This window comes from Salvelinus fontinalis, chromosome 22 (assembly GCF_029448725.1).
Source record: "Salvelinus fontinalis isolate EN_2023a chromosome 22, ASM2944872v1, whole genome shotgun sequence".
Lineage (NCBI taxonomy): Eukaryota > Metazoa > Chordata > Actinopteri > Salmoniformes > Salmonidae > Salvelinus > Salvelinus fontinalis.
In genome coordinates this window covers 35,805,893-35,877,981 of record NC_074686.1, presented here as the reverse complement: position 1 = coordinate 35,877,981, position 72,089 = coordinate 35,805,893, and the positions used below count along the sequence as shown (strand labels likewise).

The 72,089-nt window shown below is 42.9% G+C and overlaps 1 protein-coding gene across 1 annotated transcript; it reads right to left on the bottom strand.

Moving 5' to 3' along the window:
• Nucleotides 1-14,010: 14,010 nt before the first annotated feature.
• LOC129820257 (transmembrane protein 170B-like) lies at nt 14,011-45,041 on the bottom strand. Its single transcript, XM_055877296.1, has 3 exons — nt 44,492-45,041; nt 24,635-24,805; nt 14,011-21,980 (listed from the first exon to the last, which is right to left on the bottom strand). The coding sequence occupies exons 1-3, from the start codon at nt 44,649-44,651 to the stop codon at nt 21,850-21,852; spliced, it is 462 nt and encodes a 153-aa protein (XP_055733271.1). The 5' UTR covers nt 44,652-45,041; the 3' UTR covers nt 14,011-21,849.
• Between the last annotated feature and the right edge of the window lie 27,048 nt (nt 45,042-72,089).

The window sequence follows — 72,089 nt, the reverse complement described above, 5'->3', positions numbered from 1 at the left end:
GGAAGTTATAAATTATCATTTTTTTAAATTACCTATAATTTCCGGGTTCAGAACGTTAATAAAATCTCACAGGAAAAGTTTCAGGGAACTATAGTCAAATGTTCTCCGAATCTCCCTGCAACCTAAAAATGAACGTTCCATGAACAGGCGAACTGTTCAGTTGATTACCAGTCAGGAAACTTATGGCTTCATTCCCAGAACCAATGGGAAACCAAAAAACGTACGTTCCTACAACTTCCAAGGAACCAAATGTGCTAGCTGGGTGTTGTGGTGGAAAAACATCTCTGTGGAAAAACACAAGGAAAATCCATGTCATCAAAAACTCTGGCTATATACAGCCACTCCTGTTTTTGACCCATCACTGGAAGGAAAAGCCTTACGCAGAGTTTTAACCACCCGCCCTTGCCGGATGCAGGTCCCCTGGTGGATCATACATCAGCTGATTTACAGCACCTAATTATCATCCTCATGCAGCCTGTGGCTTCACTAACTGGTCTTCTGTTGCTGGGCTCCTGGGCTCCTGGGGAGCAGCACATGCCTTGTCTGCGTCCCCAAATGGTACCAAATATTCCCTATATTAGTACACTACTTTTGATTGTGGGAATAGGGAATAGGGAATCTCATAGGGCTCTGGTCAAAAGTGTACACTGTATAAGGAATAGGATGCCATTTGGGACTTGGTCTACTGTACCTGGTCTGCCTGCAGAGAGGAAAAGACATGGGTGTCAATGTGTTTCATTCTGACGCCTCCGCTCCACTAGATGCCACTCACTCAACTCTATTGATCACTGATTGAGCCCTCTCTCCTCTCTCAATTCAATTCAATTCAATTCAATTCAAGGGGCTTTATTGGCATGGGAAACATGTGTTAACATTGCCAAAGCAAATGAGGTAGACAATACACAAAAGTGAAACAAACAAAACGAATTAACAGTAAACATTACACATACAGAAGTTTCAAAACAATAAAGACATTACGAGTGTCATATTAAATATATACAGTGTTGTAACAATGTACAAATGGTTAAAGCACACAAGTTAAAATAAGTAAGCATAAATATGGGTTGTATTTACAATGGTGTTTGTTTTTCACTGGTTGCCCTTTTCTTGTGGCAACAGGTCACAAATCTTGCTGCTGTGATGGCACACTGTGGCACACACACACTCTCTATCTCTTCTCTCTCCTCTCTCTCTCCCTCTCCTCTCTCTCTATCTCTTCTCTCTTCTCTCTCTCCTCTCTCTATCTCTTCTCTCTCCTCTCTCTCTCTCTTCTCTCTCCTCTCTCTCTCTCCTCTCTCTATATCTTCTCTCTCTCTCTCCTCTCTCTCTATCACTCCTCTCTCTCTCCTCTCTCTCTCCTCTCTCTCTCTATCACTCATCTCTCTCTCTCCTCTCTCTATCTCTCCTCTCTATCACTCATCTCTCTCTCTCTATCTCCTCTCTCTCTCTCCTCTCTCTATCTCTTCTCTCTCCTCTCTCTCTCTATCTCTTCTCTCTCTATCTCTCCTCTCTCTCTATCACTCCTCTCTCTCTCTCCTCTCTCTCTATCACTCCTCTCTCTCTCTATCTCTTCTCTCTCTCTCCTCTATATCACTCATCTCTCTCTCTCCTCTCTCCTCTCTATCACTCATCTCTCTCTCCCCCCCCCTCTCTCTCTCTCCTCTCTCTATCACTCATCTCTCTCTCTCCTCTCTCTATCTCTCCTCTCTATCACTCCTCTCTCTCTCTCTCTCCTCTATCTCTCTCCCCTCTCTCTATCACTCATCTCTCTCTCTCCTCTCTCTATCTCTCCTCTCTATCACTCCTCTCTCTCTCTCTCTCCTCTCTCTATCTCTTCTCTCTCTCCTCTCTCTCTCTCTATCTCTTCTCTCTCTATCTCTCCTCTCTCTCTATCACTCCTCTCTCTATCTCTCTTCTCTCTTTCCTCTCTCTATCACTCCTCTCTCTCTCTCTCTCTCCTCTCTCTCTCTCTCTCTCTCTCTCTCCCTCTCTCTCTCTTCTCTCAATATCACTCCTCTCTCTCTCCTCTATCTCTCCTCTCTATCACTCCTCTCTCTCTCTCTCTCTCTCTCTCCTCTCTCTCTCTCTCTTCTCTCAATATCACTCCTCTCTATCTCTTCTCTCTATCTCCTCTCTCTCTCTCTTTCTCTCTCCCTCTCTCTTCTCTCAATATCACTCTTCTCTCTCTATCGCTCCTCTCTCTCTATCACTCCTTTCTCTCTCTATCTCTTCTCTCTCTCCTCTCTCTTTATCACTCCTCTCTCTCCTCTCTCTCTCCCTCTCTCCTCTCAATATCACTCCTCTCTCTCGCTCTTCTCTCTCTCTCTATCACTCCTCTCTCTCTCCTCTCGCTCCCCTCTCTCTCTTCTCTTCTCTTCTCTTCTCTTCTTTTCTCTTGTAATAGCACCCACCAGGGCTCCGTGATTGGCTAACTGAGCCGGAAAGAGTGGGAGGGTGATGCCCTTTGTTGTGCCACTCACTGCGCTTGCGTCGTATCGCTTTACGAGGTTTGCCTCAAGTTCTCGAAGCAGGTTTCAAGTGCTTGGGTCTGTCATCATGAATAATTCCAATATAAACAATTAATAGCAATCAGGTTCTTTATTTCTTTCATTTCTATAGGTGAAGGACACCACATTTGTAGCCCTGGGGTAATCAACACTAGTTAGTCATTAAGAAAGGAAAAGAGAGGTCAGGAAAGTTAGTGTCAGAGGTGGAGGGGGGGGGGGGGAAATGTCTTCCTCCATTCAGTTCCTAGTCCTTTACCATCAGGTGACTGTCACCTGATTGTGATAAGGAAGTGAAACCAATGCATTGTCTCATATGGAAAGTCCACCTGAAAGTGAAACGATTAGGTGTGAGAATGTGCTCAGGTCGAAGGGCACTTTTTCAATATTATCCATTCACATAGACTATTTATGTATGAACTATTTATGTATTAACTATTTTCTATTAACCCATTGCATTTCCTCATCCTTTATTGCAATTTTGACAAATTGTAATGAAACTCATCCTTCTCGCACATGATATGAATAGCTGGATATGCATTTTTTGGTAAAAACATGAAATATTGGGATAGTGGCAACTTGTTTAGAGGCTTTTCATTAATAAACACACATACTACATGTGTTCTATCATTGTGGAAATATTATGGAAACTAGTTATCCCTCTACCAGCCACACATGTCTAGAAACATTATGTAAACTAGTTATCCCTCTACCAGACACACATGTCTATAAATATTATGGAAACTAGTTATCCCTCTACCAGTCACACATGTCTATAAATATTATGTAAACTAGTTATCCCTCTACCAGACACACATGTCTATAAATATTATGGAAACTAGTTATCCCTCTACCAGACACACATGTCTAGAAATATTATGTAAACTAGTTATCCCTCTACCAGACACACATGTCTATAAATATTATGGAAACTAGTTATCCCTCTACCAGTCACACATGTCTATAAATATTATGTAAACTAGTTATCCCTCTACCAGACACACATGTCTATAAATATTATGGAAACTAGTTATCCCTCTACCAGACACACATGTCTAGAAATATTATGTAAACTAGTTATCCCTCTACCAGTCACACATGTCTAGAAATATTATGTAAACTAGTTATCCCTCTACCAGACACACGTCTAGAAATATTATGTAAACTAGTTATCCCTCTACCAGCCACACATGTCTAGAAATATTATGTAAACTAGTTATCCCTCTACCAGCCACACATGTCTAGAAATATTATGTAAACTAGTTATCCCTCTACCAGCCACACATGTCTAGAAATATTATGTAAACTAGTTATCCCTCTACCAGCCACACGTCTTTTGTTGACTCCTGGGGTGCAACAGGCCTCAATGGGCTTAAATCCCTTACACTTGGGAGTACATGTCTTTATCTGCTGCTCTGGACAGATGTCTTTATCTGCTGCTCTGGACAGATGTTTTTATCTGTTTAATACGTCATGTGAGGGCTCCATCGCTCCTCAACGCACCATGATGTTCCTGTTGTTCTCATGTCGTCACCACAACTTGATTTGGATCGTGTGTTTTCTATTTACTATGATAGCCAGATACACAATAGCCAGATACACAGATACACAAACAATGACTTGTGTTAATGGACTGTTGAACCAGGGCCTAACATTTTCATTTGGGTGTCAAGAGATAACAAGAAATAAAAATCACCTACAGGCAATAATAAGCAGTGTTTCCGTGTTCGTTTAGAAGCTGGTCAACGTTAGTGTCAATCTGCCGGCACCTCTCGTAGAGGAACAGTACCCTCTACGGGTTACTGGAAGAAGATATGGAGATTCTCCCTCTGTCCTTCTATGTCATTATAAAACATCCACCACCACCTCTATTTTATTGTCACAAGTGATTGCAACTGTTTTGTTCCTGAACACAAGGCCATTTTAATGAAATACACTTTTTTTTTGGGGGGGGGGGGGGGGGGGGAAACAAGGACCAAATCTCATAGCACATCAAACCATGGTATTCAGGAGCCTCAGCATGTTTTTATCTTCAGTCAAATGGAGAACTCTTACTGAACTGACCAGGAAATATCCAATGGAAGATCTGTGTGTGTTAAAGGGGGGGGCTGTCTTTCTCATGGTGATCTGTGTGTTGTGGGTGGTGTGTGTGTTAAAGGGGACGCTGTCTTTCTCATGGTGAACTGTGTGTGTGTTGTGGGTGGTGTGTGTGCTAAAGGGGGGGGGGGCTGTCTTTCTCATGGTGATCTGTGTGTGTGTTGTGGGTGGTGTGTGTGTTAAAGGGGGGGCTGTCTTTCTCATGGTGATCTGTGTGTGTGTTGTGGGTGGTGTGTGTGTGTTAAAGGGGGGGGCGGGGGGGGGCTGTCTTTCTCATGGTGATCTGTGTGTGTGTTGTGGGTGGTGTGTGTGTTAAAGGGGGGGGGGGGGCTGTCTTTCTCATGGTGATCTGTGTGTGTGTTGTGGGTGGTGTGTGTGTTAAAGAGGGGGCTGTCTTTCTCATGGTGATCTGTGTGTGTGTTGTGGGTGGTGTGTGTGTTAAAGTGGGGGGGGGGGGCTGTCTTTCTCATGGTGATCTGTGTGTGTGTGTTGTGGGTGGTGTGTGTGTTAAAGGAGGGGGGCTGTCTTTCTCATGGTGATCTGTGTGTGTGTTGTGGGTGGTGTGTGTGTTAAAGGGGGGGGCTGTCTTTCTCATGGTGATCTGTGTGTGTTGTGGGTGGTGTGTGTGTTAAAGGGGGGGGTGGGGGGGCTGTCTTTCTCATGGTGATCTGTGTGTGTGTTGTGGGTGGTGTGTGTGTGTTAAAGGGGGGGGGGGGGCTGTCTTTCTCATGGTGATCTGTGTGTGTGTTGTGGTGGTGTGTGTGTTAAAGGGGGGGCTGTCTTTCTCATGGTGAGACTGCTGCTAGATCCCACATTGATGAATTAAATATGGCTCGCATTCCACCTCCCACGCTTCAAGCTTATGTAATGGAAGGCCTGCGTGTCAATCGTATGTGTGTGTGTGTGTGTGTGTGTGTGTGTGTGTGTGTGTGTGTGTGTGTGTGTGTGTGTGTGTGTGTGTGTGTGTGTGTATGCATGTGTTTGCGTGTGTGGGTACATGTGTGTGTGTGTGTGTGACTCATCCTTTCTGTTCTTAGTTGTCCTGATACTGTACAGTACAACCTGCTCACACCTGCCAACCATTCCCCCATATACACACACACACACACACACACACACACACACACACACACACACACACACACACACACACACACACACACACACACACACACACACACACACACACACACACACACACACACACACACACACACGCATGCCAACCCTAGTATAACAATGCTGATCGGCATTTGCCTGTGGACAAGTGCTGGCTGAAAGGTCAGAGTCTGAGCTGAGGGGACTGATAGGAATGCCTGGGGCTGTGCTCCATATAGCAGCCTATTCCCTATTTAGTGCACTGCTTTTGACAAGGGCCCATCAAAAGTCGTGCACTAAATAGGGAATAGGGTGTCGTTTGGTACGTAAACTGGGTTTAAAATAGTCTCCCCTGTTGGTTTTGATAGCAACAGGATACCGATGGCAACCATGGCTCCAAATCAGCTGAGGCATCACAGCGGCGGGTTTGTTAGCGAAGACCCAGGGCTCATTCAAAATGTCAGGCCCCGGGTTGGGGCGCTTGGGGCAGGAAAGCAGGCCTCAGACTGCCAGGTCTGTGGAGACCTGATATGGCTCTCTATTGTCATAAGTTAAACTCAAAGGGCCCTGGGACTATACCTTGTGGAATGCCATCGTGCCCCCAAACCATGCCGGAGGTATTTTACTATTCTGCGACAGCATTGCATAGCAGTCCTAGTAGGATAGTGTAGAGTAGACTGAATAAAACACTGATTTTTTTGAAGGACTTTTTCTCATGGCATCCAATATTGATGAGCAGGATGCATGTAAACAACAGGAGTAGTTTGTGTCCAGAAACGGCAGGATGTTTCATCTGTGGAAAGAGAAAGCACAGCAAGAGTTCAGGAACAGTGAACGTGAATGGAGAAATCCTGTTATTTCATTGGTTTATGGGAACAACCCAGGAGACTTTTCGTTGTCTAACACCCAGCTTGATGCCGTCTCACTTTTACAGCTCTGTCCAGTCCAATTACACTGAGACATATGTCTCTTTGATGGTGGTACACCGGTCTCCCTTCCAAATGACATCACTATCTCAATGAGGCTTGCCTGAGTAACGGTTAAATAAATGGAAATAAAACATTGATTGTCAGTGTGAAACAAAAGCTATGTTATGCATACTAAATAAATTAAACTGGCTACACTTTACGCCTCACTGCTCTTGCTGCTCATTATTTAACTAACTTGTGTCCAGTCAGACACTCTCCCCTTCACTGGCTGTGTCTGAATCGGAAATTACACCCACTTTCCTGTACAGTGCACTACTTTGGTCCAGAGCCCCTATGGACCTTAGGTCAAAACAAAGTGCACTATATAGGGGACAGGGTGCCACTTCGAACGCACACAATCCCTCTTCCATTGGATCACGCGTGGCGTGAGTCTACAGCTCTGTGGTGGCAATCATCCTTCTTCCATTGGATCACGCGTGGCATGAGTCTACAGCTCTGTGGTGGCAATCATTCTTCTTCCATTGGATCACGCGTGGTGTGATTCTCCTGCTCTGTGGTGGCAATCATCCCTCTTCCATTGGATCACGCGTGGCGTGAGTCTACTGCTCTGTGGTGGCAATCATCCTTCTTCCATTGGATCACGCGTGGCGTGAGTCTACTGCTCTGTGGTGGCAATCATCCTTCTTCCATTGGATCACGCGTGGCGTGAGTCTCCTGCTCTGTGGTGGCCATCATCCTTCACGACTGCCCACCCGAATATAGCTAGTGTTAATGCCTTTTTAACAGTGGATCATAAACTGCCTTCATTGACTATTGATTGAGAGAAAGACTGATAGGTTGTAAAGATGAATCATACACTATGTGTGCAGCAGCCCTACTGGAAAATACAGCTTGCCTCGAGCTGAGTCGATGACAAACAGAGAATGACTCTTACACTGCTGGCCCCTGGTGGAAGTTAACTGAATAAACATTTGAGCTGCAGTTAATCCTCGGGTATAACCTATGTGTGAGATGTGAATCTGACAGGTTTTTATAAAGTCTCAAAATGCAATCTTAATTTAAATCATATACTATCCACTTTGAATGTTTCAGTTAGATAATGAAGACTGAATCCTAACACCTGCCTGCCAATCAGAACCTGAAGTATTGAGTAACACCTGCCTGCCAATCAGAACCTGAAGTATTGAGTAACATTGATGTAGAACAAGACTACAGCGAGCCACATGATGACTGGCCACACCCAATGACAGTCAATCAGACTGCAGTCAATCAGTCGCCCTCACCCAGATCCGCCTCACCCAGAACCACCTCACCCAAAGCCCCTCACCCAGATCCACCTCACCCAGATCCACCTCACCCAAAGCCCCTCACCCAGATCCACCTCACCCAAAGCCCCTCACCCAGATCCACCTCACCCAGATCCACCTCACCCAGATCCACCTCACCCAAAGCCCCTCACCCAGATCCATCTCACCCAAAGCCCCTCACCCAGATCCGCCTCACCCAGAACCACCTCACCCAAAGCCCCTCACCCAGATCCACCTCACCCAGATCCACCTCACCCAAAGCCCCTCACCCAGATCCACCTCACCCAGATCCACCTCACCCAGATCCACCTCACCCAGATCCACCTCACCCAGATCCACCTCACCCAAAGCCCCTCACCCAGATCCACCTCACCCAGATCCGCCTCACCCAGAACCACCTCACCCAGAGCCCCTCACCCAGATCCACCTCACCCAGATCCACCTCACCCAGATCCACCTCACCCAAAGCCCCTCACGCAGATCCGCCTCACCCAGATCCACCTCACCCATATCCACCTCACCCAAAGCCCCTCACCCAGATCCACCTCACCCAAAGCCCCTCACCCAGATCCGCCTCACCCAAAGCCCCTCACCCAGATCCGCCTCACCCAGATCCACCTCACCCAAAGCCCCTCACCCAGATCCGCCTCACCCAGATCCACCTCACCCAAAGCCCCTCACCCAGATCCACCTCATCCAGATCCACCTCACCCAGAGCCTTGTGTGGCTGATTGCCCTTTCAACATCTAAGAAGCCTGTACCAGAACCAGAAGCCAGTTGTGTGGGTCGACGCCTGCCGCACTGTCCCCACACATGACAGCCACTGGCCCAGACAATGATCCCCTCTCAGGCACTGGACATGCACAACAACGGGAGGACCCCCCCCCCCCCCACACACACATACGCCCCTCCCCAGAGGATGACCCAGCAGGGCCGTATCTTTCAGAGATAGAGTCGGGGGGGTCAGAGAAGAAACCCTAAACAATGGGGAGCTGAAGAGGTAGGTCATTTTTCATACTGTCTATTTATATAATGAGAGGAGAGAAGACCGTAAATCAGTCCCAGAGTGTATTGTGCCGTCAGCGGTGCAGTGGGCCCAGAGCCAGTCAGCCAGAACTAGAGTCGCGTCCCAAATGGCACCCTATACCCTATGTAGTGTACTATATAGGCACCCTATTCCCTATGTAGTGTACTATATAGGCACCCTATTCCCTATGTAGTGCACTTAGGGTTGCAAAGCTATGGGTAATTTACCAAAGTTACCTGAATCTTCAGTCATTTTTGTAATTAACAGAAAGTCTATGGCAATCTATCGTAACTTTGGTAATTTATACTTTACTAACTTTAAAAATATATATTCATATATAGTATTACTTTATAATATCTGTGTCCATATTGTCCACAAGTTTCTAGTAGACAGACCATATGGTTCAAGAGAAAACAGCCTAATTCATTTTTCAAAGCATCTAATCAACAATGGCATTATTTTAAATGATGTCTGCAACTCTTCCAACAAATGACTTTTAACGCCAAAACATTGACAGCAAATTCACATTGATATAGTAAAATAAATAAAAGTTTGTAAAAACTAAATAAAGGATATTTCATGCTGAAACTTTCATATTAAACACCAATGTTATTCACTACGTTGATGGTTTATATTTAGTATAATGTTTGATGATCTATTGTAATGATTGTATATATTTTACATCTGATACGGCCACACAGAGGGACAGAGATGATTACAGACAAACTGATCAACTGAAGTATTCAAAAGGGCCACTATACAGTATGTCTGGTATGACATACTTTACTGGTATGTCTGTAATCATATCATATTACTGGAAACTTCAAAAGTTTCCAGTAATATACCTTCACTTTGCAACCCTAAGTGCACTACTTTTGACCAAGGCCCATATTAGTACACTGTATAGGGAAAAGGGTTCCATATGGGATACAGCCCTAGTCTCACCCAGGCTGTGGGCCAGAGGACAGGACAGTAAACTAATCAGAGGATTCTCTCCATCCACATGACTAAGCCATAGAAATAGAATGACTTTCCACCCTCAGTGACCGTGACTAAGCCAGACCTAGCCTCAGAAATCCCAGACCTAGATTCAGAAATCCCAGACCTAGCCTCAGAAATCCCAGACCTAGATTCAGAAATCCCAGACCTAGCCTCAGAAATCCCAGACCTAGCCTCAGAAATCCCGGACCTAGCCTCAGAAATTCCAGACCTAGCCTCAGAAATCCCAGACCTAGCCTCAGAAATCCCAGACCTAGCCTCAGAAATCCCAGACCTAGCCTCAGAAATCCCAGACCTAGCCTCAGAAATCCCAGACCTAGCCTCAGAAATCCCAGACCTAGATCAACAGCATTGGAACATTGGTACATTGTGGGAGGCAACCTGTCTGTCTGGAGAGACTACGGCCAGCCCAGACTGTAGACGCTGCTGTCAAGACTGAACCTCTGGTCAGTCTAAGAGACAGACCCTGAGTTGTCTGTCTGCAGCTCTTAAAGATGATGATCCAGGGGAGACAAGGTCAATCATTTGAGATGATATTCCAGGTCAAACGACTTGGTCAGGATCCAGCCATTGTGGAACGAGTCTTTTTTTTCTTCTCAAGGCAAGCATGCATCCCCTTGTCTCGTCCTCAACTCAGGAGTATTTCCTGAGGAGGAAGCAATAAGACAAAAGGCACAAGACTTAATGAAGCAGACTGATCTACTCTACGGAGCCATAATAAATCCTATGATAAATCAATATAGAACAAACTGTTTGGATTAGTGCAGTGATACGACTAATTTAGTCACCATGGTGATAGGATGATTTACAACACTTAAAACGCGGTCTAGAAAGCTAATGTCTCAGATAAAGTAGTAGCCTATATTCAAAAGAGCCACAAGTGGAGATGCTGAATCGTGTACAGTATGTCTTGAATAAACTGAAACATACAAGCAGAATAAATCTATTCTCCTTTGAAATAAGACATGACTTGCTAATCACCCTTTCTACCTGTTAGTGTTTTCATATTTGTCCTGGTGGTTCACTAGTTCATTAATCTCTGTGTCAGTATTTAAGTGGAAACTGTCCCTCACAGCTAGATACCAGTCCTTAGAATAATAAACCTCTGTCAGTAGAAAAGTGATGTGTTTGAACTAGATCACAGAGAGGTGGCTTCCTGCCATGACCAGAGCACTTCCAGGTTAAAGGATAAATACATTCCTGGAAAATAAGGGCACAGATTGTACCAAGGGCCACGTAAAAGACAACTGGCCTTCTTCCCAAATGGCAACTTATTCCCTATATAGTGCGCTACTTTTGACCAGAGCCCATAAGTCACTATAAGGAATAGGGTGCCATTTGGAACCCACCCCCCTGGTGTGACATGTCAAATTCCAGAACAAGCTATGGAAGACAGAAAACAGGAAAGCAACATAAGACTTCCTGTTTGGGATATCAAATACAGACTGACAGGTGATGTACGGGGTGGCACCAAGTTGACACACACACACAGCCCCACACAAAGCCACACACACAGCCTCACACACAGCCTCACACAAAGCCACACACACACAGCCTCACACACACAGCCTCACACAAAGCCACACACACACACACACACACACACACACACACACACACACACACACACGCACACACACACGCGCACACACACGCGCACACACACACACACACATTCCATGGATCATATACGCTCAGCGCCGCTCTGCTCTGTTCTGCTCTTATGAAACATTTCCTTCCCTGTATCCGTGCTCAGACTACATCCCAAATGGCACCCTACTCCCTATATTAGTGCACTACTTTTAATCAGCTCCCAGGCCAAAAGTAGTGCATTAAATAGGGATATATAGGGAGCGGTTTGGGACAAAGCTTCTGACTGGGCCACTGACCTCTTATCAGCTCCTCTCAGCCACTCAAACAGGTTATAAAACAGTCCCTTGTAACGAGTTTACTGGAAACCACAAACCTAGCCAGAAGAATAACAAAAACACTCACAAAAATACGGTGATAAAGACTTGAGACCTTCGCCTTTTTCATTCCACAAGCAACTGATTCAATTCCGGTGAGTGCATTGTCGCTCCCACGCCTCAGTCAACCTACTTTAGGCAACAAAGATGACAATGACCCCTGGACATAAAGTACTTACTGTAGTACAGCACAGTGGTGACTAGAACATACGGTAATAGGAGACTAGGCCTTGAGATTTTGGGTTCAAGTCAAGTTACTTTGAAACCGACGAGACACATTACACAAATATCAATGGAAAGACGAATTGTCTGAGGTTCTAAATGGTCTTTTGTTCCCGACATGGAGACTAGGATCGGATAAGGAACTTTGCGATTGTTCTGCTCCATTCACTGACTGATGATCCATCACTTACAGAGGGTTCTTCTTGAACATTGAAGGGCTGTACCATATTAGCCAAAACAGCAAACTTCCTCAAACCCAAGGGTGGACACACCATGTCTTTCAGCAGCTCGGTTAAAAATGGCTCTTCAACTGTATTAAGAGCACGTAAGTGTTGAACTACTTTTAAATGTAAATTGTTCAATTTAACCTTTATTTATTTAACTAGGCAAGTCAGTTAAGAACAAATTCTTATTTACAATGACAGACTACACCGGCCAAACCCGGACGACGCTAGGGCAATTGAGCGCCGCCCTATTGGACTCCCAATCATGGCCGGTTGTGATACAGCCTGGATTCGAACCATGGTGTCTGTAGTGACACCTCTAGTACTGATCCGCAGTGCCACAGACCTCTGCATCTAATAGACTTTGTCTATTGCCTCACTCTGAAAAGCATTTCTGCCAGTTGGAAGGCTCCAGGATCCATCCCCAGTGGTCTCCTGCCTCACCTAGAATTGGGGTACATGAGCACCAAGGGGTTGGGCTGGTCTAGCAGGAGCACCAATGGGTTGGTCTGGTCTAGCAGGGGTTGGGCTGGTCTAGCAGGAGCACCAAGGGGTTGGGCTGGTCTAGCAGGAGCACCAAGGGGTTGGGCTGGTCTAGCAGGGGTTGGGCTGGTCTAGCAGGAGCACCAAGGGGTTGGGCTGGTCTAGCAGGAGCACCAAGGGGTTGGGCTGGTCTAGCAGGAGCACCAAGGGGTTGGGCTGGTCTACGAGCACCAGGGTGTGTGGCTGGTCTAGCAACGCCAGGGGGTGTGGCTTGTCTAGTAGCAGCGCCAGCCCGGGAGTCCAGCCACTCCCTCTTCTGATGATCCCTCCCTGGCTCCACATCCAGCATGTCACCTTGGGCAACCTTATAAGGGCACTGCCAGGAGGCCAGCCATGAATGGGAGACAATGGCAGAGTCATGTGGAAACACAATGAGGATTTATGACGGCTCTGTGTGTGGGGTGTGCCAGCCTGGTAGGGTTTCAGCATGGGCAGACTGAGGGCAGTGTCCATATGGACAGGAAGAAGGGGGAGGAGGGAGACAGACAGAGAGAGAGAAAGAGAGAGACAGAGAGAGAGGTAGGATATGGAGGGACAAAAGGAGGTAGGTAAGAGACTTATAGAGTAATGGGTAGGGTAACACTATGAGGATAGCTCTAACCTTAACCCTTACCCTAACTCTTCTTCTAACCCTACCTCTTCTTATAACCTTAACCCTTACCCTAACCCTTAATCTAACCCTATCCCCTTACCTTAACCCTTATTCTAACCCTTAACCCTTATTCTAACCCTAACCGTAACCTTAGCAAGCAGTTGCTTATCAACAGATAGTTTGTTGATAGTATGACCATCTATAAAGCATCTACAGATGGAAAACCCGGACAATCCAAAGTGTGACCGAGGATAGGAAATGTTGACAGGTGATATTGTGAGAGCTGGAGGGACAGAGGACATGGTCAAACTAGTCATATAGTAGAATGGGCTTCTAGAAAAGAAGAATGGTAGATTACCAGGAGAGGCAGAAAGCTTCTGCATCATAGTCCCAATAATACTACCACTCTCTTCTTAACAAAACCATCATTCCAGCTGAACATATGAACAAGTAACTGTATATTTCATACACTTAGGAATAAGTCGCAAGAATAACCAACAGTATTTTTACTGCAAAACATTTTATTTCAACAGAATGCTGAGTATGTACAGGAGAACATTTGTACATAAATAGGCAAGTTATAAACATCAGCTGTTCGCCGGTACAAAATGTAAAAAAACAACATATTCTACATTATCTACACATGCCACTTGTTTTGCACACCATGGTCTATAGATTGTCCAAATCCATTCACACACATTATCCGAGTTTCATTCCGGATGCAGTTGCTGAGTGGGTACAGAGTTGTCCTTGGATCGTACGTGGCATTTGTATAACACTGAACTGGACTGAGGGGTTGGCATTGGTTATAAGCTCATGAGAAATACAAACAACGGATTATAGGACAGCGCATCGTACGGTCGGATGGAGGTTGTGGGTATTTAAAACTGTGGGGATCACCAGCTGCAAAATGTCCCTTTAGTTATTGCAGTTTCCACAGGATTATCCGCCCACGTCTATGACATCATCACAGTGAGCAGAAAATGTACTCATCCAACGGCAACAAATTTACATTCATGGCAATTACATAAAAGGAAAAATCCACCCAAAACCATTCATTCCTTTAAATTTACAGTGTTGAATAACACTAATATGTGAGAACAATATTTTTTGTGAAAACACATTTTTCATTTTGGGATTATAATAAGGTTGGTAGCAACATGGAAAATCGTTGTGGAAATCTGTCAACTACAAAACCCACAATGCAATGTTGTCTCTATGGGCTGACTGGCTAGCTAGCTAGGTACCTACACTGTTGTAACGTTCGTCATATTCCTCCTCCTCGGATGAGGAGGAGCATGGATCGGACCAACACGCAGCGAGGTATGCAGACATAAAGAATTTATTTAACAAGACGAACACTGACACGAAATACACTTGAATAGAATACAAAACAACAAAACGACGTAGACAGACCTGAACTTGAGAACTTACATAGACACGAAGAACGCACAAACAGGAAAGACTAGCCAAACGAACGAACAAACGAAACAGTCCCGTGTGGTAGACACAGACACAGGAACAATCACCCACAAACAAACAGTGAGAACAGCATACCTTAATATGGTTCTCAATCAGAGGAAACGTCAAACACCTGCCCCTAATTGAGAACCATATCAGGCAACACATTTAACCCAACATAGAAACACATAACATAGACTACCCACCCAGCTCACGTCCTGACCAACTAAACAAAGTTCAAAAACAACGGAAAACAGGTCAGGAACGTGACAACTGTTAGCACCTTTTCTTCTCTCTAGAACCTAAATAGGTTCTTCGGCTGTCCTCATAGGAGAACCCTTTGAAGAACTGTTCTTGGTTCCGGGTAGAACAATTTTGGTTCCAAGTAGAACCCTTTTGTGTTCCATATAGAACCCTTTCCACAGAGGGCTCTACATGGAACCAAAAAGGGTTGTACCTAGAACCAACAATGTTTAGAACCCTTTTTTCCTAAGAGTGTAGCTAGCAAACGTAGCAACACACAATACTACCAAAGATAATACCAGCATGTAAAGCAGCTGGTTTTCTGTAAAATCGCCTCAACAAACTGCACTATCAATTTAGGAGTCTACAATCTCACCATGTTTAACCTACAGATCAATGTGCCTCACAAAGTTGAGTCAAACAGGAGATGGGAAACATTGCCCATGCTAGGTCAATGAGCACTCTCCTTCAAGGAGTGAATGGGAGTCTATTGGGCGCTAGCTCAAAAACCCAACATTACACATTTTTTCTGAGATGTGAGATAATTAACTTGCTATCTGTAGAATATCGTATAGCTTTGGAAATGTGACATTACGTACTTTCGAGGAAAATAGGCACGTTTCTCGACATATACAATGGCTTTGAGAAGGGATTGAGTGACGATTAGTTTAGCAACTGCGTGACGCAGCAAGACAAAGTGAACGCGATTGGTCGCCAGTCTGCTGGGTGAGGCGTTAGACGTTCCTTCATTCAGTGGATTCCGATCTCCTTTCTATAACATCTCAACGGCACCATGCGATGCACCCTGGACTAAAGAGGCAGACAAATAGGAAAAATGTGCTAGACCCTCCGTTAAATTACACATTTCTCGAGGTAGGACAATCACAGAAAATGTCTCATTCAAGAGAAGACATCCTCATGAGTTATGACATCGGCCAGTATTGAAATCTGACATGTATGATAGACGTTTTGGCGATCTAAAAGCCGTATTCCTATTAACTTCCAGTGTAGCGAGAGAGACTTGATCATCACGGTGCTACGTCACACCGGTCGGATTTCTGCCTGGTTCAACGCCAATAACTCAGATATACATGAAAACAAGAAATGACCCATGGAATCGATCAAACATCCCTCAGAGATGCACCAAAACAATATAACATTCAAAATGGGTGAACCTTTCCTTTAAACGCTCCAAAATATGGTTTGTGTTTGTAATAGACAAAAACATATTTTTTTGGTATCAAAATACTGTGCATGGTGCAAATGTAAATGTCAATGTATGTCAGTAGAGCTGATGCTAAACATCCTCTGGTGAAGACTATATCAGGGTTGGGGTCCGTTCCTCAATTCCAGTCAATGCACAAATTACACTGAAATGCCAATTGTGTTGAATGATTTATGTGAGAATATTTAGAATAGGAATTTGGTTTACTTTCTGAATTGACTAGAATTTAAAATGGAATTGAGCCCAACTCGGCATCGTATACTCTGCACAATGATACATGACGCGTCCTCATCTGGCCAAACAAAATCTTGACTTCATCTCTTAACAGTATTAAGAATAGTGCATGGAGCTGTGGTGGCAGAACAAAAGTTGTGGACACCTTGTAGATGAAATACAGCAAAAGGTTTTAAACAACATTATTATTAGACATTGTTCAGTGACCTGCCATCAGACAACATTTTGCCCAAGACTCGAGAAAGCGCTTTTCAGGGATTGAAAGAAAATAAGTGAATACATGTTAAAACAGTCACATACACAACAACCACACCACACAGACATACAGTACAACACTGACACTCTGTCAAACACAGTTTCACTTACAAACAGAAACATACAGTATTGATCATATCACTCTGACGGCAGGGTAGAGTCAAAGATTATTTATAACTCAACCAAGATAGGCCACAGCCTGTCCTTTCCAATGGGAACAAATGAGTCATAGTGGGCAGAACAAGCAATGAGGTGGGCAGAGCCAAGCACGAGCTAGCGAGATCCTATTGGCGTGTTCTAGCATCATCTGCATATTTCCGTTAGGGAACGCCTACTCTGTGAAGTGCGGGTGAGCAATAACTCGCACCTTCTAAACAACGCGATTAAAAAAAATACAAATAAAAGTTTTCAAAGGGCAAAGTCTACAAAACAGTCCACTCTTTTCAGAACAAATGTTTCATCGATGAGAACATTTGCAGAATGTAGGCTGAAATCCATCTTGTCCCACTGCCCGCCAGCGGGCTTCCTCTCACTATCATATTTGGTAGTGAATGGAAACGCCACGCGGATGCTTCACATTTACACATCTGGTGAAATATCTGTCTCATTGTTCTAGCTGTGGTAGAGTCATCTGAAATAAGACACATTTGGTTCCTGAACTAGAACCAGAAAAGATTTTAACGAGTGTAATAACTAACTAATGCACTACGAATTCAGTTGATCGGGGGAATTTTAGCTCATTATAGTTTGTTTTAAGGATACAATTTCCAAGTATTTTCTTTAATCAGAGTTGTGAGAGAGCTAGTATGGTAAAGGAAAGGGAAAGGGGGGATACCTATGGGATAGGTATCCAAGTTCCTTGGTGTCCACATCACCAACGAACTATCATGGTCCAAACATACCAAGACGGTCGTGAAGAGGGAACAACAAAACCTTTCCCCCTCAGGAGAAAAGATTTGGCATGGGCCCCCAGATCCTCAAAAGGTTCTATATATCTCAGCAGGTATATTTCATTGATCATCCACAAAGCCAACACCTAATTTGGCCGCCTTTCCTTCCAGTTCTCTGCTGCCTGTGACTGGAAGGAATTGCAAAAATTGCTGAAGCTGGAGACTTTTATTTCCCTCACCAACTTTAAACATCAGCTATCTGAGCAGCTAACCGATCGCTGCATCTGTAAATAGCCCACCCAATCTACCTACCTCATCCCCATACTGTTTTTATTTACTTTTCTGCTCTTTTGCACACCAGTATCTCTACTTGCACATCATCATCTGCTCATTTACCACTCCATTGTTAATCTGCTAAATTGTAATTCTTCGCTACTATGGCCTATTTATTGCCTACCTCCTCATGCCTTTTGCACACACTGTATATAGTCTTTTTTTTCTACTGTATCATTGACTTGTTTATTGTGTTATTGGCTTGTTTATTGTTTATTTCATGTGTAACTCTGTGTTGTTGTCTGTGTCACTGCTTTGCTTTATCTTGGCCAGGTCGCAGTTGTAAATGAGATGTTGTTCTCAACTAGCCTACCTGGTTAAATAAAGGTGAAATAAAAATGTTTTTAAAAATAGCCTCACCATCGAGAGCATCCTGACCGGGTGCATCACCGCCTGGTATGGCAACTGCTCGGCATCTGACCGTAAGGCGCTACAGAGGGTAGTGCGAACAGCCCAGTACATCACTGGGTCCAAGCTTCCTGCCATCCCGGACTTATATACTAGGCGGTGTCAGAGGAAAGCCCATAAAATTGTCAGACCCCAGTCACCCAAGTGATAGACTGTTTTCTCTGCTACCGCACGCCAAGCGGTACCGGAGCGCCAAGTCTAGGACCAAAAGGCTCCTCAACAGCTTCTACCCCCAAGACATAAGACTGCTGAACAATTCATAACAATCGCCACTGGGCAATTTACACTGACACCGCCCCTCTTGTACACTGCTGCTACTCGCTGTTTGTTTGTTACCTATGCATAGTCACTTCGCCCCCACCTACATGTACAGATTACCTCTACTAGCCTGTACCCCCGCACACTGACTCGGTACCGGTGCCCCCTGTATATAGCCTCGTTATTGTTATTCTTATTGTGTTACTTTTAATTATTACTTTTAATTTTATCCTACTTGGTAAATATTTTCTTCTTCTTGAACTGCACTGTTGGTTAAGGGCTTGTAAGTAAGCATTTCACGGTAAAGTCTACACTTGTTGTATTCAGTGCATGGCAAATAAAGTTTGATTTGGCAAATAAAGTTTGATTTGATTTGATAGTTATACATTAGATTTGTCAAACAGAGAAGTTTCCAGACCGTCTGGAATTCTCAGGAATTAATTTAAGAATATAATAAAAAATTTAAGTACAAAAAATGTCATCAGGCATCTCTTCAATACAAAATCCACAATCATCTCTCTCAATCCATTTCCCCCATTTACACTGGCTGCTACTGTCCCTCATAAAATGCAATACACTGGTGCCATCTGGTGGAATGACTTGGTACTGAAGGTGAGTGGTGTCAATTACATAACTAATGAAAAAAAACAGAATTAGCTTTCATTGGTAAACACTCAATCAGGTCACACTGGACATTCATATTTGGCCAAAATGAAGCAAAGGGGTTTGGGGGATTTTAAAATCCGGTTGTTCAGCTCATGCCATTGTGCAAAAAAGAATGGTTCTGATATTAAAACAATACATACTTTCTCAGCAATAATAACAAAAAAAAGTAAGAAATCCATAATAAATAAAGTTAAAATGTGAGAACAAAGTCCTTTGGCAGAAAAAAAAGAGCCCTTAGATTCCACCGAGTGTCTGGTGCGGTATTCACCTCGAGTTATTATGCGGCAGAGGATCCCTTTATTGGTCTAATGTCATTTACTGACCAATGAAAGTGACTGGTGGGGATGTTATCAGCTCTCTGACTAAAAGGTAAAAACAGTGAACCTTGCAACCCTCCACTACCAGGAGGAAAAAACAAACTGCACCCTGCATTCATTACATAGTGAAATACTTTGACCAGGACCCATTGGGCTCTGGGGAAAAGTAGTGCACTATATAGGGTGCGGTTTGGGACGCAGATTGAGTCTCTGACCTTCTATAGAAATGGCTCTCTATGGAGTGGGATTTATAGGAGTCCAGACATGTGTATCTTTAACCACCAAGTAGCGGCTGGATTCCAATTTCTAAACCTTAAAAAAGGTCCAATGCAGACATTTACATCTCAATATTAAATCATTTCTGGGTAACAATTAAATATTGATTTCAACCAAAACGGTCTCACATTTTGCTAGGACTGTCTGAAGTAGAGAGGGGAAAACTGAAAACGAGCTGTTATTGAAAGACAGTTTTGGAACTCTTTTTCTTATTGGTCTATTAACTAATTTACCGCCTGGTGATGTCACCAGACAGGCCAAAACTACATCCCACCAAAACAGGAAAAAAATTCCGGCGTCCTTTTCAAACAGCTCTTAACACGAAAAGGGCACGATCATCATTCTCACAATTTCACTATTATTCCAACCTCATAGCGTGGAAATATATATAAAACACAGGAAAAATGACATTTTTGACTGCACTGTGCCTTTAACAGTAAATCTGCACCACAACACAGAGACAGAAACCTTTCCAAGAGATTCTCTATCTTAACTATTCTCAAGCAGCCAGCTACTACCAGGACATTGCATCCCTTAACTTCAGTTAAGACATTAGTTTACCTCCATAAAACTCTGTAAGAACCAGGTAGTGAAAGATTCCTCAACTCTGACCCTCTCCAGCCTAGCTTCATAGCCAGAGTTGCTATTGCCTCAGAGTACGTTGGACAACCTGGACGGGTCGAGACATGAATTGGCAAAGGTCAAACAGAGATAGTGGTTCTATCTCCATAGTAACCTTGAACTACGGGCACCTGAACAATACTCCCTATTCAGACACCTTTTAGGTAAACAAGGGGGATCGTCAACATTTAGAAAGTGTAAAGGCTTAAGCCATTTTGTCATTTTCTTTCTTTCCCCTAAAAGAGGAAACATGTAGGAGAATGTTGCCAACAGAAACACTGCTGCAGCAGTCGACTTCACAAGAAGGAGGAGTCGTAAAGATGTCCACAGGCAGAAGAACCAGTTGTTTTGTGGTTGTTGTTTTTTTAACACTGAAAGGTGGTCCGGTTGACATCCTCTCTGGCATGTCAGAATGATGATCGGTCTTCAGAAGGTCCATCTCTGTTCTGGACATGGCCCTCATCAGGATACCCTGGCACTTCAAGGACCAATTAAATACAGGTTGTCGTCGTGTTTTTCTTTACTGTAAAAAAATGTGGGTGGTTTTCCCACCACAAGTGCATCAGAAAACCTTCGAGGAGAGTCTGTGGAGATGGCCATGAAAGCATCTCTCTTGACAACACTGGAGCTAAGTCCCAGAGGCCATTGGCACATAGAACGGACAATTCTGAAAACACCCAAGACATTGCCTTCAGTCCAGGATGTGGTTTCACTGACTTGACACTTGACGGAGGCTGCGGACATCGCCACCTGGTGGGGAGCCGTAATGAAGTGCTTCTTTGACACAGAGAACTGAGACCTGCATTGACGTCCCATGTCGTACTGCAGCAGAGGGGGAAGGGCAGCAGTGGCAGAACACAGCCACTGGGGAGGGGTACTATCTCTTCGGCATCCCTCCCTCAATGTCTGAAACTGCTGGGAGACCACTGTCTTCTGCTCATTTACTGTGTTTGTTGTCCTCCAAATACAACATGAAGTTAACTGTCACCACAGTTCACCCATTGGCTGTGTTGTTATCTGTCGCTGGCGAGTGTAACTGGTAGGATGTGAACCATGGTCTCCAACACGTGCCCAGTCTCTCCCTCCTCTCCTGTGTGTCTATCTATCCATCCGTCAGTGAGTCTCTGTCCATCTGTGTGGAAGGGTCGTCTCCTCAGAGAGTGGCCAGTATGCGTGAGAAGGAGATGAGGACAGACAGGGTGGTCTGGCCCACTCCAAACACCAGGGCCTGGAGGGGGGCCATGTCCTTCCCTGCCACCCTGTACACCCCCGCCACCGCCGCACCTGGGAAAGAGACACACCCACATACAGATTGTCATTAATAAGACTATTAACACACATATCCTAACATACACCAGCCTGCCAAGCCTTGTCGACTGCACCCCAGATTGTTCAATAGCATTCCAGCATTCCATTCCAAGCACAAAGAAAAATGAATGACAGAAAGAGAAGAAAGACTCCTTATTCTCAGCCTGTCCTCGTATCCTTACAGCTCCCTACTGGAATCTAATGTTGTGTCTTTTACACTCTCCCACATGGACAGTTTTAGTAGAAGCATTAAAAGAAGGCCCTTTGTAAGCTGCCCGTATCACTTTTTAAATGTATCCTTTATTTAACTAGGCAAGTCTGTTAAGAACAAATTCGTATTTACAATAATGGCCTAGGAACAGTGGGTTAACTGCCTTGTTCAGGGGCAGAACGACAGAACTTTACCTTGTCAGCTCGGGGTTTATATCTAGCAACCTTTCGGTTACTGGCCCAACACTCTAGGCACTAGGCTACCTGCTGTAATAATACGTGGCTACACGCAGTCAGTGGGGGCATGAGTGAGTGTCTGCACACATACTGTCTTTACTCACCTCTGGATGTGGCACCCTACTTCCTACATACTGTAGAGCCCTACTTCCTACATACTGTAGAGCCCTACTTCCTACATACTGTAGAGCCCTACTTCCTACATACTGTAGAGCCCTACTTCCTACATAATGTAGAGCCCTACTTCCTACATACTGTAGAGCCCTACTTCCTACACAATGTAGAGCCCTACTTCCTACACAATGTAGAGCCCTGCTTCCTACATACTGTAGAGCCCTACTTCCTACATACTGTAGAGCCCTACTTTCTACATACTGTAGAGCCCTACTTTCTACATAATGTAGAGCCCTACTTCCTACATAATGTAGAGCCCTACTTCCTACATAATGTAGAGCCCTACTTTCTACATAATGTAGAGCCCTACTTCCTACATAATGTAGAGCCCTACTTCCTACATACTGTAGACCCCTACTTCCTATGTGGCCTGGTCAAGAAGTAGTGTACTATGTAGGGAATAGGGTACCATTTAGGACGCAGTCTCCCTCTCCCTCTCCCTCTCCCTCTCTCTCTCTCTCTCTCTCTCTCTCTCTCTCTCTCTCTCTCACTATACGTCATTTGGAAATTCCATCGCCATGGAAACGGTCAGAACTGAAGAGGGTCTCAAAAGTCCAACTGTCTTGAGTTCAATAAAAATATACATATGTTTTAGCTCAAGACCTTTAAATACAAATTTTATTTTCAGTCAACAACAAACAACGATGTCAAGACAAGGGACACCGGGAGAGATTAGCTATAAAAATGGCTCAAAGTTGTTGATGTCTGACTGTTGCCGGGTCGTCCACTAAATAACCTCACCTTCTATCACTCTTGGCAGGGGGTTGCTGCAACACGGGGCTTGCTTTCGAGCTGTTTAAAGCGGACACACAATGCACAGTCAATAGTTTGCTCTCTCCGCGAGCTTCCATATTAATAATAAAGTGGTCTGTTCTATTTTTGGCTTAGCTTGCCTCTGTGATTGAGTGTTTCACCCTGGCCTGTCGTCAGTAGCTCCGGTCCTAGTCCACGTAGCTCACAAACAGCGCCCCAAATGACAACCTATTGCCTACAGATGAAGGATCTAATTATAATCCACATAATCATTTCCTGTTGCTGCAGGATTATTTTCCTGCTGTAGCAAACTGGGTCAAAATAAGATCTAACATCTGTATTAGGCGCACTGCTTTGACCAGAGCCCTACGGCCCCAGTCAAATGTAGTGCACTAGGTAGGGAATAGGGTGCCATTTAGGACACATACATAGACTAAGGTCTATTTACACATACAGACGCAGTACTATGTACCACTCTTCAGACAGAAAGATGATATTTCAGCTAAAGACGTTGGGCATGTGTAGAGAGGACAATTAGATAGAAAGCCAGACAGACGGAGAGATATGCAGATCGTTAGACAGGAAGAGGGCAGCAGACAGACAGACAGACAGACAGACAGACAGACAGACAGACAGACAGACAGACATGCAGATATGCAGATCGATAGACAGAAAGAGGGCAGCAGACAGACGACAGCAGACAGACAGACAGACAGACAGACAGACAGACAGACAGACAGACAGACAGACAGACAGACAGATATGCAGATATGCAGATATGCAGACAGACATGCAGATATGCAGATCGATAGACAGAAAGAGGGCAGCAGACAGAGGGCAGCAGACAGACAGACAGACAGACAGACAGACAGACAGACAGACAGACAGACAGACAGACAGATATGCAGATCGATAGACAGAGGGCAGCAGACAGACGACAGACAGACAGACAGACAGACAGACAGACAGACAGACAGACAGACAGATATGCAGATATGCAGACAGATATGCAGATATGCAGATCGATAGACAGAGGGCAGCAGACAGACAGACAGACAGACAGACAGGCAGGCAGGCAGGCAGGCAGGCAGGCAGGCAGGCAGGCAGGCAGACAGACAGACAGACAGACAGACAGACAGACAGACAGACAGACAGACAGACAGACAGACAGAGGGCAGCAGATCGACAGAGGAGGGTGGCATACATAAGCTGGGACAGACACACACACACACACTCAACATCTTCCCATGACTCACTGGTGATGACCCCTCCAGCCAGGGAGGCCAGGCAACCCAGACTGACCAGGACCAAGGTGATGAGGCGACCCCTCTTGTGGCGCTGCAACATGACCAACATGAGCAGGCCCATCGCCCCGTGGACCAACAGAGAGGAGAACAGACACCACAGGAACACCCAGTACCACATCTCTGAGAGACAGGGGGAGGAAAGACAGACATTAGTGGTTAGACACAGCTCTGTACATGGGCGGCAGGTAGCCTAGAGGTTAGAGCGTTGGACTGGTAACCGAAAGGTTGCAAGATTGAATCCCTGAGCTGACAAGGCAAAAATCTGCGGTTCTGCCCCTGAACAAGGCAGTTAACCCACTGTTCTCATTGAAAATAAGAATTTGTTCTTAACTGACTTGCCTAGTTAAATAAAAAAAATACCAACATGGAAACAACACAGACCAGTGGTTAGTTAGACAGCTCTGTAGGCATACCATAACATAGTCTCTGATTGGATAAAAGGGCAGAGTGGTTAGTTAGACAGCTCTGTAGACATAACATAACATAGTCTCTGATTGGATAAAAGGGCAGAGTGGTTAGTTAGACAGCTCTGTAGACATAACATAACATAGTCTCTGATTGGATAAAAGGACAGAGTAGTTAGTTGGACAGCTCTGTAGACATAACATAACATAGTCTCTGATTGGATAAAAGGGCAGAGTGGTTAGTTAGACAGCTCTGTAGGTCTACCATAACATAGTCTCTGATTGGATAAAAGGGCAGAGTGGTTAGTTAGACAGCTCTGTAGGTCTACCATAACATAGTCTCTGATTGGATAAAAGGGCAGAGTGGTTAGAAAAGATGAGCTTGCATAATTGAACTATTAACCCCTTTAAGGCGTTAGAGTACATGGCCTTCATGTACTCTAAATATAAAACAGAGGATGTGGTTTAAGACACATATCTGAACAAGCAACCACAGGAAGCAGTTCTGGGCCAAACCTCAGCAGGTGTATTATTCTATCTGAGAGAGACAGAGAACAGCTGCACACACCTTGTGCCTGGGCTCATGAGAAGGCAGACAAGCATGCTAATACAATGTAAAAATACAACAATTAAAAAAAAAAAATTAAAAGTATTCAATGTATGGCAACAAGTTGCAATAGGATTGTGAGTTTGTTTGCTCAACAAAAATGTGTGTGTGTGTTGTTGAGCAAACTCACAATCGTACTGTAGCAGGTTGTTTTATAATTAATAATAATTATAATTAATAATAATAATAATAATAATAATAATTAATAGTAATTAATAATAATTTTACAATTGGCTCATTCATCCCCCTCCTCTCCCCTTTAACTATTCCCCAGGTCGTTGCTGCAAATGAGAACGTGTTCTCAGTCAACTTACCTGGTAAAATAATGGATAAATAAATAAAATAAAAAAATAATTGTACGTTGAATCAATATCTTACATTTGTTTGTGTGTGTGTAGACACCATGCAATAAAACAGGCTGCATTTCAAAACATTTCTACCATTTCATATCCAGTAGCCATTCTGAAGGTTTACGAAGGGTATTAAATCCATTCTGAAGGTTTACGAAGGGCATTAAATCCATTCTGAAGGTTTACGAAGGGTATTAAAGCCATTCTGAAGGTTTACGAAGGGTATTAAATCCATTCTGAAGGTTTACGAAGGGCATTAAATCCATTCTGAAGGTTTACGAAGGGCATTAAATCCATTCTGAAGGTTTACGAAGGGTATTAAATCCATTCTGAAGGTTTACGAAGGGTATTAAATCCATTCTGAAGGTTTACGAAGGGTATTAAAGCCATTCTGAAGGTTTACGAAGGGTATTAAATCCATTCTGAAGGTTTACGAAGGGTATTAAATCCATTCAGTGAAGGATTTAAAATCACTTAAATAAGCATTTAAATTCACTGTTCTATCAAATTTGGACAAATTACTACAAAAACATTACAAAAATGTCTGCACTCACTACTGTAAGTCGCTCTGGATAAATCACAAAAATTGTAAATACCAAACATTCTCCTGCTGTGTCCCACCTCTAGAACTAGTGGACTGTGTTCTACGTTACCCCAACGGAAACACCAACCTGGAGCACATACATGGAACATACTGGACAAGTATCCCTTTCCACAAAGAGCTCCTCCAAAAATATTGGACATTCCAACACTATGATGAATTGATTTCTCTCTATGTTCTGACATAGGAATTCCAACACATATCTGTCATTCCTAGTACATGACCAAGGCAGCACCTGCCAGAGTAATCGCTGGGGAAGAAAACATGGATACTCTATGGAGAAACGGGGAAGCCCACCCAATCTTATGATGTCCCAGAGAGAAACAGGGAAGCACACCCAATCTTATGATGTCCCAGAGAGAAACAGGGAAGCCCACCCAATCTTATGATGTCCCAGAGAGAAACAGGGAAACACACCCAATCTTATGATGTCCCAGAGAGAAACAGGGAAACACACCCAATCTTATGATGTCCCAGAGAGAAAGAGGGAAACACACCCAATCTTATGATGTCCCAGAGAGAAACAGGGAAGCACACCCAATCTTATGATGTCCCAGAGAGAAACAGGGAAACACACCCAATCTTATGATGTCCCAGAGAGAAACAGGGAAGCCCACCCAATCTTATGATGTCCCAGAGAGAAACAGGGAAGCACACTCAATCTTATGATGTCCCAGAGAGAAACAGGGAAGCCCACCCAATCTTATGATGTCCCAGAGAGAAACAGGGAAGCACACTCAATCTTATGATGTCCCAGAGAGAAACAGGGAAACACACCCAATCTTATGATGTCCCAGAGAGAAACAGGGAAGCCCCACCAATCTTATGATGTTCCAGAGAGAAACAGGGAAGCCCCACCAATCTTATGATGTCCCAGAGAGAAACAGGGAAACACACCCAATCTTATGATGTCCCAGAGAGAAACAGGGAAACACACCCAATCTTATGATGTCCCAGAGAGAAACAGGGAAGCCCACCCAATCTTATGATGTCCCAGAGAGAAACAGGGAAGCACACTCAATCTTATGATGTCCCAGAGAGAAACAGGAAACACACACAATCTTATGATGTCCCAGAGAGAAACAGGAAACACACCCAATCCTATGATGTCCCAGAGAGAAACAGGGAAACACACCCAATCTTATGATGTCCCAGAGAGAAACAGGGAAGCCCCACCAATCTTATGATGTTCCAGAGAGAAACAGGGAAGCCCCACCAATCTTATGATGTCCCAGAGAGAAACAGGGAAACACACCCAATCTTATGATGTCCCAGAGAGAAACAGAATCTTATGATGTCCCAGAGAGAGGCTTGAGAGCCCAGCAGAGAGTCTGATTCACATTCTCTCCCTCCCCTCCTCCCTTGTTGTATTCCTTTTTGTCTGGCTCCTGGAGACAAGCTTTGCATAAAGAGCTGTGGCCTTCTGGACACATCACATTCACTCAGCCATCAAGTGGCCAGCTTGGCTCCGCTGACACAAAGTGGATTGGACATAAGATTGGACAGGATGTTTGAGATAGGGGGGAGTTTTACCCCAAGTTACCCTACAATTGACCCGTGTTACATTTAGCCCTACTCTCCCCTACGCACTCAGAGCAGTAACCATGCCGATGCTAAACACCCTGGGTTTAAAATGGGGCCGTTCGCACATATTTAGGAGTTGAGAAATAAATAAAGTAGGAACATAAAAACTGGGCTCTCCTGCTTTTTTAACAACAGCCATTAAAACAGCTGTTTTACCTGTGACTGCTTGTCAGAATGCATGCTTCACACATATTTTACTTAACTAGGCAACTCAGTTAAGAACAAACTATTTACAATCACGGCCTACACCAGCCAAACCCGAACAACTCTGGGCCAATTGTGCGCCGCCCTATTGGACGCCCAATCAATGCCGGATGTGATGCAGACTTTATTCGAACCAGGGACTGCAGTGACGCATCTTGCACTGAGATGCAGTGCCTTAGACCGCTGCGCCACTCGGGATCTAGGTAAATAGAGCAACTTTTAGACTATGGGGTTGTCAGACTATTCATTACTCACTTTGTTTGCAGAGGAAAAGTAAACGTGGACTGTTCTAGCGTCTTCAAAGAGCACCTCTGCAAAAATATTACTGATATCCCTGTGGCGCTAGGCTAGGCTAGTCAGCGTTTCTGATGAGAATGATCCCGGATCCGGGATGGGTAGTCCAGAAAGGTTATTAAAAGCGTTGCGCCAGTAATTGAAAGGTCGCTGGCGATGTTCCCTCGAGTAAGGCACTTAACCCTAATTGCTCCTGTAAGTCGCTTGTCTGCTAAATGTCTAAAGTGTAAATTGCAATACATGTGCCAATGACCTGAATGTGCTGTCAACATTATTAACCATGTTATCTTTAGCATATCCATTTAACCTTGTTCCACAACCTTCTACGTCTGATATCGATCCAGCTGCCAGCTGTCATGCTGGGCAGAGAGAGAGACGTGACTGGCCGCCTGGCTTCTATGGTCTCAACAGAACACAGAGCCAGCTTAGTCAGCTCATACTGTTGAGACGAGACACAATACAGCCACTATCTATGACAGGACGGGAAACTATATGGTGAGGGAGACTGATGTAGAGAGAGAGAGAGAGAGAGAGAGAGAGAGAGAGAGAGAGAGAGAGAGAGAGAGAGAGAGAGAGAGAGAGAGAGAGATGCAGAGAAAGAGAGATGTAGCGAGAGAGAGATAGAGAGAGAGTGATGTAGAGATGTAGATAGAGAGAGAGAGAGAGAGAGAGAGAGAGAGAGAGAGAGAGAGAGAGAGAGAGAGAGGGAGGGAGGGAGAGAGGGAGAGATGTAGAGAAAGAGAGATGTAGAGAGAGAGAGTGAGAGATGTAGAGAAAGAGAGATGTAGAGAGAGAGAGAGAGAGAGAGAGAGAGAGAGAGAGAGAGAGAGAGATGTAGAGAGAGAGAGAGAGAGAGAGAGAGAGAGAGAGAGAGAGAGAGAGAGAGAGATGTAGAGAAAGAGAGATGTAGAGAGAGAGAGAAACACAGAGAACCAGAAAACCTGAGCTTACGCCTTCAATATGGTGAATCACTAAAATAATACAGAAATACACTAAGAATAAGAAGGAACAGTATGACAGAAAACAGATCAATGTGATTGAAGAATCCATAGAATCAAATTACTTCTGGGAAAATTGGAACGTACTGAACAAACCACAACCTGAAGATATTTATTTATCTATTTATCCAAAATGGAGATGTATGGAAAAACCACTTCTCTAACCTTTTGGCCATATAACAAAGAACCAAGTGCTAAAACATATACATTATAATTGACTAAACTTAGAATCAGCTATTAAAGACTACCAGAACCCACTGGATTCTCCAATTACATTGAATGAACTACAGGACCAAATACAAACCCTCCAACCCAAAAAGGCATGTGGTGTTGATGGTATACTAAATGAAATGATCAAATATACAGACCACAAATTCAAATGGGCTATTCTTAAACTCTTTAACATTATCCTCAGCTTTGGCATCTTCCCTAATATGTTGAACCAAGGTATGATCACCCCAATCCACAAAAGTGGAGACACATTTGATTACTGTGGAATATGCGTGAGCAGCAATCCGCTATAGTATCATCAACAGCAGACTCCAACATTTCCTCAGAGAAAACAGTTTCCTGAGCAAATGTCAAATTACACACCGTGTACGCACCCTGCACACCCTTACTGAAAAACAAACAAAACAAAAGCAAAGTCCTCTCATGCTTTGTTGATTTCAATAAAGCTTTTGACAAAATTTGGCATGAGGGTCTGCTATACAAATTGATGGAAAGTGGTGTTGGGGGGAAAACACATGACATTATAAAATCAATGTACAAAAACAACACGTGTGCAGTTAAAATTGGCTAAAAACACATTTCTTTCCACAGAGCCGTGGGGTGAGACAGGGATGCAGCTTGAGCCCCACCCTCTTCAACATACATATCAACGAATTGGCGAGGGCACTAGAACAGTTTGCAGCACACGGCCTCACCCTACTAGAATCTGAAGTCAACTGTGTGCTGTTTGCTAATGATCTGGTGCTTCTGTCCCCAACCAATGAGGGTCTACAGCAGCCCTTAGATCTTCTGCACAGATTTTATCAGACATGGGCCCTGACAGTAAATCTCAGTAAGACCAAAATAATGAGGTTCCAAAAATGGTCCAGTAGCCAAGACAAATAATACAAATTATATATAGATGCTGTTGCCCTAGAGAACACAACAATTTATAACTAACTTAGCCTAAACCTTAACACCACAGGTAATCACAAGGCTGTGAACGATATGAGAGGCGGGTCTTCTACGCCACCAAAAGGAACATAACACTCAACATCCCCATAAGGATCTGTTATCAAACCCATTGCTCTCAATGGTTGTGAAGGATGAACCTAGAGAAGAGTCCCCTCAGCCAGCTGGTTCTGGGGCTCTGTTCTCAAACACAAACAGACCCCACAGAGCCCCAGGACAAAAAACACATTTAGCTTCAGCCAAATTATGAGAAAACAAAAAGATAACTATTTGAAACACAGGAAAGAATCAACAAAAAAACAGAGCAAACTAGAATGCTTTTTGGCCCAAAACAGAGAGTACACAGTGGCAGGAATACCTGACCACTGTGACTGACCCAAACTTAAGGAAAGCTTTAACTATGTACAGACTCAGTGAGCACAGCCTTGCTATTGAGAGAGGCCCCCGTAGGCAGACCTGGCTCTCATGAGAAGACAGGCTATGTGCACACTGGCCACAAAGTTAGGTGGAAACTGAGCTGCACTTCCTAACCTCCTGCCAAATTTATGACCACATTTGAGATACATATTTCCCACAGATCACACAGACCCACAAATCAAACATTGATAATCTCCCTTATCTGGTAGGCAAAATACAGCAGTGTGCAATCACAGCAACAATATTTGTGTCCCGTTGTCATAAGAAAAGGGAAACCAGTGGAGCACAAATAACATTGTAAATACAACGTATATTTATCTGTTTAAACTTTTGTGAGTGTAATGTTTAATGAGAACGGTAGAGAGATGTAGATAGAGCAATAAAGCCCCTTGAATTGAATTGAATTGAATTGAATTGAATTGATAGAGGTAGAGAGAGAGAGAGAGATGGATTGAGAGGAGTGGGGCCAGACTGCATAGGCAGGACAGCATAGGAAGACAGGGACAGGATACTGTAAAGAGAGGGAGTGATGTAGAGAGAGAGACAGAGAGAGACAAAGAGAGGCAGAGAGAGAGAGAGGCAGAAGCAGAGAGGCAGAGAGTCAGAGAGAAAGAGAGAGAAAGAAAGAGACGGGAGAGGCAGAGAGAGAGAGAGAGAGAGGCAGAAGCAGAGGCAGAGAGTCAGAGAGAAAGAAAGAGAGAGAAAGAAAGAGACGGGAGAGGCAGAGAGAGAGAGTCAGAGGCAGAGAGAGAGAGGCAGAGAGAGAGTAAGAGGCAGAGAGAGAGAGGCAGAGAGAGACAGAGAGTCAGAGCCAGAGAGAGAGAGAGACAGAGAGAGACAGAGCGGTAGAGAGAGGAGCAGAGAGAGAGAGACAGGTAGGTAGAAAGATAGAGAGACGCAGAAAGAGAGAGATGCAGAAAGAGAGAGAGATGGAAGGATAGAGAGGAGAGAGAAGGGCCATACCGGACCCAGAGAGCCACGCCACCGCCAGCCACCTCCGTTAGGATTCCACACAGTCCACAGGATGGCGCTAGCTGAGCCTCTGCTGGCCAACCACACACCGCTGCTCTGTCACGCCACTGGGACACAGAACCTTAGCAGCACCACTCTCTGCATGGGAATGTGTGTGTGTGAGTGTGAGTGTGAGTGTGAGTGTGAGTGTGAGTGTGAGTGTGAGTGTGTGTGTGTGTGTGTGTGTGTGTGTGTGTGTGTGTGTGTGTGTGTGTGTGTGTGTGTGTGTGTGTGTGGCTATGAGGGGTTGTCGAGGAGTCAAGGTTGTCTGTAGTAGTACAAGTGCTGTGTCATCTTCAGGCATGCAACCCCCCCATGTCAGCAGAATGTAGGATTATTAATGTCTGTTACACCACTAATCCCCTACCAGGGACCTGTGGGCCGCTGTCAGCAGCTTTTACAACATACGGTGGGTCCCGGCTGGCCTGGCATGCCAACACAAGCATTAAACAGAAAAGGGGAACACTTTATTAATAATAAACCGTTTATAAGGCATTTATTAAACCGTTTATAAGGCATTTATTAAACCGTTTATAAGGCATTTATTAAACCGTTTATAAGGCATTTATTAAACGGTTTGCTCACCATGCATTAAACAGACAAGGGGAACACTTTATTAATAATAAACCGTTTATAAGGCATTTATAAACGGTTTGCTCACCATGTATTAAACATGACTCCCACATGTGTAATGTTAGTAAGCTAGTTATTCAGACATGTATATTTAGTTCCTTAAACAACCTGTGTTGTGTGTTGGTTCTATCACCAGGTACTGCTGGAATGTCTACCAACGGCATACCCATCTTGTTGTGGCAAATTACACCGCTCACTCAAGACACTTAGAAAGTATAAATAGCACTCACTTTTGATTAGAGACCACAAAAATGCTTTACTAATGATTAGTAAATGGTTTATTAATGTGGGAGTAATTATTAATTCATAAATGGTAAACACACACTTTATAAAATGCTTAATAAATGGTTAATTATGGATCCGTGTTACAGGGAAAGGCATTATGTTCCCATTCCACTGATTAGCGGTGAAAATGTTTGGCCTGTGGAGCTTTGATTACAAAAGGCACAGACAGCCAGGCAGCTGTAGCTGTATGGGGGCCCCGAGGGACCGATGGGACAGAGCTAAACGGGATAGAGGAGAACAGAGGGAGAGGGCCACAAGGGAGCTGAGAGCTGGGTTCACCCACTGCTATAGTCCTATCTCCTGCTGTGTGGGGAGAGAGGAGGAGAGAGATGAACCCCGGAGTAATACCACCACTGCTACAGGCTAGTCAGATATGAAAGACTGTGCTGTATGAGAGTATAGTAGAGATTGTTATGACTGCCCGGGGGGGGTCATAGGCCCCTTTACCCTCCACAGCTTTATGGCGGTCATAAAATACTCTGCTTCTGGGCTCTGTAGTATTTAGATTGGAATGTGACTGTGGAACACAGAGAGACACTTGGCCAAACTCTGACATCAAAAGGTTGAATAATTGAACAGTATTTCTGTATTCCAAACACTTGGAGTGACCCGCGGACACTTAAGGGAACAGTCATGTCGAGTTTGTTTCATTTGGTGACCTCATGAAGGACACGAGACAACACATTACTGTTTCTGTATTTGTATACACTTCTCAATGATGGGGTTTGCATCGAAATGTTGTATAAAATAAATGATTAATAAGTATAAGAATACTTTTGGAAAGATAATGTGATGTTAGTCTTCTAAATTAGAATCGTTTTTTATAGTAATTTATGCTCAGTCAGTGGCCACGCCCCCGTGAGCACAGACATTATACCCAAACGTCATGGAACGCCCCCTTTCCACAGAGTTAATAAAAGGACTCATGACAAAATGTACATTTAGTCAAGAGAACGCAGGGACGGGGTCCCCACGTTGAAATGGCTACCATTCTATAGACCAAGAAGACTAAGGTGTGAGCTGGATGTTGCAAAATGGTTTCAACTACAACTCTCCCGATGGACAAGACCAGAGAACGTGGGGCTCATCCCCACGCTGAAATGGTTGTGAAATCTACAAACGAAAGACCGATTATTCAGTCTGCAGCTGTTTAAGTACTTTAGTCTGGTAAACGCATCCATTCAAACGACCGAATGGTACTATGACTTATCCATTATAACAAGCTACAACTACGAAAGACTTTGATCTCTGGTGGACAAACCAGAGACTTTCTGTAGACTAACTATCCAGCAGATGGATTGGCGACCACAGCGAGAAACAACAAAGGCATACACTCATAAATATGTCAATTGCAATGTATTTTCGAATTAGCGACTGTGCATGTTCAAAGAATTAACATTTCCATGAGTGTAGTCAACTGTATGTACATGGGTCCACTCTGAGTTTCCCGCTCTTGAACTGTCCCCACCCCTTTCCTCGGTCTACCTAGCTGTCATATCAGTTTCGTCCACTAGGGACTTTTCTTTGTGTCATGTTAGTTACCAATGTATGACCTACTGTGTGTGTGTGTGTGTGTGTGTGTGTGTGTGTGTGTGTGTGTGTGTGTGTGTGTTTATGTAATTCTGTAATTTGTTATTTAGTTAGTAAATAAATAATTAAGCCAATTTGTATATCGCTGAATCATGATTTATGATGTTTTGGTTCGTACAGATATCCAAGTGTTTGCGACATTCAGGAATGAGACTGATGAGGTAATAATACATTAATAGAGGACACTGATGAGGTAACAATACATTAATAGAAGACTGTAAGATATGAAAATATCTGAAGAGTTAATTCAGGAAATAGAGACTCTTTAAACATTGTCCCGTGGTTCCCCGACTTCCTAGTTCATTAAAGTTTACATGATTAGTTTAATCACGTATGAATAATTACACATAAAGAATTGATTTGATAATATAACAGTCTTCACATTTAATGATAGTCACATTACGACAAGATGCAGTACTGTCAGACGCATCAAAGTTGTCAGCACTGTAATAGCATGTAATAACATGTGAACAAGGGAGCGAGCATGATTGTAACGGTAGTCCTCCTCCTCTTCAACCGAAAAGGAGGAGTAGTGATTCGACCAAGGCGCAGCGGGTTGTGAATACATAATTTTAATTAACAAGACGGAAAAAACACGAAACGAAATACACTTGAATGATTAACAAAATGGAATAGACAGACCTGGACATGGAACTTACATAAAACACGAAGAACGCACGAACAGGGAAAATAGACTACACAAAATGACGATGTACAAAAACAAACCGAACAGTCCCGTATGGTGCGACAAACACTGACACAGGAGACAACCACCCACAACGAACACTGTGAAACAACCTACCTAAATATGACTCTCAATTAGAGGAACGCCAAACACCTGCCTCTAATTAAGAGCCATACCAGGCAACCCTTAAACCAACATAGAAACAGAAAACATAGAATGCCCACCCAAACTCACGTCCTGACCAACTAACACATACAACAAACTAACAGAAATAGGTCAGGAACGTGACAATGATAAAATGAGAACACAAAGGATAACTGAGAATTGACAAACATTCAATGTGCTTTAACGGTGTCATCAATAACCTTGTCAATCAGAGCATATCAATTTGCTGGACGCAGTCTTTTCAACATTTTAAAATGGAAAAAATAGAAGAATGCATGTTTTTGTGCTTTGTTGAGAATAGAGAAGAAAATGGGAAGTGAAATTGCTGGTAGGACGCAGAAGAACACGTCCACAGGAAATCTCATTTGTTAAAGTACTAGAGTCCGTCTGTGGGCGACACTACTAGTATAAGGGCGATGTCTATCATAACACGAGTAGTCTACATTCAGAACTCCTCTAAGCTTCACCATCTTGTTTCTCATCTGACCAGGAATGTGATACTGGGTGTCACTCCTCGGTTCCCTCACTACAGCAACTTTACTTCTGCAATACTTGTGCATGCGAGTCACTTCCCTGCCGAGTCAGCGTGATTAACCATAGATGTGTGCATGCGAGTCACTTCCCTGCCGAGTCAGCGTGATTAACCATAGATGTGTGCACGCGAGTCATTTCCCTGCCGAGTCAGCGTGATTAACCATAGATGTGTGCATGCGAGTCACTTCCCTGCCGAGTCAGCGTGATTAACCATAGATGTGTGCACGCGAGTCATTTCCCTGCCGAGTCAGCGTGATTAACCATAGATGTGTGCAAGCGAGTCACTTCCCTGCGAAGTCAGCGTGATTAACCATAGATGTGTGCCTGGGAGTCACTTCCCTGCCGAGTCAGCGTGATTAACCATAGATGTGTGCAAGCGAGTCACTTCCCTGCCGAGTCAGCGTGATTAACCATAGATGTGTGCCTGGGAGTCACTTCCCTGCCGAGTCAGCGTGATTAACCATAGATGTGTGCCTGGGAGTCACTTCCCTGCCGAGTCAGCGTGATTAACCATAGATGTGTGCCTGGGAGTCACTTCCCTGCCGAGTCAGCGTGATTAACCATAGATGTGTGCAAGCGAGTCACTTCCCTGCGAAGTCAGCGTGATTAACCATAGATGTGTCCATGCGAGTCACTTCCCTGCCGAGTCAGCGTGATTAACCATAGATGTGTGCATGCGAGTCACTTCCCTGCCGAGTCAGCGTGATTAATCATAGATGTGTCCATGCGAGTCATTTCCCTGCCGAGTCAGCGTGATTAATCATAGATGTGTCCATGCGAGTCATTTCCCTGCCGAGTCAGCGTGATTAACCATAGATGTGTGCATGCGAGTCACTTCCCTGCCGAGTCAGCGTGATTAACCATAGATGTGTGCACGCGAGTCACTTCCCTGCCGAGTCAGCGTGATTATGGCCACGTGTGGCATCCTTTCAAAAGCAGTACTATATGAAGGTAACAGAGAGCCATGAGATACAGGCCAGGTCTTGTTTTTACTTCCTGTTCCTCAGCAGGAAGTCTGCTTGGGCTTGCTCTCATAAATCTCCATGGCAGCCATGATACCTATATATCCATCATCCTCTTTGCACGGCAAAAAAAATGAATTTCAGTCACGAGAGATCTTGAGAGATCTTGTTTTGACATTGTACTGCGTGTTGTTCCACTGCCCCGTTCATTCTTAGGTTAGGCCTATTGTAATCTCTCAACATTTAGGCATTTCAAATCAAATCCAATTTTATTAGTCACATGCGCCGAATACAACAGGCATGCAACAGACCTTATAGTGAAATGCTTACTTACGAGCCCCTAACCGACAGTGCAGTTTCAAAAAATATAGATAAGAATAAGAGATAAAAGTAACAAGTAATTAAAGAGGAGCAGTAAAAAATAACAATATATACAGGGGGGTGCCGGTACAGAGTTAATGTACGGGGGCACCGGTTAGTTGAGGTAGTATGTACATGTAGGTCGAGTTAATTAAAGTGACTATGCATAGATGACAACAGAGAGTGGCAGTGGTGTGGAGAGGGGAGGGGGGGGGGGCAATGTGAATAGTCTGGCTAGTCATTTGACTAGATGTTCAGGAGTCTTATGGCTTGGGGGTAGAAGCTGTTTAGAAGCCTCTTGTATCTAGACTTAGGTTCCGCTTGCCGTGCGGTAGCAGAGAAAACAGTCTATGACTAGGGTGGCTGGAGTCTTTGAAAATGTTCAGGGCCTTCCTCTGACACCGCCTGGTATAGAGGTCCTGGATGGCAGGAAGCTTGGCCCCAGTGATGTACTGGGCCGTTCGCACTACACTCTGTAGTAGAGGTCGAGTTTTCATAACAATCGGTAATCGGCCTTTTTGAACGCCAATTATGGACGATTTCATTGCAATCCACAAGGAAACTGCGCGGCAGGCTGACCACCTGTTACGTGGGTGCAGCGTCAAAAGGACCTTGCAAGGAGCCAAGGTAAATTGCTAGCTAGCATGAAACTGATCTTATAAAAAACAATCAATCTTCACATAATCACTAGTTAACTACACATGGTTGATGATATTACTAGGTTAAAACCTGTTCTGGACAGGGGGGCAGCATTTCCACTTTGAAAGAAGTGCGTGCCCAAACGGAATTTACTCCTACTCTGTCCCAGAAGGTAATACATGCATATTATTATTACTATTGTATAGAAAATACTCTGCAGTTTCTAAAACTGTTTGAATGTCTGTAAGTAGAACAGAACTCATATGGCAGACAAAAACCTGAGAAGACATCCCAACAGAAAGTGAGAACTCGATTTTCAAAACAGTGCCAAATGATACCCATTTTAGTTATGAGCAAACACTTCCTAGGGCTTCCACTAGATGTCACCGTCTTTAGATTTTGGTTATATGATTCTACTATAAATGAGGGGCTCATAGGAGCTATTTTACTGAGTGAAATTCTCAGTCTCATTGTGCGCGCTCACGAGAGAGAGTGCTCTCGTTCCAATGCTCTTTCTTCAGACAATGAAATTCTCCGGTTGGATCCTTATTGATGATTAATGTAAAACACATACTAAATATGGATTGCACACATCATTTGACTTGTTTCTACGACCTGTAACGGAACTTTTTGAGTTTTTGTCTGGAGGGATTGCTCGTGCGTCATGAAAATGGATTACTGGGCTGAACATGCTAACAACAAGTGGCTAAATGATGGGCTTTATGGAATAAATCAGTCATTTATTGTCGAACTGGGAATCCTGGGAGTGCCTTCTGATGAAGTTATTCGAAGGTAAGTGCATATTTATAGTGTTTTTGTAGCTTCTGTTGACGCCAAAATGGCGACTATTTCTTTGGCTGGATTGTGCTCTGAGCGCCGTTCTCAGATTATTCTTTTTCCGTAAAGTTTTTTTGGAAATCTGACACAGCGGTTGCATAGAGGATAAGTTTATCTGTTACGGCTGATTTCCTCCTCTTCGTCTGAAGAGGAGGTGTAGGGATCGGACCAAGACGCAGAGTGGAGAGTGTCCATGATTTATTAACAATAAACTGAACACTACACGAAACAAAATAACAAAAGCGAATCAAACCGAAAGACAGTCCCGTGTGGCACGAACACTGACACGAAATACAAACACCCACAAACACACACGTGAACCCCGGCTTTCTAAGTATGATTCTCAATCAGGGACAACGATTGACAGCTGCCTCTGATTGAGAATCATACCAGGCCGAACGCACAAAACCCCAACATAGAAAACAACACATAGACAACCCACCCAACTCACTCCCTGACCATACTAAATAAATACAAAACAAGAGAAAACAGGTCAGGAACGTGACATTATCTTTAATTATGTGAATAACACTTGCATCTTTTATCAATGTTTATTATGATTATTTCTGCAAAATCAACGGATGTTTTGGAATCAAAACATTACTGCACGTAACACGCTAATGTAAACTGAGATTTTTTTTATATATATATATATGCACATTATCGAACAAAACATAAGTGTATTGTGTAACATGATGTTATATGACTCATCTGATGAAGATGTTCAAAGGTTAGTGATTAATTTTATCTCTATTTGTGGGTTTTGTGAAAGCTACCTTTGCTGTGAAAAAATGTCTGTCCTTTTTTGGATTTGGTGGTGAGCTAACATAAATATATGTTGTGTTTTCGCTGTAAAACATTAAAAAAATCAGACAAGTTGGCTGGATTCACAAGATGTTTATCTTTCATTTGCTGTATTGGACTTGTTAATGTGTGAAAGTTATATATTCCTAAAAAATATTTTTTGTTTTCGTGCGCTGCCTTTTCAGCGGAATGTTGTGGGTGTTCCGCTAGCGGAACTCCTGGGCGAGAAAGGTTAACTAGCTTGTCCTGCGTTGCATATAATCAATGCCTGTTAATGTATCATCGAATCACAGCCTACTTCAACTTCGCCAAACGGGTGATGATTTAACAAAAGCGCATTGCTTTTCTTAAAATCAATAGACAGAAGTACATTTTTTAACCTGCATATTTAGTTAAAATAAATTCATGTTAGCAGGCAATATTAACTAGGGAAATTGTGTCACTTCTCTTGCGTTCAGTGCAAGCAGAGTCGGGGTATATGCAGCAGTTTGGGCCGCCTGACTCGTTACGAACTGTGAACTAATTTGCCAGAATTTTACATAATTATGACATAACATTGAAGGTTGTGCAATGTAACAGCAATATTTAGGTTACCACCCATTCGATAAAATACGGAATGGTTCTGTATTTCAATGAAAGAATAAACGTTTTGTTTTCGAAATACTAGTTTCTGGATTTGACCTTATTAAAAACCAAAGGCTCGTTTTTCTGTTTATTATATTATAATTGAGTCTATGATTTGATATAGCAGTCTGACTGAGCGGTGGTAGGCAGCAGCAGGCTCGTAAGCATTCATTCAATCTTTACTGCGTTTGCCAGCAGCTCTTAGCAATGATTGAATCACAGCGCTGTTTATGACTTCAAGCCTATCAACTCCTGAGATTAGGCTGGCAATACTAAAGTGCCTATAAGAACATCCAATAGTCAAAGGTATATGAAATACAAATGGTATAGAGAAAAATAGTCGACGCGTCATAATTCCTATAAATACTACAACCTAAAACTTCTTAACTGGGAATATTGAAGAACTGGGAATATTGAACCACCAGCTTTCATATGTTCACATGTTCTGAGCAAGGAACTTAAACGTTAGCTTTTTTACATGGCACATATTGCACTTTTACTTTCTTCTCCAACACTGTGTTTTTCCATTATTTAAACCAAATTGAACATGTTTCATTATTTATTTGAGACTAAATAGATTTTATTTATGTATTATATGAAGTTAAAATAAAAGTGTTCATTGTTCATTCACTATTGTTGTAATTGTCATTATTACAAATATATATTTAAAAATCGTCCGATTAATCGGTATAGGCTTTTTTTGGTCCTCCAATAATCAGTATCAGTATCGGCTTTTTTTGGACCTCCAATAATCAGTATCGGCGTTGAAAAATCATAAATCGTTCAACCTTTACACTGTAGTGCCTTGCGGTCGGAGGCCGAGCAGTTGCCATACCAGGCAGTGATGCAACCAGTCAGGATGCTCTCGATAGTGCAGCTGTAGAACCTTTTGAGTATCTGAGGACCAATGCCAAATCTTTTCAGTGTGCTGAGGGGGAATAGGTTTTGTCGTGCCGCTTCACGACTGTCATGGTGTGTTTGGACCATTCTAGTTTGTTGGTGAGGTGGACGCCAAGGAACTTGAAGCTCTCAAACTGCTCCACTGCAGCCCCATCGATGAGAATGGGGGCGTGCTCTGTCCTCCTTTTCCTGTAGTCCACAATAATTTCCTTTGTCTTGATCACGTTGAGGGAGAGGTTGTCCGTCCCCATTCCCCCCCCATTTAAAATAAATACCCTGAATACAATGACCAAAGCACTAACAAAATTATATCATATTTCATTATGTACAAGCCTCATTTGAGAGAGAGGTAGCGAGGGAGAGGCAGAAAAAGAGTAAGGGGAGGCAGAGAGAGATGAGAGAGAGGAAGAGGAGAGGAGAGAGCGACAGCGAGCGAGACAGACAGGCAGAAAGGCAGGCAGAAAAGCAGGCAGAAAGGCAGGCAGAAAGGCAGGCAGAAAGGCAGGCAGAGAGAGAGAGAAGTAGGCCTAATTGTAATGACTACTTATAGCCCGCTGTTTAATCATAATCTGTGACACTGTCACTCAAGTTGTCTCTTCTAGACTGTGTTGCTTCTCAATATCATGACTGTTTTCCGTTCAAGAAAAACGCACAGTAATTTAGAAGTTAACACTGCTGTGCACTGTGCAGAATAGAGAGGATACAACATCTAGGTCTTCATTACCCACATATGGATGAACCATATCTCTCTAGAACATCCCAGACAGCTACCTAAGAATAGTAAAGCCCCCTTTACGGGCTCAAATAGCCGAACAATCAGCCTGTTACCAGCCATTTGTAAACTTTGGGGAAAAATGGTCTTTGGCCAGAAACAATACTAATAGTAAACAAATTGACAACAGATTTTCAGCACGCTTATAGGGAAGGACATTCAACAAGCACAGCACTTACAGAAATGACTGAAGATAATTGATTGATAATAAAAAGATTGTGAGGGCTGTTTGGTAGACTTCAGTGCAGCTTTTGAAATAATCAATGTTTTTTATTTATTTTAACTTTATTTAACTAGGCAAGTCAGCCAAGAACAAATTCTTATTTTCAATGACAGCCTAGGAACAGTGGGTTAGCTGCCTTGCTCAGGGGCAGAACAACAGATGTTTACCTTGTCAGCTCGGGGATTCGATCTTGCAACCTTTCAGTTACTAGTCCAACACTCTAACCACTAGGCTACCTGTCATAGTCTGCTGCTGGAAAAACGAATGTGTTATGGCTTTACATCCCCTGCTATGTCGTGGATAAAGAGTTCCCTGTATAACAGAACACAGAGGGTGTTCTTTAATGGAAGTCTCTCCAACATAATCAAGTTAGAAGCAGGAATTCCCCAGGGCAGCTGTCTAGGCCCCTTACTTTTTCAATCTTTGCTAACGACATGCCTATGTCTATGTATGCGGATGACTCAACACTATACACGTCAGCTACTACAGCAACCAAAATGACTGCAACACTTAACAAAGAGCTGCAGTTAGTTTCAGAATGGGTGGCAAGGAATAAGTTAGTCCTAAATATTTCTAAACTAAAAGCATTGTATTTGGAACAAATCATTCACTAAAGCCTAAATCTTGTAATGAATAATGTGAGAATTTAGCAAGTTGAGGTGACTAAACTGCTTGGAGTAACCATGGATTGTAAACTGTCATGGTCAAAACATATTGATACAACAGTAGCTAAGATGGGGAGAAGTCTGTCCATAATAAAGCGCTGCTCTGCCTTCTTAACAGCACTATCAACAAGGCAGATCCTACAGGCGCTAGTTTTGTCACCCCTAGACTACTGTTCAGTCGTGTGGTCAGGTGCCACAAAGAGGGACTTAGGAAAATTGCAAATGGCTCAGGAAAGGGCAGCACGGCTGGCCCTTGAATGTACACAGAAAGCTAACATTAATAATATGCATGTCAATCCCTCATGGCTCAAAGTGGAGGAGAGAGTGACTTCATCACTACTTGTTTTTGTAAGAAGTGTTGACAACCTGAATGCACCGAGCTGTCTGTCTAAACTACTAGCACACAGCTCAGACACCCATACATACCCCACAAGACAGACCACCAGAGGTCTCTTCACAGTCCCCAAGTACAGAAAATACTATGGGAGGCACACAGTCTACATAGAGCCTTGACTACATGGAACTCTACTCCACATCAAGTAACTCATACAAGCAGTAAAATAAAATAAAATATAAATATACACCTTATGGAACAGCGGGGACTGTGAAGCAACACAAACACAAGCACAGACACATACGCACACACGATAACATACGCACTATACACACACACACAATAACATACGCACTATACACACACACAATAACATACGCACTATACACACGTACACATGGATTTTGTGTTGTAGACATGTGGTAGTAGAGTAGGGGCCTGAGGGCAAATACTTAATTTATTGTGAAATCTGTTGTAAATGTATTGTAATGTTTTTAAAATTGTATAACTGCCTTCATTTTGCTGGACCCCAGGAAGAGTAATGGGGATCCATAATAAATGTAAATACAAATACAGCCTATTCAAGAGTTGGAGAGGATGTCACAAATTGCAGATCATAACTCGACTGAACACGTCACAGTGCCAAGTGCATTCACACACCATAGAGATTAAATAACCGCTATAACAGATTGTTATTCATTTGATGATTCCAAGCATGGCATCATTTATATGGGAGTGAAATTACATTTATCACACAATTTCTGTTACACATTGCCAGATGTTATTCTGGTGATAGGTCTACCATTGACAGGCGGATGCGTCCTGCAAACCAAGGCAGGCTACTGGTAGGCTATAAAGTATGGAGACCGACAGGCGAAACACCTCTGGTCAGTTACCAGTTCCCGGTAGATATTTCGTGCTGTGGATGCTCTCCCTTTACAAATGGACGCGCACAGCTGTCCATGTCGCCCTGATGTCCGTAGCCTACAGTAGGTTAGTAGATATGTGCCAGCACTACATGTGTGTAGCATACAACACTGGCAATTGGGTGAAGCGAGCCAGACTCTACACACAACGGTTGAAACGATGCCAAATGCACAACATGGCTGTACACTGTACAGTAATAATGTGACATTGCCTACCTGTGAAATGTTGCAGCGTCGTGCCTTGCACCCAGAGGCTCAGCACTTGTTCCACTGATAGGTTGACAGAAAAATCCCTGTTCATGCTTCTGTCGCCGCCGCGGTCGGGGTTCGCACCCCTCTTTGTCAAATGGCTGTACGTGGCTTTTGACGAAGACATCGAGGAGACCGGGGTGGCATGAGCTCGGAGGCTTTATCCCCCGGCGCGCACCCCTCTACCGGTGCCTCTGTTTCGGCTTGACGCTGTTCATTTCAGCGCGGGGAAGGAAAGGGCCAACGGCTAGTCTACTCGTGCTCGTTCTCGGACGCAGCGGCGGATTTTTGGAGGCCATGATGAGGATGGGATGGCAGCGCGAGAGAGCATAGCGCACACGGAGGTGTGGTCCTACATCAGCCCGTCTCTCTACATAACCCTTAAAGGGCCCGTCACCGGTTAAAGTGGAGTGCACGCTAAACCTACGAGTTACCGTTAGGATATTGTAGCCCTTTATGAATGGTAAACAAAAGATGAGTAATCAGTACAGTAGTGTTTACGCTGAAAACGTGCGTAATCATGTGGCACATGTGGGCGTAATTGAGCGGTAAAATTGTGAAAATCATTGAGGGGACTATTGGCTGTAGTATGCTGCATATATTTACTATGAAAAGAATGATGCGTTTTTGTATTGCAGGGCGTTGTCTGTGACGTCTCATCGTTGCCGGTACTGTCCATGGTGCTGATTTGCTCCCAGTTGAGTCAATCCTAAAACGCCTGATAAAAGTGTAGGTGCGTAATATCAATAAGAGATATCATATTCAGCAGATCATATTCTCTATTACCACCATCTGAGTCAATATTAAGATCATCGTTCTGGAAATTATCAGAGAGAGATGTATAAACTAACATTCCAGAAACAATGATTTCTGCTTTCAAGGCAGATGAGAAGTCTGAAAGATTCAACCCTACTGATTCACGATCTCCTCTGAACAGTTGCTGTTGAGATGTGTCTGTTACTTGAACTCTGTGAAGCATTTATTCGTTTCTCTTTGCTTATTTGAGCTGTTTTTGCCATAATATGGACTTGGTCTTTTACCAAATATGGCTATCTTCTGTATACCACCCATACCTTGTCACAACACAACTGATTGGCTCAAATGCATTAAGAAGGAAAGAAATTCCACAAATTAACTTTTAACAAGGCACACCTGTTCATTGAAATGCATTCCAGGTGATTACCTCATGAAGTTGGTTGAGAGATTGCCAAGAGTGTGCAAAGCTGTCATCAAAGCAAAGGGTGGCTACTTTGAAGAATGTAAAATCTAAAATGTATTTATATAACACTTTTTTGGTTACTTCTTGATTGTGCTATTTTATAGTTTTGATGTCTTCACTATTATTCTACAATGTAGAAAATAGTCAAAATAAAGAAAAACCCTTGAATGAGTAGGTGTGTCCAAACTTTTCACTGGTTCTGTATATATATATTTATATATATTTAATTTATAAGCATTATTGGATTTTTAATGGCTATTTAACATATATTGAATGCATAATGCAGCAATGTAAAATTTCTTTGCTTTTCTTTCTATGTTATCTTAGATAACTTGGTCTACAGTCATTACCAGAGAAAATGGTTACATTTCTGTCGGGGTTTGTTTGTAAGAACAAACTTCTATAGAACTAGGCCAATGACACAGTATAACTTTCATTTGCATGATTCAGCATCAACACATTAAACACTGCAAAGAAATGCTAATTTTAGGACAGCGTCATTTACACTGTACTTCAATTTCATAGTCTGGTGGTTGTGAAAGAGAGAGAGACAAAGACAGAAAGAGACAGAGATGAAGAGACAAACAGAGATAGAGAAAGATAGAAGACAAACTGAGACAGAGAGAAGGAGAGAGAGAGAGAGAGGGGTAGAGAGAGGTAGAGAGAGAGAGAGAAAGAGAGAGATAGAGAGAGAGGTAGAGAGAGGTAGAGAGAGAGAGAGAGGTAGAGAGAGAGAGAGAAAGAGAGAGATAGAGAGAGAGGTAGAGAGAGGTAGAGAGAGAGAGAGAGGTAGAGAGAGAGAGAGAGAGAGGTGTAGAGAGGTGTAGGTAGAGGTAGAGCGAGAGAGAGAGGTGTTAGGATCTCGGAATGATCTGGAACAAATTTCTAAGTAAGCAGTATTTTCAGATACTGTACCAGTTCAAAAGGTCTCAAAATGAAGAAGCAGCATCTGACATCTGAGGAGTAAATCTTCAACATTATGTCAGGAGGATACCTTCAACATTATGTCAGGAGTATATACCTTCAACATTATGTCAGGAGTATACCTTCAACATTATGTCAGGAGTATATACCTTCAACATTATGTCAGGAGTATACCTTCAACATTATGTCAGGAGTATATACCTTCAACATTATGTCAGGAGTATACCTTCAACATTATGTCAGGAGTATATACCTTCATCATTATGTCAGGAGTATACCTTCAACAGTATGTCAGGAGTATACCTTCAACATTATGTCAGGAGTATATACCTTCAACATTATGTCAGGAGTATACCTTCAACATTATGTCAGGAGTATATACCTTCAACATTATGTCAGGAGTATACCTTCAACAGTATGTCAGGAGTATACCTTCAACATTATGTCAGGAGTATATACCTTCAACATTATGTCAGGAGTATATACCTTCAACATTATGTCAGGAGTATACCTTCAACATTATGTCAGGAGTATATACCTTCAACATTATGTCAGGAGTATACCTTCAACATTATGTCAGGAGTATACCTTCAACATTATGTCAGGAGTATATACCTTCAACATTATGTCAGGAGTATATACCTTCAACATTATGTCAGGAGTATATACCTTCAACATTATGTCAGGAGTATATACCTTCAACATTATGTCAGGAGTATACCTTCAACATTATGTCAGGAGTATACCTTCAACATTATGTCAGGAGTATATACCTTCAACATTATGTCAGGAGTATACCTTCAACATTATGTCAGGAGTATATACCTTCAACATTATGTCAGGAGTATACCTTCAACATTATGTCAGGAGTATATACCTTCAACATTATGTCAGGAGGATATATTCAACATTATGTCAGGAGTATACCTTCAACATTATGTCAGGAGTATACCTTCAACATTATGTCAGGAGTATACCTTCAACATTATGTCAGGAGTATATACCTTCAACATTATGTCAGGAGGATACCATCAACATTATGTCAGGAGTATACCTTCAACATTATGTCAGGAGTATACCTTCAACATTATGTCAGGAGTATACCTTCAACATTATGTCAGGAGTAAATCTTCAACATTATGTCAGGAGTATACCTTCAACATTATGTCAGGAGTATACCTTCAACATTATGTCAGGAGTATACCTTCAACATTATGTCAGGAGTATACCTTCAACATTATGTCAGGAGTATACCTTCAACATTATGTCAAGAGTATACCTTCAACATTATGTCAGGAGTATACCTTCAACATTATGTCAGGAGTAAATCTTCAACATTATGTCAGGAGTATACCTTCAACATTATGTCAGGAGTATACCTTCAACATTATGTCAGGAGTATACCTTCAACATTATGTCAGGAGTATATCTTCAACATTATGTCAGGAGTATATACCTTCAACATTATGTCAGGAGTATACCTTCAACACTATGTCAGGAGTATACCTTCAACACTATGTCAGGAGTATACCTTCAACATTATGTCAGGAGTATATCTTCAACATTATGTCAGGAGTATATACCTTCAACATTATGTCAGGAGTATACCTTCAACATTATGTCAGGAGTATACCTTCAACATTATGTCAGGAGTATATACCTTCAACATTATGTCAGGAGGATACCTTCAACATTATGTCAGAAGTATACCTTCAAAATTATGTCAGGAGTATATACCTTCAACATTATGTCAGGAGTATACCTTCAAAATTATGTCAGGAGTATATACCTTCAACATTATGTCAGGAGGATACCTTCAACATTATGTCAGGAGTATACCTTCAACATTATGTCAGGAGTATACCTTCAACATTATGTCAGGAGTATATACCTTCAACATTATGTCAGGAGTATATACCTTCAACATTATGTCAGGAGTATACCTTCAACATTATGTCAGGAGTATACCTTCAACATTATGTCAGGAGTATATACCTTCAACATTATGTCAGGAGTATACCTTCAACATTATGTCAGGAGTATACCTTCAACATTATGTCAGGAGTATACCTTCAACATTATGTCAGGAGGATACCTTCAACATTATGTCAGGAGTATACCTTCAACATCATGTCAGGAGGATACCTTCAACATTATGTCAGGAGTATATACCTTCAACATTATGTCAGGAGTATACCTTCAACACTATGTCAGGAGTATACCTTCAACATCATGTCAGGAGGATACCTTCAACATCATGTCAGGAATGCGCAGGGAGGTGAACGACCTGAATATGATTTGGGAGATGGAATGCTGTGTCAATCAAAAGAGGATCACTTAGGGCTATACTTACTAAGCCTTTGCACCTGTTATTTTCAGAATACAATAAAGATGAAAACATACATCTTTACTTTTTACACTTGATCTGATTCTCAAGATGTGATTCCTTATCTTGTGTCTTTTGCTCTGCCTTTTAATAAGTTAGATTTCTTTTAGAAACGAACAGGTGCAAACTTTGATATACTAACACTTGACCTGGTCTACAGTCTAAATTCCAAACAGCCTTGGCATCATAGCAAAATATATTGTTTTTACAATAAAGAGACGTTTACCTTCTAGGTTTGATCGTTTCACTCTTTGAAGCTCTACTCTGACCACACACAGATCCATAAAGCTGTGCAACTAGCAGGAAGTTGTAGTGTGACTGTGTTAAAGCTCTTCTATGGACACATTTTGGCTTCTTGAACCCTAAGTTTCTTTGTTGAAGGTTTGGGTGGTTTTGCTTTGAAGCTGCGTTGTCTTTCATCCCGCACTGTAAACCAATCATCTGCCCCCAACAGTTATCCTTTGTGAACTTGGCTCATTACGAGACAAATCATACCAGACTACTCTCACGCAGTGGAGGCTCCTCAGAGGAGGAAGGGAAGGGGAGGACCATCCTCCTCTGTGAATTTCAGAAAAATAAAATTTTGTAACATTAAAAGGTTATCCTTTTTAAACTATAGTAAATGTAATCACGTCGCCAAATAATTGATTAAAACACACTATTTTGCAATGAAAGTCTACAGTAGCCTCAGCAGCACTCTGTAGGGTAGCGCCATGATGTAGCTGGAGGACAGCTAGTTTCCGTCCTCCTCTGAGTACATTGACTTCAATACAAAACCTAGGAGGCTCATTGTTCTCACCCCCTTCCATAGACTTACACATTAATTATGACAACTTCCGGAGGACCTCCTCTAACCTATCAGAGCTCTTGCAGCATGAACTGACATGTTGTCCACCCAATCAAAGGTTCAGAGAATAAATCTAGTACTGAAAGCATAAGCTACAGAAATCTAGCACTGCAGAACATAAAATTTGTAGTTGAACAGTTTTGAACAAATTAATTTCTTCCAAATAGAGAGAGAGAGAGAGAGAGAGGGAAATAGAGAGAGAGAGAAATGTTGTCATTTTCTTCACATTCAGTTTCACTTACTTAGCTAGCAAATGCAGCTAGCTTGTTTAGCCTACTGAAACACCCTGCTCAAACAGAGGGATGCTATGTTAGCTAGCTGGGTATGACTTTCCAACAGAACACTGGAACTCTTCCAAGTCAAGGTAAGCTTTTGGTTTTACTAATGTATTGCCACTGGGGCCCCCCGGTGTAACTGCTTACTAACTATACACTGTAATGTTACTGCATGATTGTAGCGGGTTTACTAGCGTGATAGTTCTATTAGCTATGCTGACTATGATGTTACTTTAGCTAATGAGGTGACAACGATGTAGGCGGTGTGTAGAAATTTGGCTTGGAAAGTTTTTTTCCGCCTGGTCACATACAGCTGATGTGTTGTTCATTTAAGTCCACAAGCGAAGGGAAAAGGTGAGAGGAGGAGAGCGCATAGATGCGAGAAGGAATACAACGTGTCTGCTATGAAAGTTAACTGTGTTTATGCGTGATCAGGGGTGTATTCATTTCGACGATTCTGTTGAAAAAAAAATCTTAAACGGAAGCAAACGGAACAAAACGGGGATACACATTTCTGAATTTGTTCAATAGAAACTCTCGTACGCAGATGTTGGACAAACGACAGGGAAAAGTTGTAGTAGCCAAAACCTATCGATGTTACATTGAACTGGGTGAATGGAATATGAATGAGAGTCATCCAACATGCTGTAATAGAAATAAGGACATTGTCACGTTCTGACCTTAGTTCCTTTGTTTATGTCTTTATTTTAGTTTGGTCAGGGCGTGAGTTGAGGTGGGCATTCTATGTTGTTTTTCTATGTTTTGTTCTGTATGTCATATTTCTATGCGTTTGGCCTAGTATGGTTCTCAATCAGAGGCAGGTGTCGATCGTTGTCTCTGATTGAGAATCATACTTAGGTAGCCTGTTTTCCCACTATGGGTTGTGGGTAGTTGTTTTCCGTTTCAGTGTTTGCACCATTCGGGACTGTTTCGGTTTTCATTTGGATTCTCTTGTTCTTTTTGTATTTTGTATTCATTCTCATTAAAAGATATTATGGATACTAGCTAACATGAGGCCACCCCTCATAGCCTGGTTCCTCTCTAGGTTTCTTCCTAGGTTTTGGCCTTTCTAGGGAGTTTTTCCGTGCTTCTACACCTGCATTGCTTGCTGTTTGGGGTTTTAGGCTGGGTTTCTGTACAGCACTTCGGGATATTAGCTGATGTACGAAGGGCTATATAAAATAAACTTGATTTGATTTGGATACGTACCACGCTGCATTTTGGTCCTCCTCCCCTTCCACCAACGAAACCCGTTACAGACATGCTCATGGGAAAATGGTATAAAGAATCACAGGACGGGTTTCCCTGTTGTTCTGGTCTGTGATATCAGGTATTGAAATAGATAAGAATTGGATTGCAGTGTGTATCTGACTTCCATAACAATTTGTGAGGAATTCAACTGTGGTATATTGCTGGGAGTGAAGGGAAGTCTTTACTCCATCCCACCGGTCAACTGAAATGGAGTGTCCTGTGTTTAGGTCAACTGAAATGGAGTGTCCTGTGTTTAGGTCAACTGAAATGGAGGGTCCTGTGTTTAGGTCAACTGAAATGGAGTGTCCTGTGTTTAGGTCAACTGAAATGGAGGGTCCTGTGTTTAGGTCAACTGAAATGGAGTGTCCTGTGTTTAGGTCAACTGAATTGGAGTGTCCTGTGTTTAGGTCAACTGAATTGGAGTGTCCTGTGTTTAGGTCAACTGAATTGGAGTGTCCTGTGTTTAGGTCAACTGAAATGGAGTGTCCTGTGTTTAGGTCAACTGAAATGGAGGGTCCTGTGTTTAGGTCAACTGAAATGGAGTGTCCTGTGTTTAGGTCAACTGAAATGGAGTGTCCTGTGTTTAGGTCAACTGAAATGGAGGGTCCTGTGTTTAGGTCAACTGAAATGGAGTGTCCTGTGTTTAGGTCAACTGAAATGGAGTGTCCTGTGTTTAGGTCAACTGAAATGGAGTGTCCTGTGTTTAGGTCAACTGAAATGGAGGGTCCTGTGTTTAGGTCAACTGAAATGGAGTGTCCTGTGTTTAGGTCAACTGAAATGGAGTGTCCTGTGTTTAGGTCAACTGAAATGGAGTGTCCTGTGTTTAGGTCAACTGAAATGGAGTGTCCTGTGTTTAGGTCAACTGAATTGGAGTGTCCTGTGTTTAGGTCAACTGAATTGGAGTGTCCTGTGTTTAGGTCAACTGAAATGGAGGGTCCTGTGTTTAGGTCAACTGAAATGGAGGATCCCGTGTAAGGTAAATTGAAGTGGGGTGTAGACTAGATAGTGTAATGCGGGGGTGTGATAGTCTGTAGATGAAGAGATGGCCATTCAGAGGGGTTAAGCCACACCCACCCTCTGGGCAGTTTAGGTCACGTTAGTGGGATGAAAGAGCTCTTTGACTCGTTCCCACTGGTCTGCCTGCATACATATGATACCCAACTATCTCTGTACGGTGTGAAAACTTCAATGGACATGAGTCATATGATCTAATATGATCTATTTGAATCCCCCCCCAAAAAGTATTTGGTCTGTGATTTGTCCAGATCAAATGCACTGGTACTTTGTTGTGCTTGCCTGGTTGGACAGTCTTGATCATAAAATTGCATATTCCTCATCTTCATTATTATAATGTTTTGATGTTTATTTTTTAAGGTCAGAAGAATTCATCTGATCTGTAGGATAATTTGCATATCAAATACGACCAGCCCGTGTTCTTGTTTATAAAATGGGATTTAATGAAGCTGTGGATGAATACAAAACAAAGGTCACATAGAAATATGTCAGGGCGATATTTAATGAGTCCCGACCTGAAAGGCCAACTGCCAGATGAAAATGTAAAATGTTCTTTTGGAAAAAGAGCCCTTCCCTTGTAGCTGAATTGCAAGCTCCTGTTGTTGACATATTTAGCCACCAGGGGGACTCCCACTCCAGTGTTCCTGTATTTCCCTGCTGTAGTTTTCCACAGTCTTTCAATTCAATCCCATTCTTGCTTTTATGCTTTTTGTGTGACTCCACCAAGAGGTCAGAAGAAACACTTAGACACTTTATTTTGCTTTTCTTTATTTGTTTGTGCACATTGCAGCACATCAATAACAAGTACTGTAGGCTTATACAACAATGCAACATTCTCAAAACTAGGAACACTGAACAATTTGAGTTCACATTGAGTAAAAGCCTTATAGATGTATAGTACACCATTAAAGGACTTATCTTGTTGAATAAATCTATCCACTGTAAAGGATTGAGAGGGGGCTTTCCCATTTAAAAACTCTCCGGTGTGATTTGTTCTGAAACAGGGGGATTGTGGTCCAACCTGTAAAGTCACAGCCTCGGGTGCTGTACAGACCTGCATTCTGGACACTTTTATATGATGTCCCTTTGATCTCTTCCATTGTGAATCCCTTTGTTTTTCCTGTGTAATTGAATCTGCAAGATGAGACATCGCCCCAAAACACTTTCACTCACACTCACCTATTCATATATGGTGCATCTTTCTCTCTCTCTCTCTCTCTCTCTCTCTCTCTCTCTCTCTCTCTCTCTCTCTCTCTTCCCTGTTTCGACTCACCTATTCATATATTGATGCTTCTCTCTTTCTTTCTCTCTCGTGCTCTCTCTCTCTTTTTCCCCCCTTCTTTCACTCCAGGCAGACGGCCTTTGTACAGGTGAGTCATCGGCAGAGGCTTCATCTGGTTAGGATCCCTGTCACAGGACGTTACCTTAACTGGAACCAACCTTCTGAAGAGGATGAGTCAACATCTGTGTCCCAAATCCCTATGTTTTGACCAGGTCTCACAGGACTCTGGTCAAAAGTAGTGCACTATGTAGAAGTAGGATGTAATTTTGGACTCAGAGACGAGATGTTTTTTTTCGTCTATCAACGCAAGACGTACTGTACTGTACACTCATTTTAATTTGCTTTCCTGATCAATCGAATGAAAGGTAAAACAAGCAACACATTGAACTGGTTGATTGTTTTATGTGACTGGGGGAAGGAGGACATTATGCCATTAGCCTGGTCCTAGATCTGTTTGTTGTGTCTTGCCAACTGCTGTGGTGATTGTTAAAAAAGGAAATCGCTAGACAGAACAAAAAGACCTGAGAATAGACTAAGAGAACACAAAGAAAAGGAGTTCTTTCAGTCAGGAGTTTCTTTGTGTGGAGAACGGCCAGCTAGCCATCTACAGCAGGCTCCCTAACAATGTGACTCTGCTGCTCACCTTTGATGATTTCCAAAGGCAGCTGTCCATGAGTTCCCCGCGGTAAATCCCAGGTCGAGGTTGAACAGTGTTTGATGTGGTGATCTACTTTATGTCTTACTGAGGGAGCAAATCAGATCTGTACCACCTGAACTCTCTTTGGCTCCTGTATGAAAACCTGCTCCAAAGAAGCCAGCGCTTGGCTTGAATCTGTACCCACACCTGCCACTGACCAAAGACTCTAGGCCCCAGGATGACCCAGGATGCATTGGGAAAATCACATGACCTGCCCTTTATTTGTCCCCCACTCTATCAAAACCCTTCATCTAATATACATCTATGGCTCTGTTTCAGACAGGTACAGTAGATGTTTCTTCATTACATACGTGTATTCCCTGTTGGTTACAATGTGATTACGAATGGTTCATCCTTGCAATCCACTGGAAAAAAATCCCGTGGGAAGACCACCTATGATGTTCTGTCCTATATGTAATGATAAGGCAGATCAACTCCAGTAAAGTGGATAAGTTGATCAGCTCAGTGACAGTGGCTGGTAGAATACTGGGTGTGTGTATGATTAGCGGGATTCAGTTCCTGTGAGGGCTCACATCAAAAAAAGAGTCCCCCACCGCTGACACCATCCGTCCACTGTGTGGAACCTTAATTCCATTCCCAGGTCCAGCTTCAGGCATTCTGATGTCCCCAATGAAAGGAAACAAATCCCTAGGTACTATGCTTGTTGTGCTAGGACCTGAGACTATGGCATGCATCGGATAGAATTAATTATCTGAGTACAGAGAGGCTTTTCATGTCCCAACGTGTGTCAATCTGTCATTGGGGGAATTGTTCACGTGAGATTTTTTACAGGAGGCGTTACCTTGACAAGTCAATCACAATCAGTGTCAAAGGAATAAAGGTCATTGCATTCTTTGTGCCTCTGCCATTTAAGATTGAAATTGAATTACTTTACTACCCAAATTGTTTTATGATTATGGACTGATGTGGCACACATCTTAAATGGAATGTTCGAGAATTCATTTTTACAGCTTAGGTTTGATTTAATCTGATATAATCTAATTTAATGGTTCACTTGGTAAACCCAAAACAGAGGCAGGAACTCAGTTTAATTTAGACTAGCTAGACCTACAAAAAAGGGGATTGGTGGTAGGAGGAAGGAGGAAGGAGTGGGGCCCCAGGCTAAAGGTATGTGGGGATTGTAATCCAGCTAGAGGCAGGACTTCCCAGAAACATGAAAGTTTCCACCTTTTGACTCAATCCTCCCGAAATAAGCCTGGCTAGCCCAAGGCAAAGCCATCCAGTCGTAACTCGTATCCGGCCTATCAGCGTCTAGGATCTGGGGAAAGGCAGATTCAGGAGGAGGACACAGTGTCTCACATGAGTTGCAGTGTATACAGACACTAGCAGCATCTCAAATGGCACCCTATTCCCTATATAGTGCACTACTTTTTACCAGAGTATACATAGGGATTAGGGTGCAATTTGGGACGAAGCCACTATCATGTCAGTAAAGTTCACGTAGAAAATAAAATATTTGTATGTGAGTTAGTGGACTGTATCATTTTAACGCAGGTGGTGCTTGAGATCGAACCATTGAATACCCTTAGATGTAATATTCTGTTTCTCTCAATGGCCAACAGATAACATCTAAATTACAGGACAAGCCCAGTCACGAGCCTCACAGCCTCTATGTTGGCTACCATCAACGATACAGATCAATGATGCATAGATGCCAAAACATCAAAGTAGAACTGAGACAGTCGGTCAGTGCATCAAAGCAGAACTGAGACAGTCGGTCAGTGCATCAAAGCAGAACTGAGACAGTCGGTCAGTGAACAGTGCATCAAAGCAGAACTGAGACAGTCGGTCAGTGCATCAAAGCAGAACTGAGACAGTCGGTCAGTGCATCAAAGCAGAACTGAGACAGTCGGTCAGTGAACAGTGCATCAAAGCAGAACTGAGACAGTCGGTCAGTGAACAGTGCATCAAAGCAGAACTGAGACAGTCGGTCAGTGAACAGTGCATCAAAGCAGAACTGAGACAGTCGGTCAGTGCATCAAAGCAGAACTGAGACAGTCGGTCAGTGAACAGTGCATCAAAGCAGAACTGAGACAGTCGGTCAGTGCATCAAAGCAGAACTGAGACAGTCGGTCAGTGCATCAAAGCAGAACTGAGACAGTCGGTCAGTGCATCAAAGTAGAACTGAGACAGTCGGTCAGTGCATCAAAGTAGAACTGAGACAGTCGGTCAGTGCGTCAAAGTAGAACTAAGACAGTCGGTCAGTGCGTCAAAGCAGAACTGAGACAGTCGGTCAGTGCGTCAAAGCAGAACTAAGACAGTCGGTCAGTGCATCAAAGCAGAACTGAGACAGTCGGTCAGTGCATCAAAGCAGAACTGAGACAGTCGGTCAGTGCATCAAAGCAGAACTAAGACAGTCGGTCAGTGAACAGTGTATCAAAGCAGAACTAAGACAGTCGGTCAGTGCATCAAAGCAGAACTGAGACAGTCGGTCAGTGAACAGTGTATCAAAGTAGAACTAAGACAGTCGGTCAGTGCATCAAAGCAGAACTGAGACAGTCGGTCAGTGCATCAAAGCAGAACTAAGACAGTCGGTCAGTGAACAGTGTATCAAAGTAGAACTAAGACAGTCGGTCAGTGCATCAAAGCAGAACTGAGACAGTCGGTCAGTGCATCAAAGCAGAACTAAGACAGTCGGTCAGTGAACAGTGTATCAAAGCAGAACTAAGACAGTCGGTCAGTGAACAGTGCATCAAAGCAGAACTGAGACAGTCGGTCAGTGTATCAAAGCAGAACTAAGACAGTCGGTCAGTGAACAGTGCGTCAAAGCAGAACTGAGACAGTCGGTCAGTGAACAGTGTATCAAAGCAGAACTGAGACAGTCGGTCAGTGTATCAAAGCAGAACTAAGACAGTCGGTCAGTGAACAGTGCGTCAAAGCAGAACTGAGACAGTCGGTCAGTGCATCAAAGTAGAACTGAGACAGTCGGTCAGTGCATCAAAGCAGAACTGAGACAGTCGGTCAGTGCGTCAAAGTAGAACTAAGACAGTCGGTCAGTGAACAGTGTATCAAAGCAGAACTGAGACAGTCGGTCAGTGCGTCAAAGTAGAACTAAGACAGTCGGTCAGTGAACAGTGCGTCAAAGCAGAACTGAGACAGTCGGTCAGTGCATCAAAGTAGAACTGAGACAGTCGGTCAGTGCATCAAAGCAGAACTGAGACAGTCGGTCAGTGCATCAAAGTAGAACTGAGACAGTCGGTCAGTGCGTCAAAGCAGAACTGAGACAGTCGGTCAGTGCGTCAAAGTAGAACTAAGACAGTCGGTCAGTGCATCAAAGCAGAACTGAGACAGTCGGTCAGTGCATCAAAGCAGAACTGAGACAGTCGGTCAGTGCATCAAAGCAGAACTAAGACAGTCGGTCAGTGAACAGTGTATCAAAGCAGAACTAAGACAGTCGGTCAGTGCATCAAAGCAGAACTGAGACAGTCGGTCAGTGCATCAAAGCAGAACTAAGACAGTCGGTCAGTGAACAGTGTATCAAAGTAGAACTAAGACAGTCGGTCAGTGCATCAAAGCAGAACTGAGACAGTCGGTCAGTGCATCAAAGCAGAACTAAGACAGTCGGTCAGTGAACAGTGTATCAAAGCAGAACTAAGACAGTCGGTCAGTGAACAGTGCATCAAAGCAGAACTGAGACAGTCGGTCAGTGTATCAAAGCAGAACTAAGACAGTCGGTCAGTGAACAGTGCGTCAAAGTAGAACTGAGACAGTCGGTCAGTGAACAGTGTATCAAAGCAGAACTGAGACAGTCGGTCAGTGTATCAAAGCAGAACTAAGACAGTCGGTCAGTGAACAGTGCGTCAAAGTAGAACTAAGACAGTCGGTCAGTGCTTCAAAGCAGAACTGAGACAGTCGGTCAGTGCATCAAAGCAGAACTGAGACAGTCGGTCAGTGCATCAAAGTAGAACTGAGACAGTCGGTCAGTGCATCAAAGCAGAACTGAGACAGTCGGTCAGTGTATCAAAGCAGAACTGAGACCGTCGGTCAGTGCATCAAAGTAGAACTGAGACAGTCGGTCAGTGAACAGTGCATCAAAGCAGAACTGAGACAGTCGGTCAGTGAACAGTGCATCAAAGCAGAACTGAGACAGTCGGTCAGTGCATCAAAGTAGAACTGAGACAGTCGGTCAGTGAACAGTGCATCAAAGCAGAACTGAGACAGTCGGTCAGTGAACAGTGCATCAAAGCAGAACTGAGACAGTCGGTCAGTGAACAGTGCATCAAAGCAGAACTGAGACAGTCGGTCAGTGAACAGTGCATCAAAGCAGAACTGAGACAGTCGGTCAGTGAACAGTGCATCAAAGCAGAACTGAGACAGTCAGTCAGTGCGTCAAAGCAGAACTGAGACAGTCGGTCAGTGCATCAAAGCAGAACTGAGACAGTCGGTCACTGAACAGTGCATCAAAGCAGAACTGAGACAGTCGGTCAGTGAACGATGTGTCATTAGTCTTATCAGGTCTACCGTGAGCTAGACGGATGTGCTGCAGATTCCGCCAGATGCCACATAGACATATACCCGTTGATCAAAAGTAGTGCATGAAACAGTTAAGTATGTGTGACCACGTTTAACTTCTTAATCTCACAGTACTTAGGATGCAGGAACAGAGTCACTTTACTGTCTGTCTGGACACAATCAGCTCATTGGTCTGTATGGCTATTCTAGTAGATGATGCCTCTTCACTGATAAGATCAGAGTGATTCTCTAGATTCTTGTCAGAGATCACTTCCTGTCTTTGACAAAATCCCCCACAAAGTGGAGTTTCCTGTATCTGTAGATGAGTAAATTTCCTAGTACACACTGTCATTGCACAAACTTTTTATGAAAGTGTGTACTTTGTAGTACACAGACATTTCATAGTACACCTCTACTCTTTATGTGAATGTGTAGGTCTGCTATGACCGCATAGGCTCTGTTCGTACAGTAAAATATGTGGGTGTATACATACTGTACGTATGAAATAATGTCTGTGAGACATCCTAATATTTAGACTCAGTAGGCTCTGTGTATGGCTGAATGCACGAAAACATTAAGGCTGAGTGAATCACTCTATAAATTGGCACCAGTTGCACCGTCAGACTAAACAAAGGCTCTGCGGGTTGGGACTCTGATGTCATTTCTATGAAGCCATGGTAATTTCAGGCAGGTTGGGACTCTGATGTTATTCTATGAAGCCATAGTAATTTCAGGCAGGTTGGGCCTCGGATGTTATTCTATGAAGCCATAGTAATTTCAGGCAGGTTGGGACTCTGTTGTCATTCTATGAAGCCATAGTAATTTCAGGCAGGTTGGGACTCTGTTGTCATTCTATGAAGCCATAGTAATTTCAGGCAGGTTGGGACTCTGTTGTCATTCTATGAAGCCATAGTAATTTCAGGCAGGTTGGGACTCTGTTGTCATTCTATGAAGCCATAGTAATTTCAGGCAGGTTGGGACTCTGATGTTATTCTATGAAGCCATAGTAATTTCAGGCAGGTTGGGACTCTGTTGTCATTCTATGAAGCCATAGTAATTTCAGGCAGGTTGGGACTCTGTTTGCATTCTATGAAGCCATAGTAATTTCAGGCAGGTTGGGACTCTGTTTGCATTCTATGAAGCCATAGTAATTTCAGGCAGGTTGGGACTCTGTTGTCATTCTATGAAGCCATAGTAATTTCAGGCAGGTTGGGACTCTGTTGTCATTCTATGAAGCCATAGTAATTTCAGGCAGGTTGGGACTCTGTTTGCATTCTATGAAGCCATAGTAATTTCAGGCAGGTTGGGACTCTGTTTGCATTCTATGAAGCCATAGTAATTTCAGGCAGGTTGGGACTCTGTTGTCATTCTATGAAGCCATAGTAATTTCAGGCAGGTTGGGACTCTGTTGTCATTCTATGAAGCCATAGTAATTTCAGGCAGGTTGGGACTCTGTTTGCATTCTATGAAGCCATAGTAATTTCAGGCAGGTTGGAACTCTGTTTGCATTCTATGAAGCCATAGTAATTTCAGGCAGGTTGGGACTCTGTTGTCATTCTATGAAGCCATAGTAATTTCAGGCAGGTTGGGACTCTGTTGTCATTCTATGAAGCCATAGTAATTTCAGGCAGGTTGGGACTCTGTTGTCATTCTATGAAGCCATAGTAATTTCAGGCAGGTTGGGACTCTGATGTTATTCTATGAAGCCATAGTAATTTCAGGCAGGTTGGGACTCTGTTGTCATTCTATGAAGCCATAGTAATTTCAGGCAGGTTGGGACTCTGTTTGCATTCTATGAAGCCATAGTAATTTCAGGCAGGTTGGGACTCTGTTTGCATTCTATGAAGCCATAGTAATTTCAGGCAGGTTGGGACTCTGTTTGCATTCTATGAAGCCATAGTAATTTCAGGCAGGTTGGGACTCTGTTGTCATTCTATGAAGCCATAGTAATTTCAGGCAGGTTAGGACTCTGATGTCATTTCTATGAAGCCATAGTAATTTCAGGCAGGTTAGGACTCTGATGTTATTCTATGAAGCCATAGTAATTTCAGGCAGGTTGGGACTCTGATGTTATTCTATGAAGCCATAGTAATTTCAAGCCGGTTGGGACTCGGATGTCATTCTATAGAGCCGTAGTATTTTCCATGCCCTTTCTCTATTCATGTGCACTCTCCTATTCGTTTTCCAAAACAGGCCACCTATAGCGCCAACATACAGTACGGGACTATGAAACTATACAGGACAGTGCCGTAACACAACAGGCCACATGATGTAGAGTAGAACAGCCCTTGTCCCTCCCACCTTTGTGAACGTATTGACCAAGTTCAAATGGGACTCAGTCCCACAATAACTACCTGTACCCCCTCCTCATGGAGAATAGTAACATAGTGAATAGTAACATAGTGAATCGTAACATAGTGAATAGTAACATAGAGAATAGTAACGTGAATAGTAACATAGTGAATAGTAACATAGTGAATAGTAACATAGTGAATAGTAACATAGAGAATAGTAACGTGAATAGTAACATAGTGAATAGTAACATAGTGAATCGTAACATAGTGAATCGTAACATAGTGAATAGTAAAGTGAATAGTAACATGAATAGTAACATAGTGAATAGTAACATAGAGAATAGTAACATAGTGAATAGTAACATAGTGAATAGTAACATAGTGAATAGTAGCATAGTACATAGTAACATAGAGAAGAGTAACATAGTGAATAGTAACATAGTAAATCTTAACTTGAATAGTAACATAGTGAATAGTAACATAGTGAATAGTAACATAGTGAATAGTAACATGAATAGTAACATGAATAGTAACATAGTGAATAGTAACATAGTGAATCGTAACATAGTGAATCGTAACATAGAGAATAGTAACATAGTGAATAGTAACATAGTGAATAGTAACATAGTGAATAGTAACATGAATAGTAACATGAATAGTAACATAGTGAATAGTAACATAGTGAATAGTAACATAGTGAATCGTAACATAGAGAATAGTAACATAGTGAATAGTAACATTAATAGTAACATGAATAGTAACATGGTGAATAGTAATGTTAATCGTAACAAAGAGAATAGTAGCATAGTGAATAGTAACATGAATAGTAACATGAATAGTAACATGAATAGTAACATGAATAGTAAAATGAATAGTAACATAGTGAATAGTAACGTGAATCGTAACATTGTGAATAGTAACATAGTGAATAGTACCATGAATAGTACCATGAATAGTAACATGAATAGTAACATAGTGAATAGTAATGTGAATCGTAACATAGTGAATAGTAACATAGTGAATAGTAACATATATATATATTGGCTACCACAGCATTCTCTATTTGCAGGCAGCGATTGAAAAGCATGCATTTGGTTTTACTAGCGTTTAAGAGCAGTTGGATGCCACGGAAGGAGTGTTGTATGACATTGAAGCTTGTTTGGAGATTAGTTAACACAGTGTCCAAAGAAGAGCCAGATGTATACAGAATGGTGTCGTCTGCGTAGAGGTGGATCAGAGAATCACCAGCAGCAAGAGCGACATCATTGATATATACAGAGAAAAGAGTCGGCCCGAGAATTGAACCCTGTGGTACCCCCATAGAGACTGCCAGAGGTCCTGGCAGTTGTTGGCCGGGGTTGGAGTAGCCAGGAGGAAAGCATGGCCAGCCGTAGAGAAATGCTTTTTGAAATTCGCGATTATCGTGGATTTTTTGTTGGTGACAGTGTTATGAGATATGAGATGAGTAATGCAATGTGTACTGTTGGGGGTACTCAAGGACCAGGGTTTGGTAAACACTACTCTGGATGATCCTATCCGCCAATCAGGGCTGTGTATGTAAATATATTAACATTTGTATCGCCCACACGATCAGACAGCATTTCAATGGCAAAAGGAGACATGAGAACGGCCAGGCTCCTGCCCCTTCTACTCCCTCTATGGGCAACCCCCCCGACATGATATTCATCACTGTTGCCATTATTAATATGTATATTTTATATTATTACTTGTTTTTATTTCACTCAATGGTTGTGCTGCTGTTCCCCCTATGGTCATTCCACCCCATCTCCTCAACAGCCCTTACTCTGCCTCCGCCCCAATAGACGTATCTATTCATCACTGCCATAGTTGTTAGGATGTATGTAGGAGTATATCTATTCATCACTGCCACGGTTGGTATGATGTATATAGGGGTATATCTATTCATCACTGCCATAGTTGGTATGATGTATATAGTGGTATATCTATTCATCACTGCCACGGTTGTTATGATGTATATAGTGGTATATCTATTCATCACTGCCACAGTTGTTAGGATGTATATAGGAGTATATCTATTCATCACTGCCACAGTTCTGCATGTTCTGCTCGAAGCCTAATATTTTCACTGTACCCTGCAATTACACCTGCAACCCTGTACATGTGATTATTAAAACCCTCTGAATCGGAACAACAATGAGTATAGAGTATTTGCAACCATCACAAGGTTTCCTCTCTGGCACGTGGTTTTGTGTGCAGTAACCACATCTTTGTCCACAGTGCGACTGATGCGAGGATCCATAGCCTGATAATGACAGTGAGTTTTCAAAACACCACAAATAGATTACATCGTTTCCAAGGTCAAACAGCCTGACTACCTGGACCCATGTGACTAAAAAGTACCTAATGACATGTGCCGCGTTCACGTGCTAGTTCGGAAACTCGCAAATTTCCAACTTGCTAACTGGTTAAAAAGTGGCACGTGTATAACTACAACCAGTTAGCAAGTCGTACATTTCAGAGTTTTCTAGTTCCGAGTAGCATGTGAACGCGGCAATAGTGACCCCCACAGGGTCTTAATCTTCGACATAAAAAAACAACAACATCTAAATCAAATGTATTCATAAAGCCCTTCTTACATCAGCTGATATCTCAAAGTGCTGTACAGAAACTCAGCCTAAAACCCCAAACAGCAAGCAATGCAGGTGTAGAAGCACGGTGGCTAGGAAAAACTCCCTAGAAAGGCCAAAACCTAGGAAGAAACCCAGAGAGGAACCAGGCTATGAGGGGTGACCAGTCCTCTTCTGGCTCTGCCGGTTGGAGATTATAACAGAACATGGCCAAGATGTTCAAATATTCATAAATGACCAGCATGGTCAAATAATAATAATCACAGTAGTTGTGACATCACCTGTTGGATCTGGTTTCCAGTACTAAACAGCTATGTCTCTTTGAAAATCCTGGACTAGACACCTTGTCAGTCCAGTTACCATATAAGGCTGAACTGTACTATATTCACACTTAGAGCAAAACATACTTTCTTGTATGAACTTTACTACACAAAATGGGCTTCCAGTCGGCAAAAACATTAAGAGGAGAAAACAAAAAAGGAAAAAAATAAATCCTTTATACATTTTTTTCTAATAGATTTTTCAATGTATCTTTAGAACATAACGTGTCGATCCATCTGTTCCTGTGTGTGTCCAATGCTAACAGGTTAAACCACAACTGTTCCATGGGTTACAGGAGCCAGGACTGTGTCCCAAATGGAACCCTTTAAAGTGCACTTTAGGAAACAGGGTGCCATTAGGGATGTGTGTCCAGAGCACTAGCTGTGCCCAGGGAAAGAGATTACGTCATGGCTACTGGACTATGCCAGCCAGCCAACCACTGACTGACTGCATTGGTTGAAAATTACAGGGCATCTCCAAAGCAAAGCATGGCGTGGGTACACTCTGTGCATGAACAAACAGGAAACATTTGACTAGCTAGACCTAGCATGGCGTGGGTACACTCTGTGCATGAACAAACAAAGAACATTTGTGGCTGATGAGATCTGTCACTAAAGAATGGCAATTTTGTTTCTTTCCGTGATCCCCTCTCTCCGTTTCTATGTTGAGTTTGATTGCAATGGCATTCGACCATGCTGTTTATGATCATAATGCATACATTAGAGTATATTTGGTCCTGAGCTAAAAGGAAGTCAATTATTTGGTCATTTTGGGTTCCAGTGTTATACTGTAGTAATGTAACGTAATGTCATTTGTATGAAATGTTATTCATTCGTTTATATTTAGGAAAGTTTCATTTATTTCTACTCATATCATCTTTGTGGAAATCATTCTGTCTCACCAGGTCAATCACTAATCGGACCTTAATTCACGGAGACATAATATTATGGTATTAACAGATGTTATAGAATATTATGGTATTAACAGATGTTATAGAATATTATGGTATTAACAGATGTTATAGAATATTATTGTATTAACAGATGTTATAGAATATTATGGTATTAACAGATGCTATAGAATATTATGGTATAAGCCTGTGTTTACTTAAACCTTGTTATCTTACAGTAGTTCAGGTATACTTATAGTCTAACCTCTCTCTCTCTCTCTCAAGCCATGAAGTAGGGGACTGAGCTGTCATGAGGTGTGATGCTGCAAGTGAAAACAGAAGTCCCAGGACATTGGGTGTCACTTCGGGTCCTCGAGAGAAGAGAGGCAAGAAAGAAAGAAACAGCCCAAAAAGGCAGTAATGCAGTGACAGCTTTTTCATCTCTCTCTCTCTCTCTCTCTCTCTCTCTCTCTCTCTCTCTCTCTCTCTCTCCCTCTCTCTCTCTCTCTCTCTCTCTCTCTCTCTCTCTCTCTCTCTCTCTCTCTCTCTCTCTCTCTCTCTCTCTCCTCTCTCTCTCTCTCTCTCTCTCTCTCTCTCTCTCTCTCTCTCTCTCTCTCTCTCTCTCTCTCTCTCTCTCTCTCTCTCTCTCTCTCTCTCTCTCTCTCTCTCTGTTTCTCTCTGTTTCTCTCTGTTTCTCTCTCTTCCCTGTTACTCTCTACCCACCAAGTGTGTTGAGGCCGGGGATCGGGTAGCAACAACGGATCCCCCACTTTCCCTTGCCTATAGTTTCAGTGCCGAGCTGAACTGCTCTTGGGGGTCCTCTTATTTATTTGGTTTGGATGGATTAGTTGACGAGTCTCAGATGAATGATACTGTTTAAGATTCCGGGAAAAGGGTTGCCTCCCAAATGGCACCCTATTTCCTACATAGTGCACTACTTTTGACCAGAGCCCTATGGGGTCAGATCAAAAGGAGTGCGCTATAAAGGGAATAGGGTGCCATGTGGGATGCAGACAGGAGTCCAAACAGCAAACAGCTCGTTCCATCTGTCCTTACCTGTACCTCTGGGACCTGGACAGAATGGCTACTTCACCAAGCACTGTACTTTACTGTTTTTCACCAAGCACATTTCAAAGACCTTTAAGTATCCTGCGATTCTCTGGCCAGTATAACACGATAGGATGAAACACTGAGGTGTAGACCAACACATTTACAACCTGACTGCTGTTCCTCCTCTCTCCCTCAGAGAGTTCTAGAATGAGAAGAAACCTGTCGCGCTGGGACAGTTTAATCTGTCTTGGAATTCAGCAGGTTCTAGCTAAGCTAGCTAACAGTATTGGAAAGTAGTTTGTGTGTTTCAAGTGTTATTAGTTGTATGTACGGGATACACGTGGTATACATCATCCAACCAAATGCTTACGCACAGGTTTCTTCTCGACAATGCAACAACAATAAGAAATAAGAAAAAGGAATATAAAGGAAGGAATTTAAAGTAAATGGCTCAGTAGAATAGAATAGACATTTTATCATACGTATAATACAGGAAGGCACAATTTATAGTCCAATATTTACACATGTATTGGGGAAGGGGGGGCAGGTGTAAATTGAGCAGTATAATAAGAGTCTTGCAGCAGCAGTTGTGATGTGTGTGTGTGTGTGTGTGTGTGTGTGTGTGTGTGTGTGTGTGTGTGTGTGTGTGTGTGTGTGTGTGTGTGTGTGTGTGTGTGTGTGTGTGTGTGTGTGTGTGTGTGTGTGTGTGTGTGTGTGTGTGTGTGTGTGTGTGTGTGTGTGTATCTGTGTGTCTGTGTGTGTGTGTGTGTGTATCTGTGTGTGTGTGTGTGTGTGTGTGTGTGTGTGTGTGTGTGTGTGTGTGTGTGTGTGTGTGTGTGTGTGTGTGTGTGTGTGTGTGTGTGTGTGTGTGTGTGTGTGTGTGTGTGTGTGTGTGTGTGTGTGTGTGTGTGTGTCTGTGTATCCTGTGTGTGTCTGTGTGTCTGTATTTCTGTGTATCTGTGTGTCTGTGTGTTTGTGTGTCTGTGATTGTGTGGCTGGGTGTGTGTGTGTGCATACGTGTGTGCCTGGCCTGAAGAGGCCAGTCCTCTCTCAGAACCCACTAGATCTCTAATGACAGCCTCTGAAGTACGGATCTGTTCTTCTCCTCTCATCAGAGCCTCAGAGACCTCAGCAGGATGGGACGCTGTCCATAATCTATCCCCAAAGGCAACTCACACACCCATCTCTTGCTGTTCGTGGTGAGCTGGCAAAAACCTTGCACCCAGTGAGCCTTGAAGAGACTCAAGAGAGGAACGCCTAGGGCGCGTCCCAAACGTCACCTTATTTACTATACAGTGTAGTGCGATACTATCGACCAGGGCCTATAGGACTCTGGTCAGAAGTAGTGCCCTATCTAGGGAATATGGTGTGCACTCAGAGCAAGAACACTGACTTAGGATCTAGTGACATCAGATGAGCTGGATGAGGTACGACCGACCGATCAACCACATCATATAGATGACATCTGTCTAATGCAGCAGCACCACAGCAGATCCAGAGGCCCATCATAGCAGGGTTTCCATCTCAAATGTCCTACATGCAGCGAAGGATCCCACCTCTCTCCAAGTCGTGCACTATGGAGAGGATAAGGGTGCCATTTGGGACATAGACCCTTTTTACATCATGACACTCACGATCCCCAAACCGCAGAGCTTTCACCACGTCAACAAACCTCTCGGGGGGGAAAAAAACCTTGCTGGTCATCCCGAGAAAGTACAGCTCTGTGGGTTAATGGAGGAATATGATTAGATAAACATATGACGAGGCTGCAGCTTGTTTAATCGTGGAGGGAGGGAGGGAGGGAGGGAGGGAGGCAGTCGGGGGGTGGGGGGGGGGGGAGGGGGGCACAGGAATCTCAAGGCACATTCTGTTCCTGTGAGGCTGGTTGGGATGGCCAGGGCTCCTGCTCAGGGCTTAAAGAGGATGAAAAATGACATTAATCTGTGTGGAGCAGCAGCAGCATTAACGTCCACAGAGCTAGATAAAGCTGTTTATTAAACACAGGCTGGCTGATTACTGAGCTGAGGCCGCCTGCCTGCCCTGCCTGTCTGGAATCCTGTCTCCCTGCCTGCCCTCACCTCAGCCTGTCTTCCTGCCTGTCTGCCTCTCCTTGCCTCAGCCTGTCTTCCTGCCTGTCTGCCTCTCCCTGCTTGCCCTCGCCTCAACCTTTCTGCGCCATTTTAGACCACAAGAGAGTCCTGTGTAAGAGGAGAGGAAGCAGTGGCTGCAGTCCAAACACATTATTTTTACCCCCTCAGCCCTTGCGCTAGCCACTTTCCCTTGGGGGAATCCCCGTCGAAACTGGATGCAGTTTGATTGCCATCTTAAATGGAGGTCCAATTCACTAACGTTGACCCCTCAGCCCTCGATTTAGCTCGAGGGAGCGGGTGAACAACTATGTAACTTGCTGGGTTGATATGACCCACAATTCAATGCAAACTGTAGTGACTGTAGTCATTTTATTAAAACACTCACTCTCTGAACTTGCTTCTCGACTCTCAATGCACATCGTTACAAAAACGTCATTCAAGGACTGAGGGTTTAGGGCCGAGGGCCTTCTACTTTGAGTTTTAAACACAGCCAGTTAATTGGGGACAAGTCACACCTGGCCGTGCTCTCAGTGATCACTGTTTCATTTGGCATCTCTTTTAAGTTTTTGATAATCCTAAGAAGTGAGAAATGGTAAATGTACCCCCATCTCATGCTGTGAAGAGTGTGTGTGTGTGTAGTGTGTGTGTGTGTGTGTGTGTGTGTGTGTGTGTGTGTGTGTGTGTGTGTGTGTGTGTGTGTGTGTGTGTGTGTGTGTGTGTGTGTGTGTGTGTGTGTGTGTGTGTGTGTGTGTGTGTGTGTGTGTGTTTGTGTTTGTGTTTGTGTGTGTGTGTGCATTATGTAACTTCTTGTAGTTGCCCTTATTAGCAGAACTTTCCCTCTCATTCCCCTAAAAGCCAACTCTTTACATTACCCAAAATGTCTTCCCTTTTTCTTCTTAATTTCTCGTTGTGTTTAACAGTTTGAATACGCAGACGTTCATCCATTACATGATCGATGCAGGTTTTCCCCAGAAGCTTGAGTCTGATGTGGGCAATGAAAGGCGTCCATCAACAAAAAATCCACTACATTGTTGTTAGCGTTAGCTAGCCATTCTGGTAGAGAAAACTGCACTCTGGTAGCTAGCTAGCTACTTTCTACAAAATTTAGCAAGGCAAATTGAAATAAATTGCACAAACTCAAGACAAAACGTTTTCTAAAATGGTCTAAAACCAAGAACCATATATAATCTACTTTGTCCATCTCCTATAGTTTGAAGAAACTAATTTGAATTGAATAATATCCAACTGTCCCTATTCACTATCTAAATCTCAATCTATCCAACAATGTCACCATCTCACCAAGCTTCTAAATCACACACTGCTGCAGACCTTCAATGCACAACAGTGTGTTTTTGTCAGGTATTTGGTGACGTGAATATATTTAGGGATGGATTAACCTTTTACTGCAGTGGGCTGAATCAGGGTCACACAGAGTGATTCTTGGTAGTCTTAAACAAATCTACTTTGAAACCAAAGTATACAGCCATATACACACATGGTAACGGGCTTAAAACAAATAAGACACCTGTAACATGTCAGATATAGAGTTGAAATGTACTACCTTTTGAGTTTGCATCCCAATATTACACTTTTTATACAGTACGTCAGAGAAGACTGAAATATAACAAAACCGTTTGACGTAGAAACATCGGATTTTCATCTGGTTTTGTTGAAAGAACATTATTTATGATGAAATTATGGTTTTCGTCATTGACTGTAAGAAAGGGCAACATCCGTATCGCAGGAACATTGCCTTTACATTTAAATTGAGCTATAACACGGGAAACATTGCCTTTAAATTTAAATTGAGCTATAACATGGGAAACATTGCCTTTAAATTTAAATCGAGCTATAACATGGGAAACATTGGCTTTAAATTTAAATTGAGCTATAACATGGGAACATTGCCTTTAAATTTAAATTGAGCTATAACATGGGAAACATTGCCTTCAAATTTAAATTGAGCTATAACATGGAAACATTGCCTTCAAATTTAAATTGAGCTATAACATGGAAACACTGCCTTTAAATTTAAATTGAGCTACAACATGGAAACATTGCCTTCAAATTTAAATTGAGCTATAACATGGAAACACTGCCTTTAAATTTAAATTGAGCTATAACACAGGAACATTGCCTTTAAGTTTAAATTGAGCTATAACATGGGAAACATTGCCTTTAAATTTAAATTGAGCTATAACACAGGAACATTGCCTTTAAATTTAAATTGAGCTATAACATGGAAACATTGCCTTTAAATTTAAATTGAGCTATAACATGGGAAACATTGCCTTTAAATGTAAATCAAGTTTTAACGCGGGAACATTGCCTTAAATATATCTATAGTTTAAATGCAGCCCTAGTATAGTTTTATGTCTTAGATTTATCTAAAAAGTAAAACTTTTATCATGCAATTTTTTTGTATCTATATTTCAGAACCTCACTGAGTAGGATGGTCCTCCCCTTCCTCCTCTGAGGAGCCTCCACTGGTGTGTGTGTGTGTGTGTGTGTGTGTGTGTGTGTGTGTGTGTGTGTGTGTGTGTGTGTGTGTGTGTGTGTGTGTGTGTGTGTGTGTGTGTGTGTGTGTGTGTGTGTGTGTGTGTGTGTGTGTGTGTGTGTGTGTGTGTGTGTGTGTGTGTGTGTGTGTGTGTGCTGTATGTGTTGTATGTGCTTGTGTGCATTCATGCGGCAGGTAGCCTGGCGGATAGGGGCGTTGGGCCAATAACTGAAAGGTTGCTGGATCGAATCCCCGAGCTGACAAGGTACAAATCAGTCGTTCTGCCCCTGGGCAAGGCAGTTAACCCACTGTTCCTCGGGCGCCGAAGACATGGATGTCGGTTAAAGCAGCCCCCCCCAAACCTCTCTGATTCAGAGGGGTTGGGTTAAATGAGGAAGACACATTTCAGTTGAAGGCATTCAGTTGTACAACTGACTAGGTTTCCCTCTGTTCCTGTGTGCGTTATGTATGCATGCATGTGTGTCTTACATAAACATGAGAAAACTATCAAAAGAGTGAACCCCCAACCTTAAATGGAAGCTCCTCATACTCTTTCCTGAGTATTTTTACCTTTCATAGATTATGTTATTTGGCCACAGCCAGGCCTTGAGAGGACAGAACAGAACAATCGATCAATAAACCCCCTGAGAGATACATCCACCGGACAATGCCCATCTGGGCTGGAGGCTGGCGTTGCTGCCACTTTGAAGTGCATCCTGGGTAGTAGGAAGTTGTTATTTTAGGAGGGGACAGAAGCCCAGAAACTATATTTGTCCTCAGTTGGTGAAGCCAAATAAACAAATGAGTCAGGCTGTGTTCTAAATGGCCCCTTAGTTACTAGATACTGCACCAGGGGGACAACTTTCACTGGGTACGCAAAAATGCAATTCTGAAATTGCATTTTTGTCCCACCCAGTTATATAATTAGAATGTGATACAAAATAGGGCAACGGTGTGCTCTAGGACCATGCGGACGCCTCCGAGCGGTCGGGTAGGCTGTTTAGAGTGTTTGACTGGATAAAACAAATATAAAAATAAAAAAATGAAAAATACATCCCCCCCACTTCTAAAACCAAAGCTGCACCCCTGTATTGAACTACCCAGGCTCTGGTTATACTATGGGCTCTGGTTATACTATGGGCTCTGGTTATACTATGGGCTCTGGTTATACTATGGGCTCTGGTTATACTATGGGCTCTGGTTATACTATGGACTCTGGTTATACTATGGGCTCTGGTTATACTATGGGCTCTGGTCAAAAGTAGTGCACTATATAAGGAATAGGGCTCATGGTCAGTAGTGCACTATATAGGGAATAGTGCTCTGGTCAGTAGTGCATTATATAGGGAATAGGGCTCTGGTCAGTAGTGCACTATATAGGGAATAGGGTGCCATTTGAGACATTGACAAACTCATCAGTCGGTCTCTCAAATGAAACCCCAGCTGT

Bases quoted from the DNA above. Each gene is read 5' to 3' on its own strand.
- LOC129820257 (XM_055877296.1), bottom strand. From the start codon at position 44,651: ATGTCTTCGTCAAAAGCCACGTACAGCCATTTGACAAAGAGGGGTGCG. The intron at 24,806-44,491 runs GTAGGCAATGTC...CCTGTCTCTCAG, and splicing joins GACGCTGCAACATTTCACAG to AGATGTGGTACTGGGTGTTC. The intron at 21,981-24,634 runs GTGAGTCATGGG...TCTCTTTCCCAG, and splicing joins GGCTGGAGGGGTCATCACCA to GTGCGGCGGTGGCGGGGGTG.